The sequence below is a fragment of the Lolium perenne genome, chromosome 1 (genome assembly GCF_019359855.2).
Source record: "Lolium perenne isolate Kyuss_39 chromosome 1, Kyuss_2.0, whole genome shotgun sequence".
In the NCBI taxonomy this organism is placed as follows: domain Eukaryota; kingdom Viridiplantae; phylum Streptophyta; class Magnoliopsida; order Poales; family Poaceae; genus Lolium; species Lolium perenne.
Genome location: NC_067244.2, coordinates 142,961,263 through 143,033,351, shown reverse-complemented (window position 1 = coordinate 143,033,351; position 72,089 = coordinate 142,961,263). Strand labels below are relative to the sequence as shown.

The following is a 72,089-nucleotide window of genomic DNA, read 5'->3' as shown; positions in this document are numbered from 1 at the left end:
AAGCATACAGACGCTCCAAGTAAAGCACATAAGATGTGACCGAATAAAAATATAGTTTCAAGAGAAGAAACCTGATAATTTGTCGATGAAGAAGGGGATGCCTTGGGCATCCCCAAGCTTAGACGCTTGAGTCTTCTTGATATATGCAGGGGTGAACCACCGGGGCATCCCCAAGCTTAGAGCTTTCACTCTTCTTGATCATAGTATATCATCCTCCTCTCTTGACCCTTGAAAACTTCCTTCACACCAAACTTCTCATAAACTTCATTAGAGGGGTTAGTACATAATCAAAAACTCACATGTTCAGAGGTGACACAATCATTCTTAACACTTCTGGACATTGCTCAAAGCTACTGCAAGGTAATGGAACAAAGAAATCCACCCAACACAGCGAAAGAAGCAATGCGAAATAAAAGGCAGAATCTGTCAAAACAGAACAGTCCGTAAAGACGAATTTCTAATAAATACTTCCGTTGCTCAGATCAGAAAACTCAAAACTAATAAAAGTTGCGTACATATCTGAGGAACACGCACGTAAATTCGCATATTTTTCTGATTTTTCTACAGAGAGAAAATCCAAAATTCGTGACAGATAGAAATCTGTTTCTGTGCAGAAATCCAAATCTAGTATCAACCTTCGATTAGAGGCTTCGCTTGGCACAACAAAACACAAAACTAAGATAAGGAGAGGTTGCTACAGTAGTAAACAACTTCCAAGACACAAATATAAAACAAATTACTGTAGCAAAATAACACATGGGTTATCTCCCAAGAAGTTCTTTCTTTATAGCCATTAAGATGGGCTCAGCAGTTTTAATGATGCACTCGCAAGAAATAGTAGTTGAAGCGAAAGAGAGCATCAAGAGGCAAATTCAAAACACATTTAAGTCTAACATGCTTCCTATGCATAGGAATCTTGTAAATAAACAAGTTCGTGAAGAGCAAAGTAACAAGCATAGGAAGATAAAACAAGTGTAGCTTCAAAAATTTAAGCACATAGAGAGGTATTTTAGTAACATGAAAATTTCTACAACCATATTTTCCTCTCTCATAATAACTTTCAGTAGCATCATGAGCAAACTCAACAATATAACTATCACATAAATCATTCTGATCATGAGTCTCATGCATAAGATTATTACTCTCCACATAGGCATAATCAATTTTATTAGTAATAGTGGGAGCAAATTCAACAAAGTAGCTATCATTATTATTCTCATCATCAAATATAGGAGGCATATTGTAATCATAATCAAATTTATCCTCCATAACAGGTGGTAACAAAAGACTACTATCATTATAATCATCATAAATAGGAGATAAAGAATCATCAAAGAAAATTTTCTCCTCAATTCTTGGGGGACTAAAAAGATCATGCTCATCAAAACCAGCTTCCCCAAGCTTAGAACTTTCTATATTATTATCAACAATGGTGTTCAAAGCGTTCATACTAATATTACTACCAGCATGCAAATAAGATTCCATAGGTTTTTTAATTTTCGCATCAAACAATCCATGTTTTAAATCAGGAAATAGAATAAGAAGATCATTCTTGTCCATTATGCCAAACTAGTGTAAACAAGAAACAAAAAGTTGCAATTGCAGGCTCTAAAGGAAATAGCTTCGAGTACTTACAGCGCCGGAAAATAGCTTGTTAGCCAAGGTCCGGAGTGTGAGTACCTTTTACCTTTCCTCCCCGGCAACGGCGCCAGAAAAGTGCTTGATGTCTACGTTCCCCCTCCTTTCCTGTAGACAGTGTTGGGCCTCCAAGAGTAGAGGTTTGTAGAACAGCAGCAAGTTTTCCCTTAAGTGGATACCCAAGGTTTATCGAACTCAGGGAGGAAGAGGTCAAAGATATCCCTCTCATGCAACCCTGCAACCACAAAGCAAGAAGTCTCTTGTGTCCCCAACACACCTAATAGGTGCACTAGTTCGGCGAAGAGATAGTGAAATACAGGTGGTATGAATATATATGAGCAGTAGCAACAGTGTCAGAAAATAGCTTGCTGGCGTGTAGTTGATGGTGGTAGTATTGCAGCAGTAATAACACAGTGAAACAGTAAACAAGCAGCGATAGCAGTATTTAGGAACAAGGCCTAGGGATTACATTTTCACTAGTGGACACTCTCAACATTGATCACATAACAGAATAGATAAATGCATACTCTACACTTTTGTTGGATGATGAACACATTGCGTAGGATTACACGAACCCTCAATGCCGGAGTTAACAAGCTCCACAATAATGCTCATGTTTAAGTAACCTTATAGTGTAAGATAGATCAAAGGACTAAACCAAGTACTAACATAGCATGCACACTGTCACCTTCATGCATATGTAGGAGGAATAGATCACATCAATATTATCATAGCAATAGTTAACTTCGCAATCTACAAGAGATCATGATCATAGCATAAACCAAGTACTAACACGGTGCACACACTGTCACCTTTACACACGTGCAGGAGGAATAAAACTACTTTAATAACATTGCTAGAGTAGCACATAGATAGTAGTGATACAAAACTCATATGAATCTCAATCATGTAAAGCAGCTCATGAGATCATTGTATTGAAGTACATAGTAGAGAGATTAACCACATAGCTACCGGTACAGCCCCGAGCCTCGATGGAGAACTACTCCCTCCTCATGGGAGCAGTAGCGGTGATGAAGATGGCGGTGGAGATGGCAGCGGTGTCGATGGAGAAGCCTTCCGGGGGCACTTCCCCGCTCCGGCAGCGTGCCGGAACAGAGACTCCTGTCCCCCAGATCTTGGCCTCGCGATGGCGGCGGCTCTGGAAGGTTTCTGTGGTTTTCGTCAATCGTATCAGGGTTTTTGATCCAGGGGCTTTATATAGGCGAAGAGGCGGCGCAGGAGGGTCGAAGGGGCAACGACACCATAGGGCAACGCGGCCAGGGCCTGGGCCGCGCCGGCCTATGGTCTGGGGGCCCAGTGCCCCCCCCCCTCTGGTCCTTCCCGGGTGTTCTGGATGCTTCTGGTGAAAATAGGAACTTGGGCGTTGATTTCGTCCGATTCCGAGAATATTTCGTTACTAGGATTTCTGAAACCAAAAACAGCAGAAAACTGGGCCAGCACTTCGGCATCTTGTTAATAGGTTAGTTCCAGAAAATGCACGAATATGACATAAAGTGTGCATAAAACATGTAGATAACATCAATAATGTGGCATGGAACATAAGAAATTATCGATACGTCGGAGACGTATCAGGAGGTTCTTGAATTTACCATGTTTGAAACCCAAAACCACCGTACTTCTGTTCATGCTTGACTTCATAAGACAGAGTTTAGGGTTAGGGGTAGATACATGATTTTTCTGGTTTGAATATGTCTAGACCATGTTTATCAATTTGAATGCTTACTATATGACATAAGAAGGCTATGTGCTTTGGTTTTTCATTCTTTCGATTTTTTTCTGAAATTTTATGGCCATTTGAATCTTGGTCAAATCCTAGGTTCGACCAAGATTTAAACAAGTTTAAAACATGACAATGAAAAGGTAATTAATCATGGATCCTTCTTAATTAACCAGCCAGTCTAATTAAAATGAAGCTTTTTGGGAGGTTTTTGAAATTTCCATGTTTGAAACCCAAAACCACACTTCTCTGCTTCATGCTTGACTTCATATGTAATTAAGACAAAGTTTAGGGTTAGGGGGTACATGATTTGTCTGGTTTGAATATGTCTAGACAACTTGTTTATGAACTTGAATGCTTACTATATGACATAAGAAGACTATGTTCTTTGGTTTTTTATTTTATTTATTTTTTATTTTATGCCCATTTGAATATTGGTCAAATCCTAGGTTTGACCAAGATTTAAACAAGTTTAAAACATGAAAATGAAAAGGTAAGCCTGGATCCTTCTTAACTAGTCACTCTAAAATGAAGATTTAATTTTGGGAGGTTTTTGAAATTTCCATGTTTGAAACCAAAAACCACTTCTCTTCATGCTTGACTTCATATAAGACAGAGTTTATGGTTTTAGAGGGGTAGATACATGATTTGTCTTATTTGAATATGTCTAGCTAGACCTTGTTTATCAACTTTTGAATGCTTACTATATATATGTATGTGACATAAGAAAACTATGTGCTTTGGTTTTTCATTTTTCTGATTTTTTTTGGAATTTTGATGCACATTTGAATCTTGGTCAAATCCTAGGTTTGACCAAGATTTAAACAAGTATAGAACATGAAAATGAAAAGGGAAGCCTGTATCCTTCTTAATTAGTCACCCTAAAATGAAGTTTTTGGGAGGTTTTTGAAATTTCCATGTTTGAAACCCAAAACCACTTATCTTCATGCTTGACTTCGTCATAAGACAGAGTTTAGGGGTTAGGGGGTAGATACATGATTTGTCTAGCTAGTTTGAATATGTCCAGACCTTGTTTATCAACTTTAATGCTTACTATATGACATATAAGAAGACTATGTGCGCTTTGGTTTTTCATTTTTCTGTTTTTTTATTTTATGCCCATTTGAATCTTGGTTAAATCCTAGATTGACTTCATAAGACAGAGTTTAGGGTTAGGGGTAGATATACACATGATTTTTCTGGTTTGAATATGTCTAGACCTTGTTTATCAACTTGAGTGTTTACTATATGACATAATTAAGAGGGCTATGTGCTTTGGTTTTTCATTCTTTAGATTTTTTGTCTGAATTTTTATGCCCATTTGAATCTTGGTCAAATCCTAGGTTTGAGACCAAGATTTAAATAAGTTTAAAACATGGAAATGAAAAGGTAAGCATCGATCCTTCTTAGTCGCTCTAAAATGAAGCTGAATTTTGGGAGGTTTTTGAAATTTCCATGTTTGAAACCCAAAACCACTTCTCTTCATGCTTGACTTCATAAGACGAAGTTTAGGGTCGATAGGGGAATATACAGGATTTGACGGGTTTGGATATATCTAGACCTTGTTTATCAACTTGAATGCTTACGATATGACATAAGAACACTATGTGCTTTTATTTTTTTATTTTTTTGTGCCCATTTGAATCTTGGTCAAATCCTAGGTTTGACCAAGATTTAAACAAGTATAGAACATGAAAATGAAAAGGGAAGCGTGTATCCTTCTTAGTCACCCTGAAATGAAGTTTTGGGAGGTTTTTGAAATTTCCATGTTTGAAACCCAAAACCACTTCTCTTCATGCTTGACTTCTTAAGACATAGTTTAGGGGTTAGCGGGTAGATACATGATTTGTATGGTTTGAATATGTCTAGACCTTGTTTATCAACTTTAATGCTTACTATATGACATAAGAAGACTATGTGCTTTGGTTTTTCATTTTTCTGTTTTTTTTTGAATTTTCTGCCAATTTTGTTTGACCAAGATTTAGACAAGTTTTACACGTCAAAACGAATAAGTAAGCCTGGATCCTTCTTAGTCACTCCAAAATGTACCAATTGATAGGTGCGTTAACTTTGCTTCATGAAAAAAATAATGTCATGTAAATGAGTTAACTTTGATTTCCTACCCTTGAATCCATAGGAAACTTTGTTCTAATGCACTATAATAATCAACCGAGCTTTTACACCAGCAGGTCTGTCACTTACATGTGGTGCCCATGCGTGAGGTCCCACACTTCAGTGAGCACAAGTCACGTGCAATAGGTACGCAAACTCCCGACCATTTTCTTTGTCAAGAGAAGACGCATCGGGATGCGTATTGGAAAGTCTGTGGGTCCTTCCGGATCCTTCGGTTGTCCCTCTCACACAAAATACACATCTCTCTCATTCTCGGCCTCGCTCGACTCGCTCGCTCGCTCGCTCGCACCTCCTGCTCACTGACAAACCCTGCACAAAAGTCAACATCATCACCCGAAAAAGGGGAGACACATAATTCTCTCCCTTCTTCTCTCCTTCCGAGTGATCCCTCTTCCTCCGAGTTTCACTCGACGGGCAAACACACATGTGCTGCATAGTAGAAAAATCGACCTACGAATCTATAATTAAATAGGTTAAACTAGGGTTTTGCCCATCTACAGATCAAGGTTCAAAAAATCCAACTACGGGGTTCGAACAACCCCATTTCTAATCCAAGATTTTTTCGACCTCATCCAATGGCCTCAAACTATAGGCCGGGTTAGCATCTAGTGCAGTATGTGTGAGAATGTATGCACTATGTGTGCTATAACTTGTGTGTCTTTGAAATTTGAACCAAATTTGAATAAGTTTGAAATATTTGAAATGGGGCTTTTGGCTTAAACGTTTGAAACCCAAAATGACTTCTCCTCATGCTAGACTTCATAAGACCGAGTTTAGGGTTAGGGGGTAGATACATGATTTGTCTGGTTTGAATATGTCTAAACCTTGTTTATCAACTTGAATGCTTACTATATGACATAAGAAGACCATGTGCTTTTGTTTTTCATTTTTCTATTTTTTTAAGAATTTTATGCACATTTGATTCTGGTCAAATCCTAGGTTCAACCAAGATTTAAACAAGTTTCAAGCATGAAAATGAAAACGTAAGCCAAGATCCTTCTTAATTAGTCACTCTAAAATATATGAAGCTTTTGGGACGTACTTGAAATTTCCATGTTTGAAACCCAAAACCAATTCTCTTCATGATTGACTTCATAAGACAGAGTTTAGGGTTAGGGGTAGATATACACATGATTTTTCTCTGGTTTGAATATGTCTAGACCTTGTTTATCAACTTGAGTGTTTACTATATGACATAATTAAGAAGGCTATGTGCTTTGGTTTTTCATTCTTTAGATTTTTTGTCTGAATTTTTATGCCCATTTGAATCTTGGTCAAATCCTAGGTTTGACCAAGATTTAAATAAGTTTAAAACATGGAAATGAAAAGGTAAGCATCGATCCTTCTTAGTCGCTCTAAAATGAAGCTGAATTTTGGGAGGTTTTTGAAATTTCCATGTTTGAAACCCAAAACCACTTCTCTTCATGCTTGACTTCATAAGACGAAGTTTAGGGTCGATAGGGGGTAGATACATGATTTGTCTTGTTTGAATATGTCTAGACCTTGTTTATCAACTTGAATGCTTACTATATGACATAAGAGGACTATGTGCATTGGTATTTCATTTTTTGATTTTTATGCCCATTTGAGAATCTTGGTAAAATCCTAGGTTTGTTGAGCAAGATTTAAACAAGTTTAACATGTGAAAATGATAAGGTAATTAAGTTTGGATCTTTCTCTTAGTAACTCTAAAATAATGAAGCTTTTGGGAGGTTCTTGAATTTACCATGTTTGAAACCAAAAACCACCGTACTTACATTCATGCTTGACTTCATAAGACGAGTTTAGGGTTAGGGGTAGATACATGATTTTTCTGGTTTGAATATGTCTAGACCATGTTTATCAATTTGAATGCTTACTATATGACATAAGAAGGCTATGTGCTTTGGTTTTTCATTCTTTCGATTTTTTTCTGAAATTTTATGGCCATTTGAATCTTGGTCAAATCCTAGGTTCGACCAAGATTTAAACAAGTTTAAAACATGACAATGAAAAGGTAATTAATCATGGATCCTTCTTAATTAACCAGCCAGTCTAATTAAAATGAAGCTTTTTGGGAGGTTTTTGAAATTTCCATGTTTGAAACCCAAAACCACACTTCTCTCGCTTCATGCTTGACTTCATATATAATTAAGACAAAGTTTAGGGTTAGGGGTACATGATTTGTCTGGTTTGAATATGTCTAGACACCTTGTTTATGAACTTGAATGCTTACTATATGACATAAGAAGACTATGTGCTTTGGTTTTTTATTTTATTTATTTTTTATTTTATGCCCATTTGAATATTGGTCAAATCCTAGGTTTGACCAAGATTTAAACAAGTTTAAAACATGAAAATGAAAAGGTAAGCCTGGATCCTTCTTAACTAGTCACTCTAAAATGAAGCTTTAATTTTGGGAGGTTTTTGAAATTTCCATGTTTGAAACCAAAAACCACTTCTCTTCATGCTTGACTTCATAAGACAGAGTTTATGGTTTTAGAGGGGTAGATACATGATTTGTCTTATTTGAATATGTCTAGCTAGACCTTGTTTATCAACTTTTGAATGCTTACTATATATATGTATGTGACATAAGAAAACTATGTGCTTTGGTTTTTCATTTTTCTGATTTTTTTTGGAATTTTGATGCACATTTGAATCTTGGTCAAATCCTAGGTTTGACCAAGATTTAAACAAGTATAGAACATGAAAATGAAAAGGGAAGCCTGTATCCTTCTTAATTAGTCACCCTAAAATGAAGTTTTTGGGAGGTTTTTGAAATTTCCATGTTTGAAACCCAAAACCACTTATCTTCATGCTTGACTTCGTCATAAGACAGAGTTTAGGGGTTAGGGGTAGATACATGATTTGTCTAGCTAGTTTGAATATGTCCAGACCTTGTTTATCAACTTTAATGCTTACTATATGACATATAAGAAGACTATGTGCGCTTTGGTTTTTCATTTTTTCTGTTTTTATTTTATGCCCATTTGAATCTTGGTTAAATCCTAGATTGACTTCATAAGACAGAGTTTAGGGTTAGGGGTAGATATACACATGATTTTTCTGGTTTGAATATGTCTAGACCTTGTTTATCAACTTGAGTGTTTACTATATGACATAATTAAGAGGGCTATGTGCTTTGGTTTTTCATTCTTTAGATTTTTTGTCTGAATTTTTATGCCCATTTGAATCTTGGTCAAATCCTAGGTTTGAGACCAAGATTTAAATAAGTTTAAAACATGGAAATGAAAAGGTAAGCATCGATCCTTCTTAGTCGCTCTAAAATGAAGCTGAATTTTGGGAGGGTTTTGAACTTTCCATGTTTGAAACCCAAAACCACTTCTCTTCATGCTTGACTTCATAAGACGAAGTTTAGGGTCGATAGGGGGTAGATACATGATTTGTCTGGTTTGGATATATCTAGACCTTGTTTATCAACTTGAATGCTTACGATATGACATAAGACCACTATGTGCTTTTATTTTTTTTATTTTTTTGTGCCCATTTGAATCTTGGTCAAATCCTAGGTTTGACCAAGATTTAAACAAGTATAGAACATGAAAATGAAAAGGGAAGTGTGTATCCTTCTTAGTCACCCTAAAATGAAGTTTTGGGAGGTTTTTGAAATTTCCATGTTTGAAACCCAAAACCACTTCTCTTCATGCTTGACTTCTTAAGACATAGTTTAGGGGTTAGCGGGTAGATACATGATTTGTATGGTTTGAATATGTCTAGACCTTGTTTATCAACTTTAATGCTTACTATATGACATAAGAAGACTATGTGCTTTGGTTTTTCATTTTTCTTTTTTTGAATTTTTTACGCCAATTTTGTTTGACCAAGATTTAGACAAGTTTTACACGTCAAAACGAATAAGTAAGCCTGGATCCTTCTTAGTCACTCCAAAATGTACCAATTGATAGGTGCGTTAACTTTGCTTCATGGAAAAAATAATGTCATGTAAATGAGTTAACTTTGATTTCCTACCCTTGAATCCATAGGAAACTTTGTTCTAATGCACTATAATAATCAACCGAGCTTTTACACCAGCAGGTCTGTCACTTACGTGCGGTGCCCATGCGTGAGGTCCCACACTTCAGTGAGCACAAGTCACGTGCAATAGGTACGCAAACTCCCAGCCATTTTCTTTGTCAAGAGAAGACGCATCAGGATGCGTATTGGAAGTCTGTGGGTCCTTCTGATCCTTCGGTTGTCCCTCTCACAAAAAAAACAAATCTCTCTCATTCTCGGCCTCGCTCGACTCGCTCGCTCGCTCGCTCGCACCTCCCGCTCACCGACAAACCACCTGCACAAAAGTCAACATCATCACTAGAAAAAGGGGAGACACATAATTCTCTCCCTTCTTCTCTCCTTCCGAGTGATCCCTCTTCCTCCGAGTTTCACTCGACGGCAAACACACATGTGCCGCATAGTAGAAAAATCGACCTACGAATCTATAATTAAATAGGTTAAACTAGGGTTTTGCCCAAAGATTACTACGAGATCAAGGTTCAAAAATCCAACTACGGGGTTCGAACAACCCCATTTCTAATCCAAGATTTTTTTCGACCTCATCCAATGGCCTCAAACTATAGGCCGGGTTAGCATCTAGTGCAGTATGTGTGAGAATGTATGCACTATGTGTGCTATAACTTGTGTGTCTTTGAAATTTGAACCAAATTTGAATAAGTTTGAAATATTTGAAATGGGGCTTTTGGCTTAAACGTTTGAAACCCAAAACGACTTCTCCTCATGCTAGACTTCATAAGACCGAGTTTAGGGTTAGGGGTAGATACATGATTTGTCTGGTTTGAATATGTCTAAACCTTGTTTATCAACTTGAATGCTTACTATATGACATAAGAAGACCATGTGCTTTGGTTTTTCATTTTTCTATTTTTTAAGAATTTTATGCACATTTGATTCTGGTCAAATCCTAGGTTCAACCAAGATTTAAACAAGTTTCAAGCATGAAAATGAAAACATAAGCCAAGATCCTTCTTAATTAGTCACTCTAAAATATATGAAGCTTTTGGGACGTACTTGAAATTTCCATGTTTGAAACCCAAAACCAATTCTCTTCATGATTGACTTCATAAGACAGAGTTTAGGGTTGGGGGTAGATATACACATGATTTTTCTGGTTTGAATATGTCTAGACCTTGTTTATCAACTTGAGTGTTTACTATATGACATAATTAAGAAGGCTATGTGCTTTGGTTTTTCATTCTTTAGATTTTTTGTCTGAATTTTTATGCCCATTTGAATCTTGGTCAAATCCTAGGTTTGACCAAGATTTAAATAAGTTTAAAACATGGAAATGAAAAGGTAAGCATCGATCCTTCTTAGTCGCTCTAAAATGAAGCTGAATTTTGGGAGGTTTTTGAAATTTCCATGTTTGAAACCCAAAACCACTTCTCTTCATGCTTGACTTCATAAGACGAAGTTTAGGGTCGATAGGGGGTAGATACATGATTTGTCTTGTTTGAATATGTCTAGACCTTGTTTATCAACTTGAATGCTTACTATATGACATAAGAGGACTATGTGCATTGGTATTTCATTTTTTGATTTTTATGCCCATTTGAGAATCTTGGTAAAATCCTAGGTTTGTTGAGCAAGATTTAAACAAGTTTAACATGTGAAAATGATAAGGTAATTAAGTCTGGATCTTTCTCTTAGTAACTCTAAAATAATGAAGCTTTTGGGAGGTTCTTGAATTTACCATGTTTGAAACCCAAAACCACCGTACTTCTGTTCATGCTTGACTTCATAAGACAGAGTTTAGGGTTAGGGGTAGATACATGATTTTTCTGGTTTGAATATGTCTAGACCATGTTTATCAATTTGAATGCTCACTATATGATATAAGAAGGCTATGTGCTTTGGTTTTTCATTCTTTCGATTTTTTTCTGAAATTTTATGGCCATTTGAATCTTGGTCAAATCCTAGGTTCGACCAAGATTTAAACAAGTTTAAAACATGACAATGAAAAGGTAATTAATCATGGATCCTTCTTAATTAACCAGCCAGTCTAATTAAAATGAAGCTTTTTGGGAGGTTTTTGAAATTTCCATGTTTGAAACCCAAAACCACACTTCTCTGCTTCATGCTTGACTTCATATATAATTAAGACAAAGTTTAGGGTTAGGGGGTACATGATTTGTCTGGTTTGAATATGTCTAGACACCTTGTTTATGAACTTGAATGCTTACTATATGACATAAGAAGACTATGTGCTTTGGTTTTTTATTTTATTTATTTTTTATTTTATGCCCATTTGAATATTGGTCAAATCCTAGGTTTGACCAAGATTTAAACAAGTTTAAAACATGAAAATGAAAAGGTAAGCCTGGATCCTTCTTAACTAGTCACTCTAAAATGAAGCTTTAATTTTGGGAGGTTTTTGAAATTTCCATGTTTGAAACCAAAAACCACTTCTCTTCATGCTTGACTTCATAAGACAGAGTTTATGGTTTTAGAGGTAGATACATGATTTGTCTTATTTGAATATGTCTAGCTAGACCTTGTTTATCAACTTTTGAATGCTTACTATATATATGTATGTGACATAAGAAAACTATGTGCTTTGGTTTTTCATTTTTCTGATTTTTTTGGAATTTTGATGCACATTTGAATCTTGGTCAAATCCTAGGTTTGACCAAGATTTAAACAAGTATAGAACATGAAAATGAAAAGGGAAGCCTGTATCCTTCTTAATTAGTCACCCTAAAATGAAGTTTTTGGGAGGTTTTTGAAATTTCCATGTTTGAAACCCAAAACCACTTATCTTCATGCTTGACTTCGTCATAAGACAGAGTTTAGGGGTTAGGGGGTAGATACATGATTTGTCTAGCTAGTTTGAATATGTCCAGACCTTGTTTATCAACTTTAATGCTTACTATATGACATATAAGAAGACTATGTGCGCTTTGGTTTTTCATTTTTCTGTTTTTTTATTTTATGCCCATTTGAATCTTGGTTAAATCCTAGATTGACTTCATAAGACAGAGTTTAGGGTTAGGGGTAGATATACACATGATTTTTCTGGTTTGAATATGTCTAGACCTTGTTTATCAACTTGAGTGTTTACTATATGACATAATTAAGAGGGCTATGTGCTTTGGTTTTTCATTCTTTAGATTTTTTGTCTGAATTTTTATGCCCATTTGAATCTTGGTCAAATCCTAGGTTTGAGACCAAGATTTAAATAAGTTTAAAACATGGAAATGAAAAGGTAAGCATCGATCCTTCTTAGTCGCTCTAAAATGAAGCTGAATTTTGGGAGGTTTTTGAAATTTCCATGTTTGAAACCCAAAACCACTTCTCTTCATGCTTGACTTCATAAGACGAAGTTTAGGGTCGATAGGGGGTAGATACATGATTTGTCTGGTTTGGATATATCTAGACCTTGTTTATCAACTTGAATGCTTACGATATGACATAAGAACACTATGTGCTTTTATTTTTATTTTTTTGTGCCCATTTGAATCTTGGTCAAATCCTAGGTTTGACCAAGATTTAAACAAGTATAGAACATGAAAATGAAAAGGGAAGCGTGTATCCTTCTTAGTCACCCTAAAATGAAGTTTTGGGAGGTTTTTGAAATTTCCATGTTTGAAACCCAAAACCACTTCTCTTCATGCTTGACTTCTTAAGACATAGTTTAGGGGTTAGCGGGTAGATACATGATTTGTATGGTTTGAATATGTCTAGACCTTGTTTATCAACTTTAATGCTTACTATATGACATAAGAAGACTATGTGCTTTGGTTTTTCATTTTTCTGTTTTTTTTTGAATTTTCTGCCAATTTTGTTTGACCAAGATTTAGACAAGTTTTACACGTGAAAACGAATAAGTAAGCCTGGATCCTTCTTAGTCACTCCAAAATGTACCAATTGATAGGTGCGTTAACTTTGCTTCATGGAAAAAATAATGTCATGTAAATGAGTTAACTTGGATTTCCTACCCTTGAAACCATAGGAAACTTTGTTCTAATGCACTATAATAATCAACCGAGCTTTTACACCAGCAGGTCTGTCACTTACGTGTGGTGCCCATGTTTGAGGTCCCACACTTCAGTGAGCACAAGTCACGTGCAATAGGTACGCAAACTCCCAGCCATTTTCTTTGTCAAGAGAAGACGCATCAGGATGCGTATTGGAAGTCTGTGGGTCCTTCTGGATCCTTCGGTTGTCCCTCTCACAAAAAAACAAATTTCTCTCATTCTCGGCCTCGCTCGACTCGCTCGCTCGCTCGCTCGCACCTCCCTGCTCACCGACAAACCCTGCACAAAAGTCAACATCATCACCCGAAAAAGGGGAGACACCATAATTCTCTCCCTTCTTCTCTCCTTCCGAGTGATCCCTCTTCCTCCGAGTTTCACTCGACGGGCAAACACACATGTGCTGCATAGTAGAAAAATCGACCTACGAATCTATAATTAAATAGGTTAAACTAGGGTTTTGCCCAGTACTACAGATCAAGGTTCAAAAAATCCAACTACGGGGTTCGAACAACCCCATTTCTAATCCAAGATTTTTTCGACCTCATCCAATGGCCTCAAACTATAGGCCGGGTTAGCATCTAGTGCAGTATGTGTGAGAATGTATGCACTATGTGTGCTATAACTTGTGTGTCTTTGAAATTTGAACCAAATTTGAATAAGTTTGAAATATTTGAAATGGGGCTTTTGGCTTAAACGTTTGAAACCCAAAACGACTTCTCCTCATGCTAGACTTCATAAGACCGAGTTTAGGGTTAGGGGGTAGATACATGATTTGTCTGGTTTGAATATGTCTAAACCTTGTTTATCAACTTGAATGCTTACTATATGACATAAGAAGACCATGTGCTTTTGTTTTTCATTTTTCTATTTTTTTTAAGAATTTTATGCACATTTGATTCTGGTCAAATCCTAGGTTCAACCAAGATTTAAACAAGTTTCAAGCATGAAAATGAAAACGTAAGCCAAGATCCTTCTTAATTAGTCACTCTAAAATATATGAAGCTTTTGGGACGTACTTGAAATTTCCATGTTTGAAACCCAAAGCCAATTCTCTTCATGATTGACTTCATAAGACAGAGTTTAGGGTTAGGGGTAGATATACACATGATTTTTCTGGTTTGAATATGTCTAGACCTTGTTTATCAACTTGAGTGTTTACTATATGACATAATTAAGAAGGCTATGTGCTTTGGTTTTTCATTCTTTAGATTTTTTGTCTGAATTTTTATGCCCATTTGAATCTTGGTCAAATCCTAGGGTTGACCAAGATTTAAATAAGTTTAAAACATGGAAATGAAAAGGTAAGCATCGATCCTTCTTAGTCGCTCTAAAATGAAGCTGAATTTTGGGAGGTTTTTGAAATTTCCATGTTTGAAACAAAAAACCACATCTCTTCATACTTGACTTCATAAGACAGAGTTTAGGGTTAGGGGGTAGATACATGATTTTTCTGGTTTGAGTATGTCCAGACCTTGTTTATCAACTTAATTGAATGCTTACTATATGACATAAGAAGACTATGTGCCTTGGTGTTTCATTTATTTTGATTTATTTTGAATTTTATGCCCATTTTTATGCCCATTTAAACAAGTTTAAATCATGAATATGAAAAATTAGTCACTCCAAAATGTAGCTCTTGAGAGGGTTTTTGAAATTTCCATGTTTGAAACCAAAAACGACTTCTCTTCATGCATGCTTTGACTTCATAAGACAGAGTTTAGGGTTTGGGGTAGACAGCACGCGCCGACGCGTGGACGAAATTTATTCTCTGTCCCCCTGACATGCACTTGCCAGTGTCTTCAACAGTCTGACACGAGCAGTGAAGCTTTTATGGAGCCCAGCGGAGAGGGGCTCCATTTCTCGAGCGGTAGCTAGATGACATGGTGACATGCACCATGTCACCGTGTGACATGCGGCCTAAATCCAAATTTAAACATTGCGAAAAAATCTGAAAAAAATCATGCACGTTCACAGCTCATATTAAGATAACCCCTAAAAATTCAGATCAAAATTCGGAACATACATTGAGAAACAAAAAAGAGAAACTCAGATGTGAATAGTCTACAGAGAAACTCAGATTTGAATTCGGGAACTATTCATGACAGATTTCTCTTTTTTGTTTCTCGATGTATGTTTCGAATTTTGACTTGAATTTTTTAGGGGTTATCTTAATATCTATGAACATGCATGATTTTTTTCAGATTTGTTCGCAGTGTTCAAATTTGAATTTAAACCGCATGTCACACGGTGACATGCAATAGGTGCATGTCACCTGATCTGCGGTGACGCTGGGGCTAAAAAGAAGACCTTTCCACCTCATTTCCTCCACTGTTTCACATATTTTAGCTTCTATTTATGCGGTGCCGTGGAGGTGGGGGTCTGGTCGTCACCCTCCTCCTCCCCACCTCATTTCCTCCACTGTCTCGCAACTCCTTGATCTACTACTCCTATCCATATACATGCCACTCAAATGGATGTATTTGTAGATACATCCATTTTAGTGGCAGTTAATATGGACCGGAGGAAGTACTAATAATACGAGGCATGTTTTTGAGCTGGCCCTGTTTAGTAGAGTTTACATTTGAGAGTTACATCTTTCTACCACCATTATTTTTGATTTAGCTTGCCTTTTGTGCCCACCATTTTATCGAGCAGGGTTAATGCAAGATCCATAGCAAACTAGCTTCTCATGACATTTTTTTGGCGGAGTGCATCTTCTCATGGCGAGCTAGCGACTTTGCCACTAGAGTTTTTTTTTGTTGAACTAGTACATTTTTTGGATTTTCCCATTTTATTTGTGAACAAGCTATGAGCCGCCATAATTCAGCACCATATATTGGCGGGATTTTCTAGTTCAATTGTTTTGTACTAGGATATTAGCAGGATGCTATCTTCTAGGGCTTTCATTTCCCCTATATCCAGCCCCACCCACGGACAAGCAAGGGCCTCTCTCCCTACCTCGCACCTAGTCCGTCTCGCTCCCTCTCAGTACTCCATCTGTAGCCGACATCCACCGCCGCCGAGCCTCGGCGACGCCGTCAACCACACTCCGTCCGCTTCGTCGGATCTGCTTCCCCGACTCACTGGTTCATCTTACCGGCTGGCGAGATCGGTACACAAAGCGCCACCATGATCCACCGAACCAAAACGAACGGCCAACGCGCCACCTCCCCAGTCGACCAAGGTTGAACACTTTGTCGGCAGCTTTTGTTATGTATTTGATTTCCGAGACTAGTTTATTGCTTGCTTCCACTGCTTGTTATTAGCATCTGTATTTTTTTGTAATGCCTGCTAGATATTTGTATTGTCCCAGGTTTAGAGACAATCGAGGGGTAGATTTTAGAAAGGGATGTGCATTGCATAGTAAATTCTGGGGAAATTTCGCGCTTTAAAACAAAAACTGCATCGAAGGGGAACAAGTTTCTCTCTCGACACCTTACAGGGTTAGGGTTTCGAGAGTGCGACAAACTTGCATCTCACTTCATAGTTTAGGGTTTTTAAGAAGAGAGGGGAGAGTTGCATGATTGAATTCTTGACAAATGACATGGTTGAATTTAAACCAATGTGGAATTTGAATTTCAAATTCAAACATTAAATAATAAACCTCAATGAGTCAATTATGAGAGAATACATTAAGTAAATAATCAATAATAAACAATATGAACAATTATAATGAAGAAAAGCTCATTAGGGAAAACTTTGAGCTTTATTAATTAACACATAAGATACATTGTCTTTACAATATTCATAATGGAAATAAATGAATATTACAACACATTACAAGAATTGGTGAAATTGAAACAATACAAGAAAATGAAAAGAAAAGTACAAGTAATGACCCTAGACTAAATACTACAAGATCATCTTCACTTGATCTTGGATTGGATGAGCTCCAGATCCATTTTTGGATCAATTGTTGATTCCCTGCACAAATCAAAGCAAAAATAGAATTAAGCCAAGTGGCTTTGCCACTTGGTAGGTTAGAAATCAAATAGAAATGTGAAATGAGCAGATAGGACCAAAGTGGCCGAGCTGATCCATGCCACAGCCAAGTTCCAGGTTCAGGTGCACAACACCTGCCAACACACACACAGCCTGCTCACAGGGCTGTGTGCATGCTGCACACACACACAGTGAGTCACTAAGGTGACAAGCAAGAGCTGTCGACCAGGGAGAGCAAGGGAGCATCACATATAAGCTTTCCAGAAGCAAACCCTAGCTCATTCATCGGCAGGCAAGTTGGTAAGTCATCAGAAAACAAGAACACTTAGAACAGGAAGAACACATAGCCAGAACTTCATCCAGGAACAGCTCAAGCAAGGAACTGTTTCCTGTTGAGAAACAAACCATGGAGTAGATCAAGCACAAGCCACAAGGAGGAGCAGGGCAAGCCAAGAAATCAGCAAAGAAGAAAAACCTCTACACCAACACACTATTTCTAGGAGCTGGAGTGAGGTATAAACAGATCAACCTGAGCAAAACCCTGGTTTGCTCATAAATAAGCATTTGCATATGTCACAGAAGCCAAAATGGGTAGAATACCCAGATTATATCATCATCTGGCTACCAAGTCAGTTGGTGCAAGCAAAAATGGGTGAAGCCAATAGGAACTCACCAAGGGAACACTGGCTAGACCAAAACAGTGGAATAACCAAGGCAATCCAGCAAGGAAAAGATCCTATCTATTCAACCAAAGCCACCTAGCACCTAAAACCTAGCACACCATCAGATAGATAGACCATATGTGTCTATTCTTGTTTGTCAACACCAAAGATCACTGGAAATCCAACAAGGAATTACCCAGTGATGCATTCACTAAGCCATAGCAAGCCAACAAGGGTGGGAGCTACCTAAACAGCAATGAATTGCTGTCAAGGTCACCTCAACCACTGAACCAGCCCAAACTAATAAGCTAGGCACAATTATCATCACCCGAGAGGGTTCAAAGGAGGGCTAGGGTACCAACCAAGTGGTGGCATCCATCTAGCCCTGCCAAACTCAATGAAATGATCATTACATGCAGCGAGTTCACATCACTTATCCATTTTAGTAAATCCAGGTAATACAGATAAGTGAATCATAAAGGAATCAAAGCACCAGAATCTTGCAGCTGATCCAATGGATCATTGCAAGCACCAGCAATTGCTTGAGTAAGCACTAGCACACACCAGCACAAATACAAGTGTCACACAGACACCAGGTGGAGCACCAGTAAGGCACAGGCAACTAGCAAGTGATGATCAAGTGATCATCAGGGCCTGCTAAAGCATGCCGAGGCAGGCTAGAGTCAAACACTGGAATTCCACATGAATTCTATGAATTAAACAACCACAGATAAGCAACACTAGTATTACAGACTAGCATATAACCATTTTTATGGTTATAACCAGAAGCAGATCATCAAGGAATTGATGTACATGAACAACAATTAAGCAAGGCAAAACCTACTATAAGCCAGGACTCAATAAGCATCACATAAATAACACTGCCTCTTGCTAAACAGCAAGAACCACTCACAATAATGAGCCAGGGGAGCTAGAGCTTATTATAGCACAAGTATCAGAGCAGCATAGCAGCATACGCATACACAGCAAGTTAGGCGCAGCAGTAGCACAGCTAGAATCATGGCAAGCAGCACATAGCAATAAGAGTAGCTGCAGTGGCAGCAAGGCATGGCGGCATCTCCATCAGAAGGACGGCCATGGCCAGGGCTGCTTGAGGAAGAAGAGGAGAAGGCAAGAATGAGAGAGAGGAGAGAATTGAAGGAGGCGTACCTGGAGCAGTAGTGCAAGGCGTGCCATGGCGGCACGGCGGCACGGGCCACCCACGGCAGCGCCAAGCCGCGCCTGGCCTGGTGACGCCGAGCGTGGACGCCCCACGGCAACACCACAGCAGCACCACGGCAACACCACAGTGGCACCACGGCGGCGCCATAGCACCTGGAGCGTCGGCGGCGGCAAGAACGCCGAGGCACTCCACGCCAGGAGATCAGAGGCGAAGGGGGCGAGGCGAGCAAGCGGCGCAGCACGAATCGCCGCGGAGGATCTGAATCGCCGTCGAGTGGCGGTTCAGATGCGCCACATCTCGCCAGCGGCGATGGCCGAGTCGGCGGAACAATTCGGCGAAGGGGCGGCGACGCGTGCGTCGCCAGAGCTCTAGGGTTAGGGTTCGGACACGAGCGCGAGGTGAGGGAGTGAGCGACCGACCGCTCGGGTCGGTTGGACCCGAGCTGGTCTAGCCAAACCACTGGGCTCCACTGACAGGTGGGCCCAGGGGCAAATCAGTCTTTTCCAAATTTCATTAAAAACCAGAAACTTGGAAATTCAATAGAAAATTGATAAAAGCTCTAAAAAAATAAGTAAAAATATGAAAATTAATCAGCATAAAATTCTCTATCCAAATAAAATATCAAAGAGAATTTTGGAAGACAATGAAGAATAAGTCTTAATTTGATGAATTAAAATAATGATTTAAATCACACATATTATTTTCAATATTGAAAATAAGTCCATTAAAGCATTTGGACTTCAAAAACACCTTGACAACATTTCAAGGTTGTATTTTACTTTTAAACAAGTATCTCCAAATTATTCTTAGTATTAACCTCTTACATGAAATAATAACGACATCGGAAGGGGGGAACAAACCTTAAAAATGGAATCATGCATAATTGCTTCTTTAACCATTGCCCTTATCGGACAATGATGCTATTTTTCAGAACAAGAGGACAAGGGTCAGTCCATACCTTCCAACTGCAGAACTTTGCAGTGTTCAGGCAAGTTCATCACTTGCTCATGTCATTTGAGTATTTTTATCAAATTACTTGCAAAGTATTATGGTTATCACTATTGCACAAAAATCAAAACCACTACTTTCATAACTATGAATATGACTATGTGGTGGGCAATGGAACCATGGATGGTGTTGATATGGTGGAGGTTCCATTGCACGGGTTTATATCCATCTAGGATTAAACAACAAATGTCGCCAGTGATTCTTGTGCCGTAATACCCGTGTTAACCATAAGATCCGGAGTGGGACGGAGTAGTCAAAAGTGTTTCCACCTCTCGTTCATCAACGGATGCTCATTACCGGGTGCTCATGATCTTGCAAGACTTGATGCAGGGGTGGGAACCCGTAGAAGTCCCAACGGTAATGAGGTCTATGATGGGTTGCATCTGCCGGCATAGGAATGTATGGTAGAGCCCTGCATTGACGTCGTGGTCGGAGTCCACCCTGAAATATACGGGAATAATGGGGCCGGCGTGGACCCAGGGTCGGAGTATGCAACAAAGGGTGGGTGTTCGAGGTAGCGGAGGAACATGATTGGCTAGACCTTATACCGGGCCTCACACCAAAGGAAGTGTAGACGGGAAAGCTGCCTGGTTGGCAACAAGGTTAAGATCTCTTATGGGTAAAGCAACACACCTCTGCAGAGTGTAAAGAACTGTGACCTGTCACTCCCTGTTCCGGGATAAGGAACTACGAACGCGGCCGGAAAGGAGCTCCATGAAGTTCTAGTAAACCGGTGAAGGCTGACGGACATAGCTCTTTGAAATAAAAGCAATCTCTTGAAGAAATGTTTGTCAAAACTTGCATTGGTATTAGACTTTCTGGTCTAATATCGTAGCTAGTGCATTAAACACCTCTTATCTATAATGAACTTGTTGAGTACGCTCGTACTCATACCACTCTTAAATCCCATGCTTAGATTGTCTGAATCGTCTGGAGGAGGACTACGACAACAATGAAGGAGCCGAGGTCATCGGCTACGAGGAACCAGACCTCTCAGGAGGTGTTGAAGGCATAGACTACATCATCGTCTACGGATCCGGGGAGGCTTCCGGAGGAGAACAAGCCTAGAGATATCCGATAATAGTAGTAACCGAGCAGCCCGAACTCTTAGTATTTAGCTGCTCGAGGAAATAAATGTTTAGCTTAATGAGACACTTATATTGTAAGTTAAGTTGGGTTCGCCTCGAACCCAGGAGTACTTCTCTTAGGACCCAAGAGGAGCTCCGAGATGACATGTGTATGTTAATTGTAATATTATGTGAATGAGTTATGGACCCTGCTATGTTCTGTTGTACTACTCTGAGGGATGTAACATTTGCGGAATGGTACTTCGTGAATGTTATATCAACGACTGGCATACTACAACATGCAGTGGTATGCAGGGTCACCTCAGTTGGTATCAGAGCAAAAGCTTTGACCTTAGGTTGGAACCTAGTAAATGGGACCAAACGTTAGGAGTCAAATAGGACTAGTAAAGAATTCTCTAAAAATATGATGTATATTCAACTGAGAATACAACAATCATATCTTTTAGTGCGATAATTCTTTATTATCTCTATTATGATGCATTATTACTAATCTTATAATCTTTCTATTTCTACAGCCAACATGGCAAGTTCACGACCGGGAAGAAACGTGAAAGTTATGGATTCCACACTGAACGAATACCAAGGAGGACTTGCAGATATCCTACGAGCCATGTTATTGGAATTTGGGTGCGATCCCCAGATTCCAGTAAAGAAGTACATGTTCTATGATGGACCGGTGTTGGCCAAGTGCAGGGTAGGACTGCTACTTCCCGAATCTTTGGGAATGAGCGTAGTCATGCCAGCTGGAGAAGCTAGGACAACCAACACAGCCTACCATATAGCTGTTATGAGAGCCATAACCGACATACGGGAACATAAGACAAAAGAGCTTATGGATTCCGAGTTCTCCCATATTCCTCATAATCAGGAGGAAGAAGATCCCATGCTCAACCACTACAAATATGCTAAACGCAAACCCATAGCAGCGGCAAAATATATGGATAATAGCCGTAACTTCATATCATTACTCTTTCAGTTGAACCATCATCTGATAGGAGCAATTGATACGATGCTTGAGGAATTTACTGCACCCAAGGAGGAGAGCAGGGGGAAAGAACCTATGGAGAATGTAGTGCACACACCAGTTTATTCAGCTGGCGACTACATCAGCATTGATCCACTTGCACGTGAACCTACACCTGTTACACCTGGGAACTACCTGGGTAGTTCCTATGGGGGATACGAAGGCGGAGAGGAATCCGGAAACAACCAGCGTTCCGAGACTCCTATCGAGAATTCTAGGGGTTGGCGTTGGGGATCGGATACTGGAACTCATAGTACTTCTGTGTATTATGATGGAGAGATGAATGATGATGCAACAACCCAGAACCAGAGCTATCCTAGTAATGAAGGAGTGGATGGAGGATATCCGACTCAAGTTGAGTCGGGTATGAGTTTTGGTAACCCTTATGGTGGGGCTACAGGAGAGTACACCCGATGGGTGGACTATGATGCACTCAATGATCAGTTTGTGAATACTGATTTCTCCTTAGGATCATCATCGGATTCGGATTACCAGCCAACGGGGAGACCTTATGTTCCAGGGTCTATCAGGAGGACGACACGTTCGACCGGATGGAAGCCTGGGATGTACCGGGAGTGAAGACCGACTAGAGTCCACCAAGGGAGGCGTGGCTATAATACACAAGTACCACGTGTATTATAGTTTGTAATATTTGTATAAATTTGTACATATACTTTAATAAGTGAGTTTGCATACTCACCTCGACTTGAGTATTGTAATATGACCACTTATGTATGTATATACAGGGTATATGTTTTGTATGATTTGGATTTGCTTCTTGATTTCCATTGCGTGACTAGTTCTGTGCACAAAGTTGAGCTCAGAAAACTTGCGCATGGAGTAATTATGAGTATCATCTTGTGTTGCAGAACTAGGGGGATTATGTCGGGAACGTTAGGAAACGAGACTGAAGCGCAGCGCATGGAGCGCGAAGCAAAAGAAAAGGAAGAGGCTGAGGGTGCAGCCAGAGATCAGTTTCCACCACCACCACCACCCATGACTCAGCAAAACTTTATCCAGTACATGCAGCTGGTGGAAGAGAGGCAGCGTGTAACGCTGGAACAGCAGAATAAATTCTTTCAAGAGTTGCTGCAGTAGAACAGGGTGGAGAGACCTGAGAACCCGGGAGTCACATTAGCAGACTTCCAAAACACCAAGCCAATATCTTTCGCATACGCGCCCGAGCCAATGGACGCGGAAGATTGGCTGATGGATACTGAGCGCAAGCTCAACACTGTTGGATGCAACGACCAAGAGAAGGTTCGATATGCTACCCATCTGCTATGTGGACCTGCCGCATCATGGTGGGACAATATTGTAGCCGTTTACCCGGCTGGAAAGGTATTTACCTGGGAGGAATTCGCAAGGAAGTTCAGGGAATCCAATGTCCCTGAAAGTATTGTGGAACTGAAGCGTCGAGAGTTCGAGAGTCTCGAGCAGAAGGACAAGGCAATCCTGACCTATGTCAGGGAGTTCTCAAAGCTGTCCCGGTACGCTGTTGAGGAAGTCAACACCGAGGACAAGAAGAAAAAGAGATTTCTGAGGGGGTTAAGTCCCCAGTTCAAGGTACAGCTACGGATGATGAGAGCAACGGAATTCCAAGAGTTGGTGGATGCAGCCATCACTCTTGAAGATGATTTCAAACAACTGCAAGAAGAGAAGAGGAAAAAGGCCAAGTTTGAGCCTAAGAGGTTTGTTAGTAACAAGTCTAATACCAGCTTGAGTTTCAAGCCTAGATACAACAACAACAACAACAACAACAACAACAACAGCAACTACTACGGTAGTAGGAAGAACCAAGCATTCCAAACTGCAAATCAAATAGTTTGCAGAAGCTGTGGAGGTACGGGGCATTTCTCCAAGGACTGTAAGAAACCCAGAATCATATGCTTCGGGTGCCGTGAGGAAGGACACATGCTTAGGGATTGCCCTAAGAATAGAAATAAAGGAGGACAGTCTGGAGGAGGTGGAGGTCGAGGAGGAAACACCGGAGGCAACTGGAAGAATAAGAAGCCCTTCGGCAAGTTGAACTGTACTAGTCTGGAGGAGGTGGTCAACTCTGACCAGGCGGTGATAGGTACGCTCCAGATACTCACTCATCCTGGCAAAGTACTTTTTGATACTGGTGCAACTACATCATTCATTTCTCAACAATTCATCATCAAACATGGGATTAGTTGCACTAAGTTAGATACACCCATAACCATACTTTCAAGGGGAACGATAGTAGTAACCCATGCCAAACAAAAACAAGTCATTATGATCAATAAGTGCGCGTTTGACGCGGACCTGTTCATTTTACCGATGAAGGACATTGATGTCATTCTTGGTATGAACTGGTTAGAAGCTAATGGAGCATTGATCGACTGTGTAAACAAGACGGTGTCATTGAAAAGTCCCGACGGAAGTAGAATGATCTACCAAGGCGACAAACATACAAAGCTTGAAGTGGAGCTACAGCTGAATAGCATGAAGGAGGTGAAATTAGAAGATATACCTGTAGTAAATGAATTCCAGGATGTGTTTCCTGCGGAATTACCTGGTATGCCACCAGATAGGGAGATAGAATTCACTATCGACCTAATTCCAGGAACAGCTCCGATTGCCAAGGCACCATATAAAATGGGGCCTAAGGAGTTGAAAGAACTTAAGGAGCAACTGGATGACTTGGAACAAAAGGGATTCATTCAAGAGAGTGTTTCACCATGGGGGTCACCTGTGATCTTCGTGGATAAAAGAGATGGAGGAAGAAGGATGTGCGGAGACTACAGGAATCTGAACAACGTCACAATCAAAAACAAGCATCCACTTCCTAGAATACAAGATCTATTTGATCAAGTGAGAGGCGCGGGAGTCTTTTCCAAGATTGATCTAAGATCGGGATATCACCAGATAAAGATCAAGAAGGAGGACGTTCCGAAAACTGCCTTTGTCTCAAGGTATGGACACCATGAATACCTTGTAGTACCTTTTGGATTAACCAATGCCCCAGCAATATTCATGAATCTCATGAATAAGATCTTCATGCCATATCTAGACAAGTTTGTCATCGTATTCATCGATGATATCTTGATATATTCCAAGAACAAAGCTGAACATGCTGAACATTTGAGGTTAGTGTTGCAAACACTAAGGGAACACCAACTTTATGCCAAATTCAGCAAGTGTGAATTTTGGCTAGATCAAGTGGAATTTCTTGGTCATGTCATTAGTAAAGATGGAATCGCTGTCAACCCGAGTAAGGTAGCAGCAGTTCTAGAATGGGAAGCACCCAAGATCACAAGGAAATCCGAGGATTCCTAGGAATGGCGAGGATATTATCGGAGATTCATTGAAGGATTCTCTAAGATAGCAGGACCAATGACAAAGTTGCTAAGGAAGAACACACCATTCGTGTGGTCGTGAGGAGTGTGAGAAGAGTTTTCAAACTCGAAGGAGAAACTCACCACGGCACCGGTGTTAGCGATTCCGGAAGTTGGCAAGGATTACACCGTGTACTGTGACGCATCCAAGCATGGATTGGGTTGCGTACTCATGCAAGATCGGAAAGTGATATCTTATGGATCGAGGCAACTCAGACCTCATGAAGTGAACTATCCAACACATGACTTGGAATTAGCAGCGGTCGTATTTGCACTCAAAACTTGGAGACATTTTCTCTATGGAGCGAAGTGTGAGCTCTATACAGATCATAAAAGCCTCAAATATTTCTTCACTCAGAAGGAACTCAACATGAGACAGAAAAGATGGCTAGAATTGATCAAGGATTATGATCTGACAATCAATTACACACCAGGGAAGGCTAATGTTGTAGCAGATGCCCTGAGTAGGAAAAGCACCGGAGGAGTGGAACAAGAAATATCACCGGAGTTGAGGAAGAAAATAAGTCAAGCCCAAATACAACTTTGGGAGAAGGAAGCCCATGAAGGATTATCGGCATTGCAAGTAGCCGATGAACTTAATGTTAACTTGAAGAATGAGATAATGATGGGTCAGTTGGACGATCCATTCATTGTAGAAGAGATGAGAAGAATAGATGAGGGAAGACCATCAGAATTTCACCGCGGAGAATCTGGATCATTATGGTTTCAGAAAAGAATTTGCGTTCTGGATATTGCTGAAATTAAGGAAGTAATACTCCGGGAAGCTCATCAAACCCCATATTCCATACATTCGGGAAGTACAAAGATGTACATGGACCTAAAGGAACTATTCTGGTGGAATAACATGAAAAGGGAGATAGCACAATATGTGGCAGAATGCCATACATGCCAACGAGTGAAGGCTGAACACCAGAGTCCGGCAGGAAAGTTACAACCTTTACCTATTCCAGAGTGGAAATGGGAGGAAATAGGGATGGATTTCATCACCGGACTACCCATGACTAACAAAAAGAAGGACATGATATGGGTAATCGTGGACCGGTTGACGAAAAGTGCACACTTCTTGGCGGTAAACCAGCAGGATAAAGGAGAGAAACTTATCGATCTTTACATCAAAGAGATCGTGAGTAAGCATGGAGTGCCAAAGAAGATAGTATCGGATCGAGGATCCGTGTTTACATCAGCATTCTGGAAGCAACTTCACGAAGCTTTAGGGTCCAAATTGGATTATAGTACCGCTTATCATCCCCAGACCGGTGGACAAACCGAGAGAACCAACCAGATTTTAGAAGATATGCTTAGGGCTTGTGCCCTAGACTTCGGAGGATCATGGGAGGAACACCTACCACTAGCAGAGTTTTCATATAACAATAGTTATCAAAGCAGCATCAAGATGGCACCATTTGAAGCTCTGTATGGAAGGAAATGTAGATCACCGATATGTTGGTATGAAGCCGGAGCAAGCAAAGAATTCAACCCTGATTATGTCAAGGAAAAACAACAAATCATTGACATTATCAGAGATAGGCTCAAGATAGCCCAAAGTCGACAAAAGAGTTATGCTGATCAGAAGAGAAGAACATGGGAGCCACGAGTTGGAGACATGGTTTATCTTAAGGTAAGCCCGATGAAAGGACTCCAGAGGTTTGGAGTAAAAGGAAAACTCAGTCCTAGATATATAGGACCTTTCAAGATACTGAGTCAGAATCGAGGTTTAGCCTTTGAATTGGATTTACCAGGAAGGTTAGCTCAAGTTCACAATGTATTCCATGTGTCACAACTTCGGAAATGTTTGAAGACCCCAGATGAACCAATATCACATGATGAGCTCGAGTTACAACCAGACTTGACATACATCGAGAAGCCAGCCAAGATTCTCGAGGAGAGCTGGAAACAACTCAGAAATAAAGCTATCAAGTATTGCAAGATACAATGGAAGCATCACCCCGAGAGGGAAGCCACCTGGGAAAAAGAGGAAGACCTGAGGAAAACATACCCCGAGCTGTTCAGGTATTACAACCACAACTTCGGGACGAAGTTTTCTTTAAGGGGGAAAGGCTGTAATGTCCCAGGTTTAGAGACAATCGAGGGGTAGATTTTAGAAAGGGATGTGCATTGCATAGTAAATTCTGGGGAAATTTCGCGCTTTAAAACAAAAACTGCATCGAAGGGGAACAAGTTTCTCTCTCGACACCTTACAGGGTTAGGGTTTCGAGAGTGCGACAAACTTGCATCTCACTTCATAGTTTAGGGTTTTTAAGAAGAGAGGGGAGAGTTGCATGATTGAATTCTTGACAAATGACATGGTTGAATTTAAACCAATGTGGAATTTGAATTTCAAATTCAAACATTAAATAATAAACCTCAATGAGTCAATTATGAGAGAATACATTAAGTAAATAATCAATAATAAACAATATGAACAATTATAATGAAGAAAAGCTCATTAGGGAAAACTTTGAGCTTTATTAATTAACACATAAGATACATTGTCTTTACAATATTCATAATGGAAATAAATGAATATTACAACACATTACAAGAATTGGTGAAATTGAAACAATACAAGAAAATGAAAAGAAAAGTACAAGTAATGACCCTAGACTAAATACTACAAGATCATCTTCACTTGATCTTGGATTGGATGAGCTCCAGATCCATTTTTGGATCAATTGTTGATTCCCTGCACAAATCAAAGCAAAACAATTAAGCCAAGTGGCTTTGCCACTTGGCAGGTTAGAAATCAAATAGAAATGTGAAATGAGCAGATAGGACCAAAGTGGCCGAGCTGATCCATGCCACAGACCAAGTTCCAGGTTCAGTGCACGGCACACCTTAACACACACACACAGCCTGCTCACAGGTGTGTGCATGCTGCACACACACGGTGAGTCACTAAGGTGACAAGCAAGAGCCGTCGACCAGTGGAGAGCAAGGGAGCATCACATATAAGCTTTCCAGAAGCAAACCCTAGCTCATTCATCGGCAGGCAAGTTGGTAAGTCATCAGAAAACAAGAACACTTAGAACAGGAAGAACACATAGCCAGAACTTCATCCAGGAACAGCTCAAGCAAGGAACTGTTTCCTGTTGAGAAACAAACCATGGAGTAGATCAAGCACAAGCCACAAGGAGGAGCAGGGCAAGCCAAGAAATCAGCAAAGAAGAAAAACCTCTACACCAACACACTATTTCTAGGAGCTGGAGTGAGGTATAAACAGATCAACTTTGAAGCAAAACCCTGGTTTGCTCATAAATAAGCATTTGCATATGTCACAGAAGCCAAAATGGGTAGAATACCCAGATTATATCATCATCTGGCTACCAAGTCAGTTGGTGCAAGCAAAAATGGGTGAAGCCAATAGGAACTCACCAAGGGAACACTGGCTAGACCAAAACAGTGGAATAACCAAGGCAATCCAGCAAGGAAAAGATCCTATCTATTCAACCAAAGCCACCTAGCACCTAAAACCTAGCACACCATCAGATAGATAGACCATATGTGTCTATTCTTGTTTGTCAACACCAAAGATCACTGGAAATCCAACAAGGAATTACCCAGTGATGCATTCACTAAGCCATAGCAAGCCAACAAGGGTGGGAGCTACCTAAACAGCAATGAATTGCTGTCAAGGTCACCTCAACCACTGAACCAGCCCAAACTAATAAGCTAGGCACAATTATCATCACCCAGAGGGGTTCAAAAGGAGGGCTAGGGTACCAACCAAGTGGTGGCATCCATCTAGCCCTGCCAAACTCAATGAAATGATCATTACTGCAAGCAGTTCACATCACTTATCCATTTTAGTAAATCCAGGTAATACAGATAAGTGAATCATAAAGGAATCAAAGCACCAGAATCTTGCAGCTGATCCAATGGATCATTGCAAGCACCAGCAATTGCTTGAGTAAGCACTAGCACACACCAGCACAAATACAAGTGTCACACAGACACCAGGTGGAGCACCAGTAAGGCACAGGCAACTAGCAAGCGATGATCAAGTGATCATCAGGGCCTGCTAAAGCATGCCAGGGCAGGCTAGAGTCAAACACTGGAATTCCACATGAATTCTATGAATTAAACAACCACAGATAAGCAACACTAGTATTACAGACTAGCATATAACCATTTTTATGGTTATAACCAGAAGCAGATCATCAAGGAATTGATGTACATGAACAACAATTAAGCAAGGCAAAACCTACTATAAGCCAGGACTCAATAAGCATCACATAAATAACACTGCCTCTTGCTAAACAGCAAGAACCACTCACAATAATGAGCCAGGGGAGCTAGAGCTTATTATAGCACAAGTATCAGAGCAGCATAGCAGCATACGCATACACAGCAAGTTAGGCGCAGCAGTAGCACAGCTAGAATCATGGCAAGCAGCACACAGCAATAAGAGTAGCTGCAGTGGCAGCAAGGCATGGCGGCATCTCCATCAGAAGGAGGGCCATGGCCAGGGCTGCTTGAGGAAGAAGAGGAGAAGGCAAGAATGAGAGAGAGGAGAGAATTGAAGGAGGCGTACCTGGAGCAGTAGCGCAAGGCGTGCCATGGCGGCACGGCGGCACGGGCCACCCACGGCAGCGCCAAGCCGCGCCTGGCCTGGTGACGCCGAGCGTGGACGCCCCACGGCAACACCACAGCAGCACCACGGCAACACCACAGTGGCACCACGGCGGCGCCATAGCACCTGGAGCGTCGGCGGCGGCAAGAACACCGAGGCACTCCACGCCAGGAGATCAGAGGCGAAGGGGGCGAGGCGAGCAAGCGGCGCAGCACGAATCGCCGTGGAGGATCTGAATCGCCGTCGAGTGGCGGTTCAGATGCGCCACATCTCGCCGGCGGCGATGGCCGAAGTCGGCCGGAACAATTCGGCGAAGGGGCGGCGACGCGTGCGTCGCCAGAGCTCTAGGGTTAGGGTTCGGACACGAGCGCGAGGTGAGGGAGTGAGCGACCGACCGCTCGGGTCGGTTGGACCCGAGCTAGTCTAGCCAAACCACTGGGCTCCACTGACAGGTGGGCCTGTGGGCAAATCCGATCTTTTCCAAATTTCATTAAAAACCAGAAACTTGGAAATTCAATAGAAAATTGATAAAAGCTCTAAAAAAATAAGTAAAAATATGAAAATTAATCAGCATAAAATTCTCTATCCAAATAAAATATCAAAGAGAATTTTGGAAGAAAATGAAGAATAAGTCTTAATTTGATGAATTAAAATAATGATTTAAATCACACATATTATTTTCAATATTGAAAATAAGTCCATTAAAGCATTTGGACTTCAAAAACACCTTGACAACATTTCAAGGTTGTATTTTACTTTTAAACAAGTATCTCCAAATTATTCTTAGTATTAACCTCTTACATGAAATAATAACGACATCGGAAGGGGGGGAACAAACCCTAAAAATGGAATCATGCATAATTGCTTCTTTAACCATTGCCCTTATCGGACAATGATGCTATTTTTCAGAACAAGAGGACAAGGGTCAGTCCATACCTTCCAACTGCAGAACTTTGCAGTGTTCAGGCAAGTTCATCACTTGCTCATGTCATTTGAGTATTTTTATCAAATTACTTGCAAAGTATTATGGTTATCATTATTGCACAAAAATCAAAACCACTACTTTCATAACTATGAATATGACTATGTGGTGGGCAATGGAACCATGGATGGTGTTGATATGGTGGAGGTTCCATTGCACGGGTTTATATCCATCTAGGATTAAACAACAAATGTCGCCAGTGATTCTTGTGCCGTAATACCCGTGTTAACCATAAGATCCGGAGTGGGACGGAGTAGTCAAAAGTGTTTCCACCTCTCGTTCATCAACGGATGCTCATTACCGGGTGCTCATGATCTTGCGAGACTTGATGCAGGGGTGGGAACCCGTAGAAGTCCCAACGGTAATGAGGTCTATGATGGGTTGCATCTGCCGGCGTAGGAATGTATGGTAGAGCCCTGCATTGACGTCGTGGTCGGAGTCCACCCTGAAATATACGGGAATAATGGGGCCGGCGTGGACCCAGGGTCAGAGTATGCAACAAAGGGTGGGTGTTCGAGGTAGCGGAGGAACATGATTGGCTAGACCTTATACCGGGCCTCACACCAAAGGAAGTGTGGACGGGAAAGCTGCCCGGTTGGCAACAAGGTTAAGATCTCTTATGGGTAAAGCAACACACCTCTGCAGAGTGTAAAGAACTGTGACCTGTCACTCCCTGTTCCGGGATAAGGAACTACGAACGCGGCCGGAAAGGAGCTCCATGAAGTTCTAGTAAACCGGTGAAGGCTGACGGACATAGCTCTTTGAAATAAAAGCAATCTCTTGAAGAAATGTTTGTCAAAACTTGCATTGGTATTAGACTTTCTGGTCTAATATCGTAGCTAGTGCATTAAACACCTCTTATCTATAATGAACTTGTTGAGTATGCTCGTACTCATACCACTCTTAAATCCCATGCTTAGATTGTCTGAATCGTCTGGAGGAGGACTACGACAACAATGAAGGAGCCGAGGTCATCGGCTACGAGGAACCAGACCTCTCAGGAGGTGTTGAAGGCGTAGACTACATCATCGTCTACGGATCCGGGGAGGCTTCCGGAGGAGAACAAGCCTAGAGATATCCGATAATAGTAGTAACCGAGCAGCCCGAACTCTTAGTATTTAGCTGCTCGAGGAAATAAATGTTTAGCTTAATGAGACACTTATATTGTAAGTTAAGTTGGGTTCGCCTCGAACCCAGGAGTACTTCTCTTAGGACCCAAGAGGAGCTCCGAGATGACATGTGTATGTTAATTGTAATATTATGTGAATGAGTTATGGACCCTGCTATGTTCTGTTGTACTACTCTGAGGGATGTAACATTTGCGGAATGGTACTTCGTGAATGTTATATCAACGACTGGCATACTACAACATGCAGTGGTATGCAGGGTCACCACAATATTCCCCTCGAGAATGCCTACGAAGAATCTCAGAGGCAAAATATCTTGCAGAATAAGATAATTGCAGCCAAGCTCGGCATACTGTGGAATGGGACAAAATCACCGCACCCCAAGTCGTTGCCGAGATTTTTCACCCGTGTGATGTGCCGCCAAAAGGACGATTCCGTGGGGTAGCTGCTGAAGAAGGTATTTAGCCGCACTGCTCAAATTTCATATGTGTTGTTTGCTGATTGATTTGATGAACTTTGATTTGCAGCAGCTAGCCACTGCTCATGTTCCTAACAAAGACAGTGAGCGCGCCAGTGATGCAGACATTGGTAGAAAGGAGGCGGGATTTGGTCCTATTGTTCTAGCAAGCAATCATTTGAGGGGCCGCCTAGGATCAGCACATCTGGATCCTCCTGAGCTCAACATTAAGGAGGTAATTTTATAATAGTGTTTTAAACATGACATAATCTAATGTACTGAAAGAGATCAAACTGTCAACTGGAGTGGAGTGGTATAGATGGTAGAGATATAGATATAGATTTCAGATTTCCTAATTTTTTCTTGAAAATAGGGTCGCCTGCCTCGCATCCAAATGATGCACCCCCCCTTTTATTGCAATGTTTTAGACTCCATTTAAGGTTTAGAAACTCATGGGTTGCTCAAAGTGGTGACATGAATCAACCAACATATTTCCTTTTAATCTGCTGATTGATTTTATGCATGGCAAATCGCAGAAGCAAGTGACTGCTCATGTCCACCAAGCAGCATTGTAGCACAGATGTCCGTAGTTCCGGTGATGCAAACGTTTGTAGGAACAAAACGAAGGATGTGGCAATGGGGAAGCTAAGATTAGGCGTCTTCAAAAGGACTTGGATGTGGCCACTTGGCGGAACAAAGAAATGAACCGAGGATGGAATTCTACAATTCAAGATGGCCTACATCTTGTTCGATCTGCGAAGCTAGTGGTAGCAACTTGGTTACCGCTTTGGCTGATGCAGATGTCCATGAGATCAACTGGAAGATCTTGGAACAGGTGAAAGCACGAGCAGAAACTCTGCACTCATCTTTGCAGGTAGATGATTTTCAAAGGGTGATGCAAGAGCCGCTATATGAATAGATTGTTGTTTTCAGTTGATGATGTCCCTGGTTCTTTTGTTTACTTATGTGCTGGTAGTACTTAGGGGAACTAGCTTGTACAAGTAATTTTTTTCCCATAAAGTTGTACAAGTAAATGGCACATGCTTCGCATGTTTGACCAATTAAGTTAAAAAGCTTCACAAAATCCTGCGTCGAAGTTGTTTCACTAAAAAAAAGAGCTCTCACGTGCAAGGCACGTGTAATTTACTAGTATATACTAGTACTAGTAGAGATGGTACACCTAGACATTAGAGATTTTTTTGTTTTAAAGATATTTTTAATTGTGTACAAGATGGAAAATATAACTTTAGGGCATCCACAATGTTGCTATTGCCAAATCTGATACGATGGTGAATTTGGCTTTGGTGTGAAATATAGCAATAGCTCCACAATGTAGTGGTTCCAAATATTTATAACGTGGGACCCGCCATCAAGCTAAAACAACACATAAAGCCAATATGGAACTACTCTCACAATGTAGGGAACTAGTTCCAAATGCCAAAAGTGAAATCTGGCATCGAAGCACCTACTTGCTCCGGTTCCTTGTTTTTCTGGTTTTGGAACTACCTCTACAATGTATGGAACTAGTTCCAAAAGCCAAAAATCAAATATGGAACCACTTTTGGCTACACGTTGTGAATGCTCTTAGCAAATTCCTAGTATTTTTCATGGTCGATGTAAAAAAAAGTATTTTTCATGGTTGATGTAAAAAAAACAAGTTTTTTTCATGGTCGATGTAAAAAAAGAGAGAAAACATGTCTCATAAAAAGCCTTATGGTTAGCACATTTTTTTTTATGGAGTAACTCTTTTTTACATAGCCCAAATTACTATTCGATTTTCCATTGAAATATTTTATGTATATAAAGCAAGCGAAGTACACATGCATTTTTCGTTTTATTCTTTTTTGACATTTTTCAAAATGTATAGAAGATGAATTTCAAAATAAAGAGATCATATGCACCCAAGAACCAACAAGCATATCCCCTTGACCCCGAACATACTCAGGGCCCTTTTGTTGTGGTTTTTTTTTTGCCTTTTTGGCTTTTGGATTTTGGAAGCCAAAAACAAATATTATATTCTTTTGGCTTCCAAAATCCAAAAGCCAAAAAGCCACACCAAAAGGACCCTCAGCTTCAGACCTGGGATTTCATAGGCTAGGGTTCCACAGTTTTCCACCAACCAGTAATAATTTCAACTCTGCCGCAAAATTCCCGCCGAAATCCCCCCCCCTCCCGCTTCCAAAATTCAAAGCGATGTGAAATAAGTACAGTGTCGATCTTATCCCCCCGGACCGCTCAATTCAGACCTATCACCGGCGGCGCCGAACCCCGCATCTCTCTCTCTCACGCTTCCACCCTGCATGACCCACCGGATCATCTCACACGCCGGCGTCGGCCCACTGTCCCACTCCCACACCAGCACTACTGCCTTCTCATCGGCCACCGTAGTGACCGACGACGTTCCGCCGTCTCCCTTGCTTTTTAGCAAGCCGGAGTAGCTTCCACCTCCCCCAACCCCACCGACGACCACTGTACCAAACGAGCTCCTCCGTAGCCGACTTCCGCCGCCGCCTTGTCAGCGACAGTCACCATCGCCGGGTTCTCGTATCTTAATCCCCTACTCCTTCCGTCCACCGGACTGGAGAGATGGGCGCCCCCATGGTCCACGGCAGGAAACCAAAGTGTACACGCGCCCACTTCCAAGAAGGTTGATATGGCCGCATTCGTTATGCATGTGATTTCGAAAAGTATTTTTTTTGCTTACTTGCACCGCCATCTCATTAGCATTTTTTTTGTAATGCATGCTAGATATTATTGCAATACAGAAGAATGAATTAAAAGAGAAACGGATACGGAATATATGTAGAAGATATGCAAGCCGTGTGGGCACAAGCATTTGTAACGCTATTGCCTCTAGTGCAAACCTGAACAAAATCGGAGAAGAACCCTTTCCCCTCCCCAAAGATAAAGAACAATGTTACGATTCACAATATGATCCTGCTGAGCCTCTTGGAGAGCTTAATCAGTAAGATGCCTTGACTGACCATTCTCCTCAACCCCACCAGGTGATTTCTGTGTTTTTACTTTGAGATATCTGTTGCAACTTCCATGTGTTGTATACTTGTATCCTGAATCCCACCAAACATGTTCACATGCCACCTCTAGGTCTCCTTAATGCATCATATATATGTTTCAGCATGCACGTCATCCTTTACTGTTCTTCATTCTATCCCATTTGCATATCATCATATATGGGACTTCAGAGACTGAAATATCGTTTATGTGTGCTAGGAATGCAGCTTCAAGTAAGAATTTCGCAGAACCACCAATGAGAGGAAGACCATTCAATATGCACCTGAATCGGTGATAGAACAGCTGCAACCAAAAAAGAAACCTGCTTCTGCTACTAGACAGTCTCAGCGATTCATGGCACTAGTTGAAGAAAATAACAAAAATGCTAAGAGTACTGAAATAAAAAAACGTGGTGAACACCCCAAGAGGTTGAATCAGCCACCTGTTACCAATCCAGTCAACCAGCGACAATCGGCAGTAGAACCAGTTTCCACAAAGAACTTCTCAGCCACAATTGGCAGCTGAACCAGTTTCCACGGAACTTCTCAGCCACAATTGGCGGCGAACCAGTTTCCACAGCAACTTCTCAACAACAATTGGCAGCAGAACCAGTTTCCACGGCAACTTCTCAGCCACAATTGGGATCAGCAGTGGCTGTGGTAGGAAATACTGCCCAAGGACACCTTGTACCAGTCCCAGTGACACAACCACAATCGGCCAAACACTGCTAGCACAACATCAACAAACCGTTGATGATCTCCCACCGACCCATATTAGTCCTGCCATAGACAACTCCCCTGAGGATGAGCCCCACACCGAAGAAGGTACATTTTCCAATGCTTATAGTTTCATTCTCCGTTATAAAGTTATACTTTATAGATAAATAAATAAATAAATATATAAATATATATATATATCTACCTTGATAGCTTGATGTAATGCTTAACTTTGTAGTTGCACCACGATCAAGAAAAACGAGGGGCCCAACAGTAGGGAAAATGTTCGTAGCTAAGCTTGCTGGGATGGAATCAAGATTTCGCCTTTCATCGATCGTAGGTGGCGAGAAGGCCACTTTGGACCCCGAGAAGAATCTTGTAAATTAGCATCGGATGTAGGAATTTTCGTCAGAATGAAATTCCTATCTTCCCAACATGGAAAGAGCACGTAGACACCTCTGCGCATTTTGAAAAATTAGTGCACAGGTTACACGTAAGTCATCTTTCTCTTGGTAATGTTACTCATACTAGTATACCACATTGGCACGTCCCGTTCCTTCTAGCTTGTTGTTGGCTCTATGTATATCGCACCAACGGTTTATAGTGTTGTGAACAGTTAAGGTTCGAGTTCGATGAGGACCAAGAGGAAGTAAAGCATGTTCTCAACGAGTCTATTCTCGGGTCTGCGCCAAGATATCGCAGCGAGGCTAAAGAAGAAATACTTCACCGGAAAGATTACTGGGAGTGTTCCAACTATATCTCCTTTTAAGCAAATGACTGACAAACAGTGGGGAGATCTTGTGAAGCACTGGTCAGATCCAAAGAATATGGTATGATTTGTAAGACTGAGACCAGATCACATCTTGGATTCTTATTTATAGCAAGTGTCTCACTAGTCTCCTTTTTGCAGAATTTGGCTAAACAGAATCGAAAAACCGCGGTAAACTACTTTTACCTAGCCGTACGGGATCTCGTAACCTTATAGTGCACATTCGGCAAAAAGTAAGGACATGTTGTTTTATACTGCTATTTAGAAATATTTTAGTAAAAGATCATGCAGAGTATATACACCAGTGTGCAGCTTATATTATGATCCTCCATTTCAACCACGTTATTCGATTTATAAATGGTAGTACTAAAATGCAGATGTTACATAATGCAAGTAAAAGGGAACCAAACAAAGAGATGACTCTGCGGAGATTTTTGAAGCATGCCGAAGAACAAACTTGAAGTGATTGGAGAAGTCGCACGTAGTGTTCTTGTAAGTCTTCTAAAAGATTGAAATTTTGTGACGACTCACATCGCAACATGTAGGAGTAGTAAAGTACATGTCAATATGATATTATATATGTTTATTAAAATTCATGTGATGTGAATCAGACATGCCAAACTGTAGGAATAAAAGTAGGTCATACACATGATAAATCTACTATCAGCAAGTTTCTCTGTAGTAACTATCATGTTTACACATGTGTACGAACTGAATTTTTTGCAGGAAGATATGAAATTAGAGATGGCAAAACCCGGTAAAACGGTCTGGAAAAAACCGATGAAGAATGTGTGAAGGCATTTTCTATGGCAATAAAAAGAAAGGCATTGCCAAAAACACTTTCTTACGGAATGATGGACTCGTGAAGTGCAAGTCCATGTCCAAGTCAAAGTATTTGCATGCTCAAGTTCTAGAGGAGCAACTCCAAGTAGAACGAGCTGCATCACTGCGCTAAGACTAGAAGTCGACAATTTTAGAACGATAGCAGCACGGAAGGAGGCCCTCTTTGGAGCAGGTTAGGAATGCTAGTAAGTAGTAAGAAGAGTATCTGCTAGATAATTGGAGATGAACGGGGACAAAGATGTGGTCATTACCTTCGTCTTGTAAAATGGTTCCTTAGTCTGAGCATATTTCGTAGGTGCATTTATCTGCAATTGCTATGATCTTGGTGGTCGTTTCCTTGTTGTGATGTGGATTTTTTTTTGAACCGGAACCCTGCTGATTGTTAATATTATAAGTGGATTGCCTAGCCCTTTCCAACAGTTCTGACTTGTGGTTCCGTTGGCTCGTGGATGAAGCTTGACATGGTATCAGAGCCCATAGTCTCAAGTTCGGACTTTTGGTCGCGTTGGCTAGTGCATTAAAGTTTGACACTGATGATTTTCTGTGATCCATTGATTTCCAGCTTTCTACATATAGCCCAGGTCTAGAAGCTTGTCAACTGGTCTGGTTCATTCATCGCTGTATTGAGTGCAATGAACGGAAATGTGCTTCTCCTTTGTGTTGTGCCGCAACACAACAAATTGTTCTCGCTTCAGACAAAGTGAGTTGTGAACAAAGATACTTATGTATACTACCAAATTTCGACTCCATATAATCAATAGCTTAACAACCGTCTAATTCAAAATCTCAACACTGTAGCATATACCTCCTGCCTATTGAATACAATTATTTCACACACTGAAATATTTTGTACGCGTTTTGAATTGGAGAACATGGGAACCGACTTTGGTTTCTGATTATGACTTGATGTGACCCTAGGCCCTGGATTCCTGAGCAGAAGGTATGTGTAAAAACAAAGAGATTACGAAGTGCTAATTCCCTTTTTTTTTTAAGTCCTGGTGGCATTGACACTCCTTTCTTACTTGCTATATTTTTTTGGTGTTTATATATAATAGATAATTACCAGCTTATTGTCGAACCCGTTAGATTTTGGGCAATAATTGTTACGTGGTTGCTTCTTAATTAAAGTTTATCATGTCATGTAGATGGATTTGTGAAAGATGCAGCGGGTCGTTCTTCAGATCGTCTACATGGGATTCCCATCTACATGTATGTTCATGGTTTCATGGAGTACTTCAGCTCATAGCAGCCACATACGATCCTGCAAGATTTGCATTTTTTTGTCCTTGCAAGATTTTCATTAAATGTATCGCCAAGGCGCGTCCGTGAGAACTCTAGAAACATCTTCGTCAGACTCGTTTTGGCGCGTGCAGTTCCCGAGCGAATCCAATGAATTTTGACCGTTCTCTTAAAAAAAAGGAACTTTGACCGTTGGATCAAGCGTTGGAGAACTGATGTGCCAACGGCCAATAATTATGATCGTGGTAACGGATTTTCAACGTGATGATGAATTGATGTGACATTTGGCCGTACTAGTACGGTCTCATATTTTTGTATTACTTAGTACTTGGACTGTGGCCAAATTCGAAATCTCATTCCAGCGGCAAAACTTCCCGCCCGAAAAATACAAATATTTCACACGCTTCTAACTTCCCATTCTACCCTCGTAAAGATGACAACAATGTCCATGTATAAGTCGGTTGGTGGGGGGTCTACCCGTCATTTTTTTTCGATCACCACCTCCCTAGCTCCGGAAACCCCCCGAAAAAAATTCATTTCCCTCACTCTCTCCTCTGAGACCACCCACCGGAACTTCCCAAGTCCCTCTCTCTCCCACCTCCACACGGCCACCGCACCGGAACATCCCCGCCGGACTTCCCTGGCCTACCCGAGGCCTCGCGATCCTCGTCATCCGGCTGTCTGCCGGAGCCGCTTCATCGACGCCGTCATCAACCGGACCGGATCATCCTCGCCGAACCTCGAAACCATATACTCATCCAGCAGTCTACCGCAGTCGTTTCAGCTGCGGTATCGTCCACCCCACCGGAGCCGCTTCGCCGGATCCGTCGTCCACCGCATCGGATCTAGCTCACCGACACCACTGTGCATTAACCGGATCTGCTTCACCGGCGCCGTGCATGATCTAAACTCTTCTACTGTCGCTTTTCTATTGCTTGCCTGCAAGTTCTTGTTTAATCTTGGGGGAACCTGTTTGTGCTAACGACGCGACGTTACGTTTTTGCAGATGAGATGAGTAACCATGAAGTGTAATGGCCGTCTCTCCAACCCCAAGTAGCACATGTAGCGTACTTCATCACCGGATCTATCAACCCCGTGAAGATCTGCGTGACTCCCACAGAGTGCTTCTCCTAATGTAAGTCCCTTGTTTTAGTGCCATGTTCGGGTTCGGATGCTTGTTTGTCTGAAGCTCTTTTAGTTCATTCCTAGCTATGACCGTAACACCTTGCTATTTTCTACTTCATTGCTAACTTTAAGCGATTGAACATTTTGGTTTGCATTCCCTGCTCTGTAGATGTAGCCATCATAACTTCTATCTTGCTCAGTCGTTGTTACAAAAATTATAGGTATTATAGTAACATCCTGCTATTATTTAGTTCATGGCCAATTTTAAGTAATTGCACATGTTGGTTCGCATTCCCTGCTCTATAGCTTTTGGCATCATAACTTCTATATTTGGTTTACATTCCCTGCTCTGTAGATCTAGCCATCATAACTTTATCTTGCTCAGTAGTTGTTACAAAAATTATGGCCTGCTACTATGTTGTTTGTGCCAATTTTTTACTCCATGAACATGTTGGCTTGCATTCCCTGTACTACGAGGTGATGCCATTGTTTTGTATCTAGTTCATTGTAAGCTAACAAAGTAAGGACTTAGTTTGGCATGCTATCACTCTGCTATCTAGCCTGTAGTACAAATATACTTGTCATACTACTAGATAATAATTTTGCGTGCCATCTTGTTCTTCAAAAGCTGCATTATTGACTTGTTTCTCGACTTGGCATGACGCTCACATATGGAAAGCTGAACATATTGGTTTGCATTCCCTCTTATACAAGTTCACAGTGATCCCACTATATTCGTATCTGGTCCATCCTAAGCTCCAAAGATTAACTATCCTCTATGTGTTGCTCATTACAAGTTTATATCCCGAAACATCTTGATTTGCATCCCCTTCACTATAAGTTCGGGAGTATTATTTAGTTCACGGCCAAAATGAAGTAATTGCACTTGGCACATGTTTGTTCACATTCCCTCCTCATTACCTTGTGCCATCGTACCTTCTATTTTTGGTTTACATTCCCGTCTCTGTAGATGTAGCCATCATAACTTCATCTTGCTCAGTCGTGGTTACAAAATTTATAGCCTGCTACTATGTTGTTCATGCCAATTTTGTACTCCCCGAACATGTTGGTTTGCATGGGACTCGATGATGTAAGTCTCATTTCATTCTAACATGCTCGTTATATTGGTCGTTGGTATGCGGCATGCACTCTTTGTTTGCTTATTGTGCGCATTACAATGATCTTGTTATAACGACGAAATGATGAGTTCCAAATTCTTTGGCAAACAATATTGTAGTGTCTTTGCCTTTCCATTATTGCTGTCTTAACTTGTAATGTCTTTGTTTCAGATATAGGTGCTGCATGGACAACTTAAAAGATTTGCCGGATCCCTTCATTGTATTGCTAGGTTTAATTACCATTCAATTTCTCTGGGTTCTGTAATATTTTTTCAATGCCTTGCAGCTGATGTAATATTTAGTTAGTTTTATAGTTCTTTCGCGCATTTTTTCTTTGGTGCTTGTGGTAAGTGAGGCTATCCGACAGAAATCAATGCTGCGTAAATATTCTCAGTAGCTAAATCACGAATTCCCATCCCTTAAACGGCCCAATTAAGCGAAATCACATATGTGCCGGCCCGCAAAAACCTAACGCGGCAATAAAGCCGGCATATAAACAGCAACTAAACGGGCTGGCCCACTTACTTATTGGGCCAGCCCACTTGATTTACTGTGGACCCCACACTTTTATTGGGCCGGCCCACTTGCTTTAAGGTGGACCCCACCCAGTACTGGGCTGGCCCACTAACTAGTTGGGCCAGCCCAATTGCTTTTGTGATGGCCCCCACATACTAAGCGGGCCGGCCCTTTAAGACGAAAGTGGGACCCACCTGTGTTTTTGGCCCGGCCCACTAGCGTGTTGGGCCGGCCCACTTGCTATATGGTGGACCCCACATACTAAATTGGCCGGCCCTTTAATAGGAAAGTGGGACCCACCTGTGTTTTTGGCCCGACCCACTAGCGTGTTGGGCCGGCCCACTTGCTATACGGTGGACCCCACATATTAAATGGGCCGGCCCTTTAACGAGAAAGTGGGACCCGCCGATGTTTTGGCCCGCCCACTATCTTGTTGGGCCGGCCCACTTGCTATATGGTGGACCCCACATACTAAATGGGCCAGCCTTTAAGTGGAAAGTGGGACCCACTTTTTTTTGGCCCGGCCCACTATCTTGTTGGGCCGGCCCACTTGCTATATGGTGGACCCCACATACTAAATGGGCTGGCCCTTTAACAGGAAAGTGGGACCCACCGGTGCTTTTGGCCCGGCCCACTGGCTTGTTGGGCCAGCCCATTTGATCAAATGTGGACCCCACGTACTAAATGGGCCAGCCCGATAGCAGGAAAGTGGGACCCACATGCTAATTGGGCCGGCCCAATAACTTCTTGGGCCGGCCCAGTTGCCTTAATGTGGACCCCACTTTGTAAATGGGCCGGCCCGATACTGTGAAAGTGGGTCCCACATGTCTTGTGGGCCGGCCCTTTTGCTGTTGACCGGTCAAACGAGTGCATTCGGCCGCCCACATGCTTAGTGGGCGGCCCATTAAAGTTTTGACCACCAACTTTAGAGGTTAGGCCCGGCCCACGTAACTAATGGACCAGCCCGACTATATAGTTGACCGGTCAAACTAAGTCAGCTGGCCCGCCCGCAAACTTAATGGGCGGCCCGCTTAAGATGTGGCAGCCTCGTGTGGGCCTACCATCTACCACGGGGTTTCAGCCAGGTTAACGCCGTTAATCGCCGATTAATCTGGCGTCTGCCACGTGTCAGTTTGCATGACGTCAGCAGTCAACGGGCTCCCGGAAACACTTGGGCAACGGTCCGATTTTCCATGGCGGAAGGGCGCCCAAGCGCGACGGACCGAAAAAATCGTCGTAGGACTTTGCCTGACGCAGTTTCGACAACAGAACCCATATCGTCGGGTTAGGCCCATAGGCGACGAAAAATGCCCCTTAGTTGACGATTTTGGGACGTTGTCTATCAGAACTTTTCTTGTAGTGAAGGAGCGGGAGTCTTCTCGAAGATAGATTTAAGGTCAGGATACCATCAAATCAAGATCAAGAAGGAGGATGTACCAAAAACAGCGTTCGTATCAAGGTATGGACACCATGAATATTTGGTCGTACCATTTGGACTAACAAATGCACCAGCAATTTTCATGAATTTGATGAACAAGATATTCATGAAGTACTTGGACAAGTTTGTGATCGTGTTCATAGATGATATTCTAATCTATTCCAAAGATAAAGAAGAACATGCCAAGCATTTGAAGATAGTTCTGCAAACTTTGAGAGAACATCAGCTATATGCGAAGTTTAGCAAGTGCAAATTTTGGTTAGATAGTGTTGAATTTCTTGGACATGTCATAACCAAAGAAGGCATAGCGGTGAATCCAAGCAAGGTTCAGTCCGTATTGGAATGGAAATCACCTAAAAATGCTAAGGAGATACGAGGATTTCTTGGTATGGCAGGCTATTATCGGAGATTCATAGAGGGATTTTCGAAGATTGCAGGACCAATGACCAAGTTACTCAAGAAAAATACTCCATTTGAGTGGACTGATGAGTGTGAAGCCAGCTTCCAAACACTCAAAGATAAGTTAACCACAACACCGGTGTTAACAGTTCCTGAACCAGGAAAGGATTACACGGCGTATTGTGATGCTTCCAAGAATGGACTTGGATGTGCTCTTATGCAAGATCGGAAGGTGATAGCTTATGGATCAAGACAGTTGAAACCACATGAACACAACTACCCAGTACATGATCTAGAGTTAGCGGCAGTTGTGTATGCTCTGAAGAGTTGGAGACAATTTCTATATGGATCCAAGTGTGAGTTATACACCGATCACAAAAGTTTGAAATATTTCTTCACCCAGAAGGAATTAAACATGAGGCAGAAGAGATGGTTAGAGTTGATTAAGGATTACGACCTTAAGATCAACTATACACCAGGTAAGGCTAATGTAGTAGCAGATGCCCTAAGTAGGAAGAGTACGGAGAATCAACCTACGGAATGGGAGATTCCAAAGGAACTTCGGAAAGAGCTAGAGGAGGCTCAGATTTTGTTTATTCAAGGTGATGATAAGGGAAGTATAGCAACCATGAGGATTATGGATGAGATGTATTCAGATTTGAAATATGAGATTATCCGAAAGCAAGCGGATGATTTGTTCATACAAGAGGAAATCAAGAGGATTGGAGAAGGAAGACCATCGGAATTCCATCTAGGGGATTTTGATTCATTATACTTCCAGAAAAGGATCTGTGTACCGGATGATCCAGAAGTGAAGTCAATCATATTAAAGGAAGCACATGAAACCCCTTATTCAATACATCCGGGAAGTACTAAGATGTATATGGATTTGAAGGAGATGTTCTGGTGGAACAACATGAAAAGAGAAATAGCACAATATGTCTCGGAATGTCATACATGTCAACGAGTGAAGGCAGAACATCAGAGTCCTGCGGGATTACTCAAACCACTAGAGATACCGGAATGGAAATGGGATGAAATCGGAATGGATTTTGTTACTGGTTTACCAATGACTAGTAAGAAGAAGGATATGATATGGGTAATAGTGGACAGACTTACCAAGAGTGCTCATTTCATAGCCGTAAACACAAAGGATACTGCAGAGAAGCTTGTGGATATATATGTGAAGGAGATTGTGAGTAAGCATGGAGTACCCAAGAAGATAGTCTCAGATAGAGGTTCAATTTTCACATCAGCATTTTGGAAACAACTACAAGAAGCTTTGGGATCCAAGTTGGATTTCAGTACAGCATATCATCCACAAACCGGTGGACAAACCGAAAGAACCAATCAGATACTTGAGGACATGCTTAGAGCTTGTGCTCTGAACTTTGGAGGCTCATGGGAGGACCATTTACCTTTAGCGGAATTCTCATATAACAATAGTTATCAGAGTAGCATCCAGATGGCACCGTACGAAGCATTGTACAGAAGAAAGTGTCGATCACCAATTTGTTGGTTCGAAACCGGAGAAAACAAGGAGTTTACACCGGACTACATCAAGGAGAGACAAGAAGTTATCGAGGTGATCCGGGATAGACTCAAAATAGCTCAGAGTCGTCAGAAGAGTTACACCGACTTAAAGAGAAGAGATTGGGAACCGAAAGTGGGAGACATGGTTTATTTAAAGGTTAGCCCAATGAAAGGACTTAAGAGGTTCGGAGTGAAAGGAAAGTTAAGTCCTCGATATATAGGACCATTTAAGATACTCAGTCAGAATCGAGGAACAGCTTTTGAGTTGGAGTTACCAGCACAACTAAGTCAAGTTCATAATGTGTTTCATGTTTCACAACTCAGAAAATGTTTGAAGGCACCGGATGATCCCATTACATATGAAGAAATAGAATTGCAATCTGACCTAACTTATGTGGAAAGACCGGAAAAGATCTTAGAAGTACAGTGGAAGAAGTTAAGAAACAGAGCAATCAAATACTGCAAAGTTCAATGGCAACATCATCCTGAGCGAGAAGCAACGTGGGAGACGGAAGAAGAATTAAGGAAGTCTTACCCCGAGATGTTCAGGTACCAATCTTAACTTCGGGACGAAGTTTATGTTAAGGGGGAGAGGTCAGAATAACCCGTAACATAGGAACAACGAAGGGTAGATTTAGAAATGGGATGTGCATTTCATCGCAAAACGGGGGAAATTTTCGCGCCTTATTGCAACTAAACCTAAGAGGGATCGAGGTTCTCTCTCATTTTGCACTTAGGGTTAGGCAATGTGAGTTAGGGAAATTTCGACATGATCTCTTTTGTATCTTGTTACTTTGGGGAATGATTGCATTTGATAAGTGTTAAACATTTAACTATAAACATCACACAATATAAACAATGAATTTAGAATTCAAACACAAGATATAAATTCAAATCACTTTGAATTTCAAAGTGAATATCAAATACAATATTTAATCAAGAATATAAACATTACATCATACAAAAGCTCATAAACCAAAACTTGAGCTTTATTGATATACAACACAAATACAAAGTCTTTACAATATTCTTGATAAAAGAATTGAGACATAATGATCAGAATAAAAGAAAAGGAAAATTACAAGTTTATTCTAAACTAAACCTAGACTAAGTGTCTTGAGGATGATCTTCTGGCCATAGCATAATTCAAACCTGCAAAACAAAACAAAGAACATATACTAGACATGATGTAAGTATTAGCAAAGTTCAGTTTGGACAATTAGCAAAAATCACAGGAAATTCAGTTTGGACAGTGCAAACTGTCACAGCACACTTGTGCTTGTCCAAATTCCTGGACAGCACAAGATAGACATAGGCAGACCAACACTGAGCAAGCCACATTGGGCTCAAGTTTCACCATATGAAGGCTGTTGCTAGGCAAGCAACAACAAGGCAATGCAAGGGGTGAGTCATAAAGTAACCAAGCTTGTGTGTCATGGCCAGGGAAGAAGTAGAGACCATATAAATAGCACACAAACCCTAGAACCATGACAGTCGACCAGAAATGCAAATCACCAGGTAAGGGTGAAGCAAGAACCAGCACCAGTTCATCCAGTTCATACTCAAGAACAGAAACCAACACAACCACTTAGCCACCAGGAATCATGGTGACCTGAGAAGCTCAACCAGAAACTGGAGGTGAAGGGCTGTGCACAAAAACCCCAAGTCTGCATCAACCAAATATTTCACACTAGGAGCTGGAACAAGGTATACCAAGTTCCTGGACAGATCCAATGGATCTGATCCATCATATATGCATGATATAAGCATGGGATTGAGCAGATGCTCAAGTGGGTAGATCATCACTTGGTTTTCACCAAGGATTACTGCCAGTCAAAAAGCTACTAAAAATAGAAAAGCATCTAGGTACAGATCTTGTACACAGAAACTAGCACACATGCACAAATGCACACAATAGCCAGATCAGATGCACATATAGCACCAGTAGATGAATTGCAAGGATTAGCAGCTAAATAAGACTACACAGTAAATCCTAAGCTATGAACCATCAGTAAACCCTAGATTTCATCAGGCAAGCATATTGGCATTCATATCAAGTATGATTCCCAAATATGCAAGCAAAGGTTGAGTAGCCACAAGATCCAACTAAATAGGTGAGCAACCAATCAATAGCAAGGCTACTGAGGTCACATCACACTTAGCACCAATTAAAAGAAGGCCAAATATAGCACATCATTATCCAGGAATGGATTCAGATTCAATTGCTTGCTACACAATCATGAATAGTCAAATCATTTGCAAGCAAAGTCATTTAAATCATTACTGCATAAGCAGTTCATCATAATTTAATTAATTCAAGCATGAATTTATCACAGATCCATGCTTAATACTGACAGCAACATAATATAAGGCAACACAGTTTAATCACTACATCATAGCCACTGGAGCAAGTCCAGGTAGCTTGGATGAGCAACAGCACAAGTAAGCAACAACATAGTGATGCTTGAGCATCAACATCACAAGGAAATTGAATCACTTAGCCACAGAATTAATCAGTAAGCCATCACTGACAATTAATTGATCAAATGGATCAATTAAATCAAGCCAAGCTACACAGGGAAGTTAGCCAACAAGCAAAGAATGATCCAATGGATCACTAGCTTGCATAGGAAGCACAGAAGCATATCACAGGCACCACTGGCACACACACAAGTGTCACTGATGCATCACAAGTACACCTAGACAAGCAAGCATGATATACCAGTAAGCACAAGCAAGCCATAATCAAGCATAGCATGGCATAGCAAGCTTTTGAGCAAGCACAGTAGAGCATGGCAAGTACAGGGCATGCTAGGAACAGCAAGGTAAGCAAGCACAGCATGAATAGCAAGCAAAGCAACATTGGTCAGTACCGATCGGTAATTTGGCCATGAGCTTGCAGTAGATAGAAGCATAGGAAGATTGAGCAGTTATGGCATAGCTCTGCGTGATCACAGGACCACCAGAGAGCAACAGAGCATGAGGAGGAAGAAGAACAGTGGCAATGGAGGCGCACAGAAGAGAAGGAGGAGGTGAAGTACTTACTTGCGCACGAGCGAAGCTAGGGCATGGCGAGGCAAAGCTCGCGCGGCCCTAACAGCTGCAAGTCCAGGGTAGGCGCCGACGTTACGCCGGCGAACCCAACACCACCGTAGCGAGCACCTGAGGCGACGGCACGAGTACTGCGAGCAGCACCCGCGCCAGGTCAACCCCAGGAGCGCACCCATCGTCGGCGAGGACGAGAGCTCGCCGGAGTTGGTCGAGGCGATTCTCCGCGAGATCCAGAACGGAGGCGATTCGCCAGGAGAGGAAGAGAAGGGCAAAACCACGCGGACAGATCGATAGATCTGCACGCGGTGGTTTTGGTTTGGTAGGTGACTACGGCGGGGGAGCACGGAGCTGGCCGGAGCGAGGCGGCGACCATGGCGACGACACCATCGCCACGGCGTCGCAGGAGATTAGGGTTAGAGGTGAACGAGAGAGAAAGGGCCGAGTGAGTGAGAGAGAGGTGGGCCGTTCGGCGCCACCGACCCAAAACTGAATAGCCTTAGTGGGCTGTCCCATGGGCTTATGTTATTGGGCTGGCCCAATAGGGGCCAGAGGGTTATTTTGGTCTTTTGACAATTAATAAAAGGCCAGAATTTTACCAATTTTTAATAAATCAAATACAACTCTAAAAATCCATTAAAAATTGGATTAATGAATGAAAAATAAATCTTAACAAGAATAAAATATGAAATGGAATTTATGAAACAAATTCAAAATTATGAATTTTAAGAATTTAAATAATAACTTGGAATTTTAAACTATTATTTCCTTGTATTTAAAATTCAAGGAAAAATCTCAAATAAGTTCAAATACTTATTTTCAAACATTTCAAAATGAAATTCTACTATTCCAAGTCATTTCTATTGGAAAAGGGTATTTTTCCAAGAAGAATACTATATTCCTTTTTATTCCAAAAACTATAGAGGTAACTCTATAATTTCAAATTATTTTTGGAATGATTAAGGGAATCATCAAGTAAAATAGTTTTACTTTGAATTGTTGTACTTTGTGTGAATTAAAATGATTATACTTTTAAATCAATTGCAAGTTACTGTCAAAGACATAAATTTTAAACGCAACCCTAATTTGATATAACTCAGAGGGGTAAAGGGATCCAACATAAAATAATACATCCATGATTGCATTATTTGGATTTTATAACATTGTCCTTACCGGACAATGATGCTTCTTACAGAACCCGAGGTCCAGGTTCCATCAACTGCATTGAACTGCACTATCTCGCAGTCCACAGGCAAGTTCACCCTTGCTCATGTCAACTTGAGTATTTTCTACTACTTTAATGCAAAGCTATATACTTATCATTCCTGCATCGCAAATGAAATGTTACTTTCCAACTATGAATATGACTATGTGGCTGGCAATGGAACCATGATATGTGTTGATATGGTGGAGGTTCCATTGCAATGGGTTATATCACCCTAGGATTAATCACCAATGCCGTCCAGTGATTCCAGCGCCGTACAAATCGCGTTGACCATGAGATCTATAATGGCTCTGGGGAAGCCAGCCGTATCTTTTCCCTTCTGCACGCCAACGGATTGGTAGAGCCGGTGGGGTGTTGGAGGCACTTCCGCAATAGGTTGGGATATCCTTTTAAATCCCCATCCATTAGTGATGATAAGCTCTACCATCTATGAAGGATTGTCCGGAGTACACCGTGAGTAAAGCCGTATTATCGGGAGAAGTCTACTGAGGGTGTAAGGTTGGACAAAAGGGTGGGTTTGCAGTCGCGGAGAAGGCGGCGTGGGCTTGGATCTTTATACCTGGCCTCACACCAAAGGAAGTGTGAACGGGGGCAAGTCCCTGCGGATGGCAAAAAGGGTGAGATCTCTTATGGGATAATCTACGGACCAGATGACACGGAGGTGGAGGAGTAGTGACAGACCCTAGCATCATAGAGCCGAGGAACGTAGAACTTACCTAAATAAGTTGTTGAGCTCTCTTTATATTTGTTATAAGTTGTAATCGTATTTAAGTAGTACCTTATGATGTTCTCATAGGACCTGTGAGAATATCAACTTGTAAAACAATGTTTGTAATAATGTATGGAGTGTTATGACCTGCAATGTTTCTGTTGTACCACTCTGAGGGATATGGCAATTTGTGAAGAAGTCCCTTCACAAAGATCATATCAACGACTTGTATACTACAACATGCAGTGGTATGCTGGGTCACCGCAGCTTTTTGGTAACCTAAATTTGCGACGGAGTAGTCTCGAGCGGCCGGCCTCTAGCCCATAGCGCAAGAAAGAAAATATCAGGCACGTGAGGGACCGCGTCGCAAATGGTTGACAGCTAAAGCGGCACTCCTTCATTTCCTCCAATTCCCCCTGTCCAGCGCGTCTCACCGCCGACCACACCCCAAACCCTAGCCCTACCGCCGCCGCCGCCGCCGCCGCCATGGCCGACCCGCGGATGTTCCCACCGGGATCAAACGCCGAGGACGACCATGTCCCCGGCCGCCGGAAGTACAACCCCTACCAGGATCTCAACGTCCCCCACAACTACAAGAACCTCTACGATCTGCCCACGTCGCCGGAGTTCCTCTTCCAGGAGGAGTCCGCGGTGCAGCGCCGCTCCTGGGGCGAGAACCTCACTTACTACACGGGCATCGGGTACCTCTCGGGCGCCGTGGGCGGCGCCGCCCTCGGCCTCCGCCAGGCCGCCGCCGGCGCGGAGCCCGGGGACACCGCCAAGATCCGCGCCAACCGCTTGCTCAACGCCTGCGGCAGCTCCGGCCGCCGCTACGGCAACAGGGTCGGGGTCATCGGGCTCATGTACGCCGGGATGGAGAGCGGCATGGTCGAGGTGCGCGACCGCGACGACTGGATCAACAGCGTCGTCGCCGGGCTCGGCACCGGTGCGCTCTTCCGCGCTGCTAACGGGCCGCGATCCGCCGCCGTCGCGGGCGCCGTCGGCGGGGTCCTCGCTGCAGCCGCCTTGGCTGGCAAGCAGCTCGCCAAGCGATATGTACCGGCAATATGACCACATCTCCGTATCTCTTCCTGTTCGCTCAGATCCAGTGATCAGATCCAGTGATCAGATCAATCCTTCGCCAAGAATGAATCCTTGTTCGTCTGTAATTCTCAGGGTTAGCTGCTCCACTTGAGAGTTGAGAATGCATAATATCTATCCTATGTTAGTCACATCGGAATGGGAATTCTTTTGACCTGTGTTGCAATGTAACATCATGTTGGATGCAAGAATAATATACGTTTTTTTTGGATGTTGCTGAACAAAAAGAGTTTATCCGAGAGTTTGCAGCATTTGTATTGTAGATTGATGAGAACATGGGTGCACTGTGGATTACTAGGTTTTCATGAATGCTCATGTCTCATGTGTTCATTTGTATCTCTTTGATGTGGCTTTGTGAATCAAAAAAAATCTGAAGTTCCTCTTGAGTTTGATGTTGTGATTGTGGCGATGATCCTGTTGTGTGCTTCCGTGTTCTTTTGCAACTCCTGTTGATACAAGCTATAAGATCATTTGGAATATATGGAGTTTGGCTGATCATTTTCAATATCTGGCACTCCGTTTGACCCTAACCCTAAGATCACGATGCTTTGCAGATGCAAATTTCTGTATCTGTGTTATCATTTCTGGTTGTTTATAGCTCTGCTTCTGCCAATTTAGGAATACGATGAAAATATTCTAGCATGGTAATTCTGCTTCTGCCACCAGTTGAGCTGTTTTGGTGGTCTGCTGATTGCTGTGCTCATGTTCCCTTGAAGGATGTAAGCCACTCCATTGAGATGGTTGTGTAATTGTAATCACTAGGTTTTATGTAAAAATGGACTGCTAATCAGTACACATTTTGCCGAGACAACAAACGATTGGAGACAAGCAGCAGAAAGTCATCTTGCTAGTAGAATCCTCACAAGCATCCAAAATGGGGGACAGGGGTACTGGCTATAGATTTCATCAAGAGACACATCGGATTTAATACAAATATGATCCTGTTAGCACGTATGGAGTATAAGAAAGGAAGGCGAGTACAGATTTGGTGCTATGACAAGCTCTACTGTGCCGTGTGTAGCTCAATACATGCTGAACCGTGTGCTCTATCCTGACAAAACTGAATACATTGAGCACCTAACGAAGCAAACTACACAGGGTTTTGTTCCAGCATTCTGGTTCCATCTTATTCAGCGGCCCAGTGGAGAGCAGATGAAGTTGGAGACAGTTCAATGTCCGGTACACGCCCATCCTCTCTGGTGTATTCTAAGGGTTCAGTGGCTCATCTTCTGCTGTCATCTCTGTGGCTTCTGCAGGAGTTTGATCTTGTGGTTAGCAATTAAGACTGCATCTAATCCAAAGAAAGAAAATAACTTTTGTTGGGTATGAAAATTGAAATGAATGAAGATAACGTACTAGTACTAATTGATCTGTGAAGGTCAGATACAACCATCAGCCGCCTCTGCAAAATTGCTGCGATGAAAAGGAAAATAGAACACATGCCGAACATGACAGTGATTGGGAAGGCATTCACCTGCAGAGTAACATTCATAGGAAGAACATTATTGGCATAAGTAATAACAGTTTAGCTTGTTCTACTGCAATCTTTCTTTGTTCACGTACTCGTTTGAAATGAAGTGCGCATGGTCTTTTCTGTTATTGTAGTAGACTAACAAAAAGGAACACTGAACTTGAAAGTAAGAAGGATTTGCTGCTTACATTGTAAAGCACCACACATACAAACAGGTTGAGTGGTATGCGGAAGAAATTCATGATAGTGCTTCTCGCCTCCTCGGGTATATATTGAGATCTCATCTTCATGATTGATGGCCAGAATATGCCAACACATGACTCGAATATACAGAAACCAAGGAGCTGTAGACAGCCTCCAAATGAGATGCTGCTACCTTTCTCTGAGGGAGGTACTATGAACTGTTGAGCACAAATAGATAACAGTAACATTTAGATCATAGTACTAAAACAAGGAAACAACCAAAATGGTTATGAATAGCAGGCTTACATTGGTAACAACAGGGAGGAAAAGAGTGAAAGCTGATATCGAGAACACGATCTGCATATAGCCCTCAACCTTTATCTTTCGAGCTAATAGACGAGACGCAATTGAGCTACCCAACATCGAAGAAAGCATGAATGTTGCAAATATGAAGCCATGAGGAATCTCTTCATCATTTGGGCTCAAAGCAGGAGTCCACAAGAAAACGAAAGTGTACATAGAACCCTCAAACAGTGATTGTATGGCCCCAAGCAATGCAATCTTTTCATCTGAAATATCATGAGAAATCCGTCAATTCTCAGTGTCAATTTCAATATATTATTGACATATCTAATAGCCGGACATGCTAAAGTTACCAGAAGCAATGGCTTTAGCTGCAACTTTGAACTGGGCCATCAAGTCCTTGCCCTCAGATGCATCTCCATAGTTCTCACCCCATGAAGATAAGATAATTGCCATACCTATTGCTAGGAAGCAAGCAGCAGCATCAAATGGGGCGACAGGGCCAAAACCCAAGTTATCAGCCAGCAGATTAGCAAATAGCCCTGCAACAATGGCAACTAGGCCATTCCCAAGAAATATAGCCTTGGAGAATGTTATCGACAACCATTGCGGATCAAAACCTCTCTGCACAATCAAAAGTTAGATTTACACACTATCAGCCAATAATCAAGGGTATTCAAGAGAGGAGTTCCCAAAGATATTCAGGAAATTGGTCGAGTTAATTAATCAATAACAGCACAATGGTTTCATAAGCTAAATTGGACAGCTGATTGTACTGAACAAGGGAACATGACACAATAAACTACTAGTGATACTTGTACTCCCCCAGATCCAAAATAAGTGTCGGTGACTTAGTACAAAGTTCGTACTAAATCAGTACTAAATCACGGACACTTATTATGGACCGGAGGGAGTACGTACAGTCAATTTCTAAGGCTAATGGCTAATTCTCAGCAGGGTTGTCCTGAAAAACTTCAATTGAACATTGCCAGAGTTCTACTTGCTGGTCAGTTTTTTCTTATTTCTGACAATGTGGCAGAAATAGTGGAACACAAGATCTGCCCACACAAGGACTAAATTTCACATAAAAATATAAAAAGAAACTTGGATTACTGGCTGGATTTGCGCAAGAGGGTTAAACCTGATAAGAATTCAACAAGCAGACCTCAGATCCTGGTGCAGTTAGCATGTTGTACTTAACTGCATCACTATAAATGTGTTCCTATACAGATCTCTTCAGATTTATTTTTATACCTCAAGGTCATACACTCATACTGTATACAAATTACCAGCAGTGAACTCTCCTTAATCCATTAATTGTTAGCTTCAGCGCACATCTTTTATACTAATAACTGATACACAATCAAAAGCAACAATATCCGAACTTCCAAAGATGTAAAATACGGAGTAGCTAGTATTTAAGGTGGAACAGAATGGTCATTTTCCAAACAAAGTTGTTCGATCTTGTTGTGTTGTTATTTTAGACTTTGGGAGTAGTCCGCATGTCGGAGGTACTTAAGTATGTATGGTTTTCGATCCAGTTTTCCTCATAAACCGGATCATTTTCCTTTCTTCCTAAATGAATAGCCAGAGCTCCTGGCGTTTGCTCCAAAAAAAAAAAAAAAAAAATCCAAACAAAGCTGAAGCGGCACAAGTGTCTGATGGGCAAACAGATCTGGGTGAGCTGCTACCTTGTTGTGCTCTGCGACGAGCCACGACTCGAACGCGGAGAAGAGCAGCGATGTTGCAATGCCTCCAAGCACGCGGCCAATCATGAGAATCCTGTACTGCGGGGAGTGCTTGGTGATGCAGCTGAGGATGTAGGTGATGCAGTAGGTGATGCACGCCCTCTTCCTTCCCCTGCGAATCACCACCCAAAACATCGTCAGTCATCAGTGCGTACAGACGAAATCAACACAGCTCCGCCAAGGAAGAGTCGAGCGAGCACACGCACTGCTTGTCCGCGAGTGATCCGACGATGGTGCCGAAGAGCATGGAGGAGCCGAAGCCAGCGATGAAGAGGCGGCCGATGTCGCCCTTGTCGAACCCGTACTGGCTGTAGAGGTAGTACACGTACGGCCCCTGGAGCCAGTCCCCAGCTACACCAGACACGAACGCACGATTCAGTCGCCGGAAAACCCAGAAACGTGTCGGCATTGCGCCGCCGCAGTTCAGATCTGGGCGAATTAGGAGGGGCAGGGGAGGGGAGGGGAGGGGTTAGGCGCGCGCGTACACATCATGAGGGAGTAGACGAGGACGTAGTTGTTCTTGAAGGAGTTGAAGGCCGTCGGGGTGGCGACGCGGTCCTTCCCGGACTTGCCGAGCTCCAGCGCCGCCACGACGGCGGCGAGGCCGCCGAAGACGAGGTAGTAGAACACCTCCATGGCGGGGCCGGTGCGGAGAGGATCGCGATTCGGGGGTGGCGAATGCGATTGGGTCAGTTTGTTTAAGGGGACTGGGATTTTATACGCGCAACGGCGTGCGTGTCATTCGCTAGCTTGGTTCACGGGATATGTCAAACTTGTTTTCAAAACTTATATACTCCGTAATTGAAACATTCTACTTCACTGTTTTTTTTCATAGACACTACAAGGGAAACGCATACATGTACAAATTACAACCGGTAGAAACACAGTAACCATCTATTTGGATCAAATTCTAAGAACAAATCTAGTTGGATCAGATTCCTACTAAAAACAGCACTCTCAAGCATGTGTAAATGTGAGCATCGAACCTATCATGTGTAGTATTTTGTTACGAACAGATGTTCATAATTTCACCTCTCTGCTTCATATCTCCAGCGTGAGCCCTTCCTGCTCCAGACCATGTGGTGCGAGGTAAACATCTGTCAGCTTTTCTTTTGGAACGTTGCTTCAGTTCCTCGACGGATTACACCCGGAGAGGTGCCTACCACACCACAAAAAGTTCCCATCCACATCGGAGTAGGTAAAACATGACAGAGTTGGTAAGAGCATCTCCAGTCGTGTCCGTCAAAGCGTCCCCAAAGCAGTTTGAAGAGTGCCGGACCAAAAATTCGTTCCAGCCGCGTCCCCATGAGCCCATTTTTGTCCGGCGCGGCTCGATACGGTGTCCGGCGCCCGAGCCCGTCCCCGTCCCACAGGGGACGCCTCGGGGACGCCGTACACACCGAAAAAGCGAGGCGGGGAGTGGCGGGGCTGACCCGTCAGCGGCACAATAAATTTTAACCTAACAGTCGCCTACCTCGCGACGGAAGTTATTGGCTTTGCAGCGACGGTGCAGTTCCCGCAGAGGCGCACCGACACATCCCGTCACGCCTAGCTCTGCGTGCCGGCGTTAATGAGCGCCACCGCTCCTCCGCCTCCCTCCGGCCTATAAAAGGGCCGCCTCTCATCGTCACTCTCACACAAAAACCCTAGCGCCTCTCTCCCAAACCCTAGCCGCCACCATCTCAACAAGACTCGACGCTATGTCTGGTAGAGGCGGAGGCCGACCTCGCGGCCGTGGTCGTGGTCGTGGCCGCGGCAGAGCTGAACGCTCGCCGTCGCCTCCCACGCCGTTGTCTTCATCGTCAGAGATGGACGTGGAGCCGGACGTGCTGTTCGAGTTCGTCCTCGTCCTCAAGGGCGACCCGCGCGACATCCAGAGGCCGCCGGACTCCTTCGCCGAGTACGTCACCGGCGACGACTGCCCGCGCACGATGCATCTGCGGGAGGCTTCGTGCGGCTACTACCGGTGGATCGTCGACGCGATCTACGACGCGCGCGGCAAGATGTACCTCAACATCGGCTGGGAGAAGTTCGCGCGCCACCACAGCCTCGAAGCCGGCTTCATCCTCCTGTTCTCCTACTTCGGCGACAGGGACATGAGCGTCAAGGTCTTCGACGAGACGCGCTGCCGCCGGGACTACCACGGCGACAACACCGACAAGGAAGACGACTGATGGTGAAGAGTGTTGTTTCTTCGCAGCGAATACGTGCACGGAAGTTTTTGGATGTTCGTCTCATCGGTATAACCAACAAGGGCACCATCCTCCCGCTGGATTTTCCAGTTTGGGTGACTGGGTGTGCCCTCGAGTGTTCTTTCTTAGTAGCGAACACAGGAAACCTTCGATGCACGGCCTAGTTAGGTTTAGTTTTTTTGCAATATTATATATTTGTGTCCCCCACGGTTCCAACTATGTATTAGTTTGTGGAAACCATGTTCCTAACTAGGTCTTCGTGTAAACCACGTTCCCAATTATGTATTAGTTTGTTGAAATTGAAATAAAAATGCAAAAAAAAGTATTTTAAATGTTTGGGGGAGACGTTTGGGGCACGCGGCTGGGGAGCGATGTTCCCCAAACGCAGCACAAACAAAACACATCCCCCAAACGCTCAATCCGACGCGGTTTGAGGGACGCTTTGGGAGACGCGGCTGGAGATGCTCTAAAACCAGCATGTATACAATACAAGCTTTAGATCCTACATAGTGAATAAAACCCAGTAGCTAGCTTGTGCTCTCAAAATATGTCTAAACCCTTAAAGTACTCCCTCCGGTCCGAAAAGATTGACGCGAAGCTAACATAACATTAGCGTATAAATAGGTATACTCTGCGTCAATCAAATCCGAATGGAGGTAGTAGTTGCTAATTAGTAGAACTGTTGAACTTGTATTAAAATTAGCGATGATGAAAAAGGTGTAGATTGTACAATCACTGTTTTGCAGTATACTGATACGCGTACAGTACGCGTCCGTTGGAAACCCCAAGAGGAAGGTGTGATGCGTACAACGGCAAGTTTTCCCTCAGTATGAAACCAAGGTTTATCGGACCAGTAGGAGCCAAGAAGCACGTTGAAGGTTGATGGCGGCGGGATGTAGTGCGGCGCAACACCAGAGATTCCGGCGCCAACGTGGAACCTGCACAACACAACCAAAATACTTTGCCCCAACGAAAGCAATGAGGTTGTCAATCTCACCGGCTTGCTGTAACAAAGGATTAGATGTATAGTGTGGATGATGATTGTTTGCGAGAAAACGAGAACAAGTATTGCAGTAGATTATATTTCAGTATAGAGAATTGGACCGGGGTCCACAGTTCACTAGAGGTGTCTCTCCCATAAGATAAACAACATGTTGGGTGAACAAATTACAGTTGGGCAATTGACAAATAAAGAGGGCATGACCATGCACATACATATTATGATGAGTATTGTGAGATTTAATTGGGCATTACGACAAAGTACATAGACCGCTATCCAGCATGCATCTATGCCTAAAAAGTCCACCTTCAGGTTATCATCCGAACCCCTCCGGTATTAAGTTGCTAACAACGAGACAATTGCATTAAGTATTGCGCGTAATGTAATCATTAACTACGTCCTTGAACATAGCACCAATGTTTTATCCCTAGTGGCAACAAGACATCCATAATCTTAGAGATTTGTCACTTCCCAGTTCACGGAGACATGAACCCACTATCGAGCATAAATACTCCCTCTTGGAGTTACAAGCATCTACTTGGCCAGAGCATCTACTAGTAACGGAGAGCATGCAAGATCATAAACAACACATAGACATGACTTTGATAATCAACATAACAAGTATTCTCTATTCATCGGATCCCAACAAACGCAACATATAGAATTACAGATAGATGATCTTGATCATGTTAGGCAGCTCACAAGATCCAACAATTTAGCACAATGGGAAGAAGACAACCATCTAGCTACTGCTATGGACCCATAGTCCAGGGGTAGACTACTCACACATCACTCCGGAGGCGACCATGGCGGCGTAGAGTCCTCCGGGAGATGAATCCCCTCTCCGGCAGGGTACCGGAGGCGATCTCCTGAATCCCCCGAGATGGGATTGGCGGCGGCGGCGGCGTCTCAGTAAGGTTTTCCGTATCGTGACTCTCGGTACTGGGGGTTTCGCGATGGAGGCTTTAAGTAGGCGGAAGGGCAGGTCAAGAGGCGGCACGAGGGGCCCACACCATAGGCCGGCGCGGCCAGGGCCTGGGCCGCGCCGCCCTAGGGTGTGGCCACCTCGTGGTCCCACATCGTCTCCTCTTCGGTCTTCTGGAAGCTACGTGGCAAAATAGGACCCTGGGCGTTGATTTCGTCCAATTCCGAGAATATTTCGTTACTAGGATTTCTGAAACCAAAAACAGCAGAAAACAGCAACTGGCTCTTCGGCATCTTGTTAATAGGTTAGTTCCAGAAAATGCACGAATATGACATAAAGTGTGCATAAAACATGTAGATATCATCAATAATGTGGCATGGAACATAAGAAATTATCGATACGTCGGAGACGTATCAGCATCCCCAAGCTTAGTTCTGCTCGTCCCGAGCAGGTAAAACGATAACAAAGATAATTTCTGGAGTGACATGCCATCATAACCTTGATCATACTATTTGTAAAGCATATGTAGTGAATGCAGCGATCAAAACAATGTATATGACATGAGTAAACAAGTGGATCATAAAGCAAAGACTTTTCATGAATAGTACTTCAAGACAAACATCAATAAGTCTTGCATAAGAGTTAACTCATAAAGCAATAAATCAAAGTAAAGGTATTGAAGCAACACAAAGGAAGATTAAGTTTCAGCGGTTGCTTTCAACTTATAACATGTATATCTCATGGATAATTGTCAACATAGAGTAATATAATAAGTGCAATAAGCAAGTATGTAGGAATCAATGCACAGTTCGCACAAGTGTTTGCTTCTTGAGGTGGAGAGAAATAGGTGAACTGACTCAACAATAAAAGTAAAAGAATGGTCCTCCATAGAGGAAAAGCATCGATTGCTATATTTGTGCTAGAGCTTTGATTTTAAAAACATGAAACAATTTTGTCAACGGTAGTAATAAAGCATATGTATCATGTAAATTATATCTTACAAGTTGCAAGCCTCATGCATAGTATACTAATAGTGCCCGCACCTTGTCCTAATTAGCTTGGACTACCGGATCATCGCAATGCACATGTTTTAACCAAGTGTCACAAAGGGGTACCTCTATGCCGCCTGTACAAAGGTCTAAGGAGAAAGCTCGCATCGGATTTCTCGCTATTGATTATTCTCAACTTAGACATCCATACCGGGACAACATAGACAACAGATAATGGACTCCTCTTTTATGCATAAGCATGTGGCAACAATTAATTTTCTCATATGAGATTGAGGATATATGTCCAAAACTGAAACTTCCACCATGGATCATGGCTTTAGTTAGCGGCCCAATGTTCTTCTCTAACAATATGCATGCTTAACCATAAGGTGGCAGATCTCTCTTACTTCAGACAAGACGAACATGCATAGCAACTCACATGAAATTCAACAAAGAGTAGTTGATGGCGTCCCCAGTGAACGTGGTTATCGCACAACAAGCAACTTAATAAGAGATAAAGTGCATAAGTACATATTCAATACCACAATAGTTTTTAAGCTATTTGTCCCATGAGCTATATATTGCAAAGGTGAATGATGAAATTTTAAAGGTAGCACTCAAGCAATTTACTTTGGAATGGCGGAGAAATACCATGTAGTAGGTAGGTATGGTGGACACAAATGGCATAGTGGTTGGCTCAAGGATTTTGGATGCATGAGAAGTATTCCCTCTCGATACAAGGTTTAGGCTAGCAAGGCTATTTGAAACAAACACAAGGATGAACCGGTGCAGAAAAACTCACATAAAAGACATATTGAAAACATTATAAGACTCTACACCGTCTTCCTTGTTGTTCAAACTCAATACTAGAAATTATCTAGACCTTAGAGAGACCAAATATGCAAACCAAATTTTAGCATGCTCTATGTATTTCTTCATTAATGGGTGCAAAGCATATGATGCAAGAGCTTAAACATGAGCACAACAATTGCCAAGTATCACATTATCCAAGACATTATAGCAAATTACTACATGTATCATTTTCCAATTCCAACCATATAACAATTTAACGAAGAAGAAACTTCGCCATGAATACTATGAGTAAAGCCTAAGGACATACTTGTCCATATGCTACAGCGGAGCATGTCTCTCTCCCACAAAGTGAATGCTAGGATCCATTTTATTCAAACAAAACAAAAACAAAAACAAACCGACGCTCCAAGAAAAGCACATAAGATGTGATGGAATAAAAATATAGTTTCAGGGGAGGAACCTGATAATGTTGTCGATGAAGAAGGGGATGCCTTGGGCATCCCCAAGCTTAGACGCTTGAGTCTTCTTAGAATATGCAGGGGTGAACCACCGGGGCATCCCCAAGCTTAGAGCTTTCACTCTCCTTGATCATATTGTATCATCTCCTCTCTTGATCCTTGAAAACTTCCTCCACACCAAACTTAGAACAACTCATTAGAGGATTAGTGGACAATAAAAATTAACATGTTCAGAGGTGACATAATCATTCTTAACACTTCTGGACATTGCATAAAGCTACTGGACATTTACCTACAGAGAAAACAGCCCAGATTCGTGACAGCAAAGAAATCTGTTTCTGCGCAGTAATCCAAATCTAGTATTAACTTTTCTATCAACGACTTTACTTGGCACAACAAAACACTAAACTAAGATAAGGAGAGGTTGCTACAGTAGTAAACAACTTCCAAGACACAAAATAAAAACAAAGTACTGTAGTAAAAACCATGGGTTGTCTCCCATAAGCGCTTTTCTTTAACGCCTTTCAGCTAGGCGCAGAAAGTGTGTATCAAGTATTATCAAGAGACGAAGTGTCAACATCATAATTTGTTCTAATAATAGAATCAAAAGGTAACTTCATTCTCTTTCTAGGGAAGTATTCCATACCTTTCTTGAGAGGAAATTGATATTTTATATTACCTTCCTTCATATCAATGATAGCACCAACGATTCAAGAAAAGGTCTTCCCAATATAATGGGACAAGATGCATTGCATTCAATATCCAAGACAACAAAATCAACGGGGACAAGGTTATTGTTAACGGTAATGCGAACATTATCAACTTTCCCCAAAGGTTTCTTTGTAGAATGATCAGCAAGATTAACATCCAAATAACAATTTTTCAGCGGTGGCAAGTCAAGCATATTATAAATTTTCTTAGGCATAACAGAAATACTTGCACCAAGATCACATAAAGCATTACAATCAAAATCTTTAACCTTCATCTTAATGATGGGCTCCCAACCATCCTCTAGCTTTCTAGGAATAGAGGCTTCGCGCTCTAGTTTCTCTTCTCTAGCTTTTATGAGAGCATTTATAATATGTTGCGTGAAAGCCAAATTTATAGCACTAGCATTAGGACTTTTAGCAAGTTTTTGCAAGAACTTTATAACTTCAGAGATGTGGCAATCATCAAAATTCAAACCATTATAATCTAAAGCAATGGGATCATCATCCCCAATGTTGGAAAATTTTTCAATGACTTTATCACAAATTTCGGCAATTTTAGCAGTTTGAGCTTCTCGCTTTGCATTAGAAGTGGAAACATTGCTAACACCAATTCTTTTATTATTAATAGTAGGAGGTGCAGCAACATGTGTAGCATTAGCATTACTAGTCGTGGTAATAGTCCAAACTTTAGCTACATTCTTCTCTTTAGCTAGTTTTTCATTTTCTTCTCTATCCCACCTAGCACGCAGTTCAGCCATTAATCTTATATTCTCATTAATTCTAACTTGGATGACATTTGCTGTAGTAATAATTTTATTTTCAATATCCCTATTAGGCATAACTTTCGATTTCAAAAGATCTACATCAGCAGCAAGACTATCGACTTTAGAAGCAAGTATATCAATTTTCCCAAGCTTTTCTTCAACAGATTTGTTAAAAGCAGTTTGTGTACTAATAAATTCTTTAAGCATGGCTTCAAGTCCAGGGGGTGTGTTCCTATTATTATTGTAAGAATTCTCATAAGAATTAGCATAACCGTTACCATTATTATAAGGATATGGCCTATAGTTATTACTAGAATTGTTCCGATAAGCATTGTTGTTGAAATTATTATTTTTAATGAAGTTTACATCAACATGTTCTTCTTGGGCAACCAATGAAGCTAACGGAACATTATTAGGATCAACATTAGTCCTATCATTCACAAGCATAGACATAATAGCATCAATCTTATCACTCAAGGAAGAGGTTTCTTCGACAGAATTTACCTTCTTACCTTGTGGAGCTCTTTCCGTGTGCCATTCAGAGTAGTTGATCATCATATTATCAAGAAGCTTTGTTGCTTCACCAAGAGTGATGGACATAAAGGTACCTCCAGCAGCTGAATCCAATAAATTCCGCGAAGAAAAATTTAGTCCTGCATAGAAGGTTTGGATGATCATCCAAGTAGTCAGTCCATGGGTTGGGCAATTTTTAACCAGAGATTTCATTCTTTCCCATGCTTGTGCAACATGTTCAGTATCTAATTGTTTAAAATTCATTATGCTACTCCTCAAAGATATAATTTTAGCAGGGGGATAATATCTACCAATAAAAGCATCCTTGCATTTAGTCCATGAATCAATACTATTCTTAGGCAGAGATAGCAACCAATCTTTAGCTCTTCCTCTTAATGAGAAAGGGAACAATTTTAATTTTATAATGTCACCATCTACATCCTTATACTTTTGCATTTCACATAGTTCAACAAAATTATTAAGATGGGCAGCAGCATCATCGTAACTAACACCGAGAAAATTGCTCTCGCATAACAAGATTCAAGAAAGGTGTTTAATTTCAAAGAATTCTGCTGTAGTAGCAGGTGGAGCAATAGGTGTGCATAAGAAATCATTATTATTTGTGGTTGTGAAGTCACACAACTTAGTATTTTCAGGGGTGGCCATTTTAGCAACAGTAAATAAAGCAAACTAGATAAAGTAAATGCAAGTAACTAATTTTTTGTGTGTTTTTGATATAGCAAACAAGATAGCAAATAAAGTAAAACTAGCAACTAATTTTTTTGTGTTTTGATTTAGTGCAGCAAACAAAGTAGTAAATAAAACTAAGCAAGACAAAAACAAAGTAAAGAGATTGGGAAGTGGAGACTCCCCTTGCAGCGTGTCTTGATCTCCCGACAACGGTGCCGGAAAAAGAGCTTGATACGCGTACAAAGACGCGTCCGTTGGGAACCCCAAGAGGAAGGTGTGATGCGTACAGCGGCAAGTTTTCCCTCGTATGAAACCAAGGTTTATCGGACCAGTAGGAGACAAGAAGCACGTTGAAGGTTGATGGCGGCGGGATGTAGTGCGGCGCAACACCGAGATTCCTACGCCAACGTGGAACCCGCACAACACAACCAAAGTACTTTGCCCCAACGAAACAATGAGGTTGTCAATCTCACCGGCTTGCTGTAACAAAGGATTAGATGTATAGTGTGGATGATGATTGTTTGCGAGAAAACAAGAGAACAAAGATTGCAAGAGATTGTATTTCAGTATAGAGAATTGGACCGGGTCCACAGTTCACTAGAGGTGTCTCTCCCATAAGATAAACAGCATGTTGGGTGAACAAATTACAGTTGGGCAATTGACAAATAAAGCGGGCATGACCATGCACATACATATTATGATGAGTATTGTGAGATTTAATTGGGCATTACGACAAAGTACATAGACCGCTATCCAAAGATGCATCTATGCCTAAAAGTCCACCTTCGTGTTATCATCCGAACCCTCCAGTATTAAGTTGCTAACAACAGACAATTGCATTAAGTATTGCGCGTAATGTAATCAGTAACTACGTCCTTGAACATAGCACCAATATTTTATCCCTAGTGGCAACAGCACATCCATAATCTTAGAGATTTATGTCACTTCCCCAGATTCACGGAGACATGAACCCACTATCGAGCATAAATACTCCCTCTTGGAGTTACAAGCATCTACTTGGCCAGAGCATCTACTAGTAACGGAGAGCATGCAAGATCATAAACAACACATAGACATGACTTTGATAATCAACATAACAAGTATTCTCTATTCATCGGATCCCAACAAACGCAACATATAGAATTACAGATAGATGATCTTGATCATGTTAGGCAGCTCACAAGATCCAACAATTAAGCACAATGGGGAGAAGACAACCATCTAGCTACTGCTATGGACCCATAGTCCAGGGGTAGACTACTCACACATCACTCCGGAGGCGACCATGGCGGCGTAGAGTCCTCCGGGAGATGAATCCCCTCTCCGGCAGGGTGCCGGAGGCGATCTCCTGAATCCCCCGAGATGGGATTGGCGGCGGCGGTGTCTCAGTAAGGTTTTCCGTATCGTGGCTCTCGGTACTAGGGGTTTCGCGACGGAGGCTTTAAGTAGGCGGAAGGGCAGGTCAAGAGGCGGCACGAGAGGCCCACACCACAGGCCGGCGCGGCCAGGGCCTGGGCCGCGCCGCCCTAGGGTGTGGCCACCTCGTGGCCCCACTTCGTCTCCTCTTCGGTCTTCTGGAAGCTACGTGGTAAAATAGGACCCTGGGCGTTGATTTCGTCCAATTCCGAGAATATTTCGTTACTAGGATTTCTGAAACCAAAAACAGCAGAAACAAAGAATCGGCTCTTCGGCATCTTGTTAATAGGTTAGTTCCAGAAAATGCACGAATATGACATAAAGTGTGCATAAAACATGTAGATATCATCAATAATGTGGCATGGAACATAAGAAATTATCGATACATCGGAGACGTATCATATACTACCTCCATCTCAAGTCTTAAGACTTATATATTTTGTTGAAAAGTCAACGAAGTAAAGTTTGACCAATTTTTTTGAAGAATATATGAACAAATATGATATTTTGTAGATACCATATGAAAATATATTTTATTATCTATTTAATGATATTGATTTTGTATTTTCATGTTAATAATTTTTGATAAACATTTAGTCAAACTTAACATAGTTTGACTTTGTGAAAAAAAATATAGGCCTTTGGGATGGAGGTAGTACCTTTTTTTATGGCAAATTTAGTATAGCTACATGAGATGGACGAGTAATGTGCTCTCGGCTAGATGACAATTGGGGCAATTTGTTCTTTTGCTATAAGATAATTCAGAAATGTAGGCAGCTCATGGAGATGGGGGAGAGTAGGTTGGACCTGGTTGTTAATTATGCAACTGTTGTAAGTTGTCAAGCATATGCTAAGTTTTTTTGTTTTGCGAAAAGGCTTAAAACCATATATTATCTGAAACCAGCCCTTGCAAGAACATCCTTACAAGAAAAGAAACAGAACACGTGTCCTTAGAAAGTTCAGCGTCATCTTCCTCCTGCATCTCTCGACGGTGCATCGTGGGAAAAACTCGATGCCGCATCTAGGCCTCCGGCATAGCGAAGCTTGAGTCGTATAAAGCTTGAAAAAATCTAGCTCTTTTGTAGAAGCAGTGGCTAGGAAGTCGTCGATGTAGACCAGAAGATACCGGTGACCACGATCTTGGGAGATCGCCGTCCCGGAGAAGCTAGTATGAAGATGAGCCGGGAGATAATCCCAACTCCATCAAGACATAGATGGGGAACACAAAATTCACAAGTTCCCCGACGAAGCATACACAAGCTTGTGTTGTATGGTGTGAGAGATATAAAAAAGAGAAATCATTTAAGATGGGAAAAGGACTAGAACGGATTTTATTTTTTACATGGTAGAGATACACGAGCTACCTACAACAATTACCAAATAAAATCTAAAAGAAACGAGCAAATCGTCCAGATCTTCATTACACAATCTTGTACTTTTTTGAAGGCAACTAAAAATAGAAACCAAAACAATAGACCTGTAGATACCAACGAAGGTTCTCCCATAATTTTAATTTGAGCCGCAATGCCAAGGCTATGTGCACGCACAACACATCGGTAAAAGTACGAACACTAGTATGCCAAGAAAAATAACCGAATAGCCTGGTCGACGTCGCTGGAGAGTCGAGAGTTCGAAAAACCATTGTCGAAAACGTAGCATCCGGGACAAATATTGTGAGGATAATCCTCGTCACGGCAACCATGAGAAAAGGTCCAAAATCGATCTAGCGAAGCAAGATTCGAAGATCCGTTCCTAGAGAACTGTATTCTTCCAACACCGCCATTGACGCCGGGACGATGATCTCGTTGTCGAGCGAAAGGCCGAAGAACACTTATTGGAGACGATGCCATCTCCATTAATCGTATAGGCCAAAAGAAAAGTGCTACCAAAACCCTAGCCTAATATACTTAAAAAACACTACTTTTATCAAAACTTCACGCATAGATCGGGTTCCCCACCCCTTCTGACGCCAGCGAGGCCGGCTGTAGGAGGGGGAATTAGGGAGGCAGAGGTGGAGCAGCGCTGATTTTCTGAAGAGCTTGTTTTAGACTTTGAGTTACGTCGTGCGGAAGGGAAGAAAATTAGCATCAAACTAGCACGGATCTTGTTGCACCTATGAACATCGCATATGGGGGTGCAGTGAGCACCTGTTAAGACTGGTCATAGTGGGGAGTAACTTAGACTAGTAACATATGTCATGTTACTAGTCTAAGTTACTACCTTCATAGTGGAGAGTAACTATATGTGGTGTCATGTATTGTGTCATTTATTATGTTGTAGACTCATTTTGCTTTGGGATGTGTGATTTTATGGTAACGTAGCTAGTTACCACCTCACTCTATTTCTTCATTTATTGGCATGCTATGTCATCAAAATACTTTGAGATGTGTGATATTACTAGTTATGTTACTCTCACTATAAGCAGTATAAGAAAAGCTTCTCTTGGCCTCCCGACAATGATGTTAGCCATGTTCTTGGGCGAGAAGCCCAGTGGACTCCTGCTCCACGTTGAACATGTTGTCAAAACAGCCCGCCCATGACCACCACCACGATGTCGCCCTCACTCACCTCGGTGATGCTTCTATCTCCATTAGCAGCATGCTGGAACGGGCGAGGACATTGTGAGGGACATAGTGCTGAAGAACATTTGACTTTCTTAATGATATGTTATATTTTCTTCATAAAAAATAAAGAAATTATTCAGACTCCACAAGTCAATAGACATCAGCTCAGCGGAATAAGCATCAGCTGCAGTTTCATTGGCAGCAGAAGAAACAAATATCAAAAATAGTTCAAGCAAACTAGTATTTGATTAAAACTATACTGACACCACGAATAGGTCCGGAAACAAAAAATACATCTGATGTATATGAAAAGCTTGTCACAATACCTTTGTAGTAAGATTCACCTCAGGTAGGTTATGCATGTTCTTGTATGATAGTTACCTGAACTTCCCTTAGGCTGGTGCCAATGCATCACCCCACTATAGCCTCGCCACGTCAGCTTTTACCCTCACTCTCACCCCACTCTCACCCCACGGTGCCAGTGCACGGGCTATAGTGACAGCTCTCACTTCCTCTCTCCTCCCTACCGCCTCCCTACCGCCCCCACTAGCACCGCTATCGCCTCCCTCTCGTCCCGCTCTCGCCTCCAACGCGGGCTATAGGCGGGCGATACCGCCCCCTACCGCCGGGCGGTGGAACCAGCGCCCGCCGCTAGCGTCTCGCCCGCCTCTCGCCTGGCTCTCGCCCCGCCTGGGGCGGTAGCGCCTCCACTCACGCCTGCGTTGGCACCAGCCTTATGCACATCTTCTGCATTTTTATGTCCATATGAAAGACAGTTAAATGGACTGCAGATGAGAGGGATTTATATTTGGGGGAAGCAAAACACAAAAGCAAAAAAAAAAAAAAAAATCGATTCTAAGGCAAATGTAACATTGCCTCCGTGATTAAAATAGCACTACATTTCTCCAGTTTACAGCAGAACTAGTAGGTAAAAAGGGGACAATGGGCACATTCCTTCAGACGGTATACTCGAGCCGTGATAAGAAGGACAGATTAGGGCACAAGCTCTCACCTGAAAGCATCACAAACAACAACAAATATATTCTAAAAACAGTTCCTAAAAGAACATAAACAATCAGATTATAAAAAAGTAGCTTGTTGTGAGATTTTAAGAGAACCAATAGAACCCAGCTGAAGAATTCTATCAAGAAAGAGTGGTGGTTTTGTTACATGTACAGACGATAAATATGTCCTAAGGGATGAAGAGTGACCCAGCTTCTCTGTAACGACTTTCTTCATGATTTATATTTTCTACAATAAAATTAACTTACCACAAAGCAAGATCCTCATTCTTCAGCCAACAACCAAGAACAGCCACTATAGTTTTGCCTTCTAATAGAACAAGCAAACTGTTAATGTGGAGAAATTGTGCAATCTATGGTTCTAACATTTGGCAACATATTTTCCTAGTGTGCAGTGACAGAAATAGTTTTATTTTCTATGTTGAGAATATATTAAAATTTAGCATGATATACTGCGAGGAGCAGAAGCACATGAAAGCTCTTTTTAGTTGTTATAACTCACAGGCATCTATGCATATTCCAGAATTGCTACACAGAAATAATAGTCGAGCGTATTTCAAAGAAAACATTACCAGGAGAAGCAAACTTTAGATGACCATAACTCAAAACTTACACCCAGAATTCCAGAGTACTCAGACATACATACTATGTATTCCAGACAGGCAGCCCAAAGAACTGGTTCCTAACTACATCCAGAATGCTACAGGAGAAAATGACAAATGCTTAGACAGTTGATAGGATTTAGTGGTGCGGTCGATGGTGGTTTGCAGCTCTCCCTCACGATTATACTTGAGGCCGAAAATGGTGATATGGAGATTGAATCCATCACGGACGCCATGGGCGTCCTCAAGCTCCAGACCCTCGCGTAGCACAGATTCCACAATGCAAAACTTGGTGTCGCCCATGTACGTGAGGGTGGCAGTGCTTCGCCGGTCGTTGCGGAACATCTTCTCCTTGACCATCCTCCAATCCGGCTGCGTGGTACTTGTGCTGCTGCTGCTGCAGGACGGGACTTGGCAGGAGCAAATGTAGCCATCCTTTTGAAGTCCAACCCATGCATCCAGCTCGACGTCGAAGTAGGCTTGGCCTTCGAAAGGCAGCACCCATTCCCCATGGCACCTCCACTCAGACTGTGTGGCGTCGAAGGAGAAAGTACGAAATCGGTTCCTGCTGCCTGCTGTCATGAAGATGGTGCTTCCATCCGGGTGCAAGGCATAGGCGGTGACCCTCTCATTGTCGGCAAACGGCAGCGGCGAGGGGACGCTTTTCCAGGACCAGTCCATGGTTGGAGTTGACATGTGCGGCGGATTAGGACCACCAACGGTGGACATCACCTCAAAGGAATGCTCCCGTTCAAGGATGTTATTCTTCAAGGCGTACAGCTGCATGCTGGGAGTGGCCAGGAAGATGTGAACGCCGGGCATCATGGAATCCGACAGGTTCGGGCCGATGGCCACGCCCTCCGTCTCTGTATCGTAGACGAAGGTTCCAGTGTGTTTTCTGGCGGCGATGAAGATGTTGCTGCCCAGGGCGGTGAAGTCCATGCCATGGCCCCGCACAGGTGCTCTTAGCCGGAGGACGCTCGGCTCCAGATCCAGGTCGGTGCTGGTTTCCAAGTTGTCGTCGACATCGATCTTGCGGATGGTGAAGCCCCACTTCCAGTCATCTACCACCAGATACAGAAATTTCTGCCTCTGCTGCACAGGACGCAACCTCTTGCCGGGGTGGATGCGGCAATAGTCTTCCTGCACCTGCCGCCTCTTAGACATCTCTCCTTCCCCAATCCGCTCCTCCGAGTTGATTTTCTGATCCATCATCGAGGTCGAGTTCATCTAAAAGGATTGCTCTTGAGGTGGCTGCCAGTGCAACCGGGGAGATCTGGAATTAGTAGGGTCGCGATGGATTTGCCGATGCATTCAGTTTATAGAGCTTGCATTGCCCGTATATTGGGCTAGGTTTGCAAATCAGTCGCGAGAGGGGTCACGTACCTCCGCAGAATCCGAGCGGAGCGCGGTCGAATCGGAGAATGCGACGGCGACCGGCACGACCGATTTGGATGATGATGCCATGGCGCCTCTTCTATCGGAGTCGCGCCGCCGCCTTCCCCACTGGCCTACTCTCGGTCTCTCTCTCTCTCTCTCTCTCTCTTAGGGCGACGCATTACGGCCGCAGATAATTCCTGCGGGCCTGCGGCCCGAGCAGCTGGGCTCGATGGGCTAACTATTCAAGGCCCGTGAAGTTTAGTCACTCTCTCTTTGTTATCGGGTTTTAGGGTTCGGATGGGCTAACTATCACCCAATAACATCGGGCCCATGGCGACGGTTACCTATATGTACATGCACTTGCTCCTATAAACGTACCGTATGCACGAGCACCTCTAAAAAACTAAGTCTAAAAACTGATTTGGCAGGTTTTGAGACTGATGAAGTCATCACAGACGAGACGTAGGCGCGATAGATACATGCAAGCTCCGATCCGTAGTACGCGTGTTGTGTTGGACGTGCGCACGTTCGGCTAACGAAACTATAGGACACCTCCTCCTTTGTAGATCGGACGGAGGGAGATGACCGATCGTTGTGTTCTGCGAGACCGCTAGGGTGCCAAAGCT

At 42.3% G+C, this 72,089-nt stretch overlaps 3 protein-coding genes across 4 annotated transcripts; 1 reads left to right on the top strand and 2 right to left on the bottom strand.

Annotated features, from left to right (window-relative positions):
- Positions 1-50,982: 50,982 nt before the first annotated feature.
- LOC127306501 (mitochondrial import inner membrane translocase subunit TIM23-1-like) lies at positions 50,983-52,106 on the top strand. The gene has a single exon (XM_051337144.2). The coding sequence runs from the start codon at positions 51,106-51,108 to the stop codon at positions 51,688-51,690; it is 585 nt and encodes a 194-aa protein (XP_051193104.1). The 5' UTR covers positions 50,983-51,105; the 3' UTR covers positions 51,691-52,106.
- Positions 52,107-52,608: 502 nt separating this feature from the next.
- LOC127306492 (uncharacterized) lies at positions 52,609-56,124 on the bottom strand. The gene is made up of 8 exons (XM_051337132.2): positions 55,911-56,124; positions 55,632-55,776; positions 55,369-55,537; positions 54,031-54,301; positions 53,681-53,943; positions 53,380-53,592; positions 53,077-53,194; positions 52,609-52,970 (listed from the first exon to the last, which is right to left on the bottom strand). Exons 1-8 carry the CDS (start codon positions 56,059-56,061, stop codon positions 52,927-52,929), a joined length of 1,374 nt encoding a protein of 457 aa, XP_051193092.1. The 5' UTR covers positions 56,062-56,124; the 3' UTR covers positions 52,609-52,926.
- A 13,925-nt stretch (positions 56,125-70,049) lies between these two features.
- Positions 70,050-71,614, bottom strand: LOC127306477 (uncharacterized). 2 transcript variants are annotated; one of them, XM_051337116.2, is made up of 2 exons: positions 71,470-71,614; positions 70,050-71,337 (listed from the first exon to the last, which is right to left on the bottom strand). In XM_051337116.2, exon 2 carries the CDS (start codon positions 71,311-71,313, stop codon positions 70,168-70,170), a length of 1,146 nt encoding a protein of 381 aa, XP_051193076.1. In that variant the 5' UTR covers positions 71,314-71,337; positions 71,470-71,614; the 3' UTR covers positions 70,050-70,167. The 2 variants fall into 2 exon arrangements, with proteins under 2 accessions (XP_051193076.1, XP_051193082.1); XM_051337122.1 differs by having other exon boundaries at positions 70,050-71,359; positions 71,470-71,605.
- Positions 71,615-72,089: the final 475 nt, after the last annotated feature.

Coding starts and splice junctions, on each gene's coding strand:
- LOC127306501 (XM_051337144.2), top strand. CDS start 51,106: ATGGCCGACCCGCGGATGTTCCCACCGGGATCAAACGCCGAGGACGAC.
- LOC127306492 (XM_051337132.2), bottom strand. CDS start 56,061: ATGGAGGTGTTCTACTACCTCGTCTTCGGCGGCCTCGCCGCCGTCGTG. Junction 54,302..55,368: donor TCGTCGCAGAGCACAACAAG/GTAGCAGCTCAC, acceptor TTGATTGTGCAG/AGAGGTTTTGATCCGCAATG. Junction 53,944..54,030: donor AGCTAAAGCCATTGCTTCTG/GTAACTTTAGCA, acceptor ATGATATTTCAG/ATGAAAAGATTGCATTGCTT.
- LOC127306477 (XM_051337116.2), bottom strand. CDS start 71,313: ATGAACTCGACCTCGATGATGGATCAGAAAATCAACTCGGAGGAGCGG.